General features: G+C 40.0%; 1 protein-coding gene across 3 annotated transcripts; it reads left to right on the forward strand.

The window, feature by feature from the left end:
• Positions 1-2,648: 2,648 nt before the first annotated feature.
• Positions 2,649-57,990, forward strand: EGF (epidermal growth factor). 3 transcript variants are annotated; one of them, XM_058024067.1, is made up of 25 exons: positions 2,649-3,265; positions 12,216-12,347; positions 15,766-15,965; positions 16,943-17,124; positions 18,432-18,662; positions 20,244-20,446; positions 24,595-24,720; positions 25,727-25,849; positions 28,021-28,143; positions 29,251-29,376; positions 30,485-30,621; positions 32,481-32,629; positions 34,240-34,344; positions 36,045-36,268; positions 39,342-39,509; positions 40,273-40,422; positions 40,868-41,014; positions 41,635-41,751; positions 42,763-42,888; positions 45,031-45,150; positions 47,267-47,417; positions 50,020-50,196; positions 53,032-53,134; positions 56,038-56,140; positions 57,588-57,990. In XM_058024067.1, exons 1-25 carry the CDS (start codon positions 3,139-3,141, stop codon positions 57,809-57,811), a joined length of 3,774 nt encoding a protein of 1,257 aa, XP_057880050.1. In that variant the 5' UTR covers positions 2,649-3,138; the 3' UTR covers positions 57,812-57,990. The 3 variants fall into 3 exon arrangements, with proteins under 3 accessions (XP_057880050.1, XP_057880051.1, XP_057880052.1); XM_058024068.1 differs by lacking the exon at positions 12,216-12,347; XM_058024069.1 differs by lacking the exon at positions 56,038-56,140 and having other exon boundaries at positions 57,588-57,699.
• Positions 57,991-72,089: the final 14,099 nt, after the last annotated feature.

Raw genomic sequence — 72,089 nt, forward strand, 5'->3', positions numbered from 1 at the left:
TGCCAAGAAGCCCCCCAGTACTTGAATTACTAGATGATCTTTCCCAACTTTGGTAAAAAAAGCCTTCCAAAGTCAACAAAGATAGTGAGAACTCCAAGAGAAAGGGAGAAAATTTTTGTTTGCTGTTAGTTCATAAATGTCTTCAGTCAGCAGGTCAAATTCAACTAAATTCTTCACACTAGATAAACTGGGACGATTTTAAGATCATTGGGACTGATTCTGCAGGGAGCCCTGCAAATTAGACTGTAGAGCTAATTTGGTCTAATTTATCATGTGAGTGCCAGACCAATGTAGATTGCTGTACTTAATACCTGAAGGTGAGCACAATAATTTCCTTTTTGGAAACTCATTTGGACAACTTCTGAAATGCTTAAAGACTTCAGGTGTGAAGGAATTATTGTGAGCAGTATGCTGAATCACTTGGTGAAAAGCCCTGTGTTTTAAAAGCATAGGTGTGGCACAGCCTGATGCATTTAATACTTTATTGAGCACTTTCTGGTTTGTTGTAGGGGAAGTGATTGGTTCTGTCCACTTCAAAATGGGTAGTTACCTTCTTTGGCCTTGATCACATCATATCATGCTGTGGGTTTGGTAACTAATTCTGGCCCAAGTTAAATTTGGGGTTTAAGGGTAAACAAAAATTAATTCAACTCTTATTATTTTTTTTTCTTCCTGTTTTTAAGCCATTCCTATACTTCTAGGATGGTAATATTAACAATTTTATTAACTGGTCTCTACCTGGCTAAAGTGAAGGGTTCTCTTCCTTCAAAAAAGGTTGTTGGGGTATTGGCATGCAGAGAGTTCTATATTTATATTTAATTTAGAGGGGGGAAAAAAAAGAAATTCTGGGATGTGCTGTGTTTTGTGTAAAGGCAAATGTGGAAATGGAGCAGTGTGGGAAGATTGAGGGAGATGTTCAGAAAATACAATGTATGTAAATGAGAGACGAAAAGAATGTGAGACAGAAATTGTTTCTGGGTTTTAAAAGGGAAGGGAGAGCTTATTCACTCTGTCTCCTTCAATAAGCTTGTGTGAGTCTGCCCTGGAAGAGGTCAGGATGTGCTGGGATGGCCACCCTCACGGTCTGGCAAACATTCTGCTGGTGGCTGCTCACAAAGAAGTGACACATTCCTTCTAAGCTGTCAGGGTTGCTTGCTCCCAGCTCGAACAGCGAAGAAAATTGTGCGAGGAGAAACTGATGGCTGCAGAATTAGTAAAAGAAGTTCATGTGGAACATACCACAGTTCCTGAGCAGGATCCTGTAATCCTAGATGGGATGGCTTTATACTGTGCTTTCACATTGTTTGCCCTTTTGTATTCCCAGGGACTATTTGGAGAAGCAAATGCTCTTTGGCATGAGTCTGGCCCTGCATAATTTACATTACTGTTATTGTATTTTATAGCATAGCATGTGGGATAAAGACTGGGTTCTGAGCAGAGTGTATGGAAATGTGGCTGCCATTTGTCAGTCTGGATTTAATTGCAGTGGCTGTAGCAGTGAAGACTGAGAGACCAGAATGTGCCTGCACACAGACAGAAACATCAAGAAACAGTTAATTTTAATGGAGAGTGGCCCAATTCTTCATCAGGTTTTAATCCTGGTTTCCAACAGTACAAGTCTGGACTCTCACTGATTCAGACAAATTTGGGGAGGGGAGAGGAGAAGTTGTAGGTACCTTCTGATGCTGCTGCTGTATCCAGCTGTTGTGTTAGTATTCATTCCAGCACAACACTCCAGAAATAAAATTTTATCAAATCAAAGGAAAGAAAAAAGTGACAGAACCAGATTGTCTCACAGTAGTTAGCTCAACAAAGCCTGGCACATGCTTAAATCTCACTACTTTGAAAATTCAGTAAATCTTAGAAGCACAAACTTATGCTTGTGGTTTACAGCTTTGCTGGTCTAGGCTGATGGGCTGGGAAAAAGGAGTTTTTTCAATACTGAAGAATTATGAGCATCTGGAATTTGTCTAGTTTTTATACCTCAGTGGAACAGGTGTAAAAGAGCATTGCACCCTGACAGCAGCCTTGTGCAGCAGCAGTGCACATATAAATGTCTGCAACATCTGTGGGTGATGCAGGCTCAGAACACATTACCCCTTGCTCTGACAACAGGTATTCTTCTGGAAAGGCATAAGGGCCAAATTCAGACCTGAGAGAGATAGTTTCAACTCAAAATTACAAACACATACCCTGGATCTGAACTTGTCCTTAATCTGATTTGGATTTCCAGTAAAAATATATCGGAGAAACCAGAGGGATTTTTTTTCCCCCCTGATTTTTGCATGAAATGTTTTGATGACAGAATTAATTTCTGGTGGTAAAACACATGATGATATTAAGAGGAATGCAACTAATTGAGAATGAACAGGAATTGAATAATTTGCCTGCAATCTCTGTGGAAAAAACTTAGCTGGCAAGCTGCAGGTACTTCTCGAGCAGGAGGCGTTGCTTTTCTAAAGAGACTGTATTTATTATGGGTGGCTGGATATCTGCATGCTGGCTCAGTTCCCTGTAGTAAGGAACTGACCACATTACTATGTGCAAACACAGGGTTCACTCAAGTGGTACTAAAAAGAGAAGAGGTGGGGCAAGCAGAGCTTTAAAAAGAAAAGAGGAGTCCATCCAAGTCTGGATGTAAAAAACAACTGCATGTCGGAGAAGGACGGTACCTGGAGATTTCGCTCCCTGCATTCCATTGAGAGCTGTGCTGAAGAGCTTTCTGAATTCTCTGCTTTAAAGATTTAAACAGCAGCTTTGTTGCAAGGAAATTTGAAGTGATCCTTGCGAGCATGGCTTTTGAACTGTGTTAAATTTGTGGCAAGAGTGTCAGGCATTTCATACTTGGCTTCCAAAAGAGAAAAAAAAAAGAAACGAAAGAGCGAGAGAAAAAAGCCCTGATGTGTATGGGGAAGAAATCTCCCAGGAATTTCTTCAAGGTTGTAGTCAGACACAGTAAGGTCTAAAGTGACAAGAAAAGCAAGGCAAAGATAAAACTTGAAATTGTGATAAGATGTCTGAGTCTGAAGTGACAGATTGCAGAAAACTTTTGGGATTACACATGCTCATCTTGTCCTGGATATGACTGAATACAAGCTAGTTTTTCTCTAGTGACAGCTCAAAAACCCCCTCAAGATTATGTTTCTCTTCCTTGTTGCTTTTTTGCCAGTGGTTTTTAAAATTGGTTTTGTCAACCTCTCAGCTCTGCAGCACTGGAACTGTCCTAATGGATACAGACTAAAGCCTGAAAACTCTGCTTGTGTAGGTAAGTTGCTGAACATTCCCACATTAAGAAAACTGCATTTGTATTCTCTTAATTTGGCTTTAAAATTTTTGAAGTTTTTTTTCAGATTGCTTGTGTGTTGTACTGGCAGAACTGATAAATCAGCTTCTCAATATCTGTTGCATGTCAAATGTACAGAACTCTTTTTTTTTTTTTTTTTTTTTCAGAAATCAGCACTGCCTGTTTAACTATCAGAAAGCAGAATAGGTTTTCATATGACCATTAATAGATATGAACTGTTCTCTACCATAGCTTTAGTGTCTCCATAGTTTCAGTACATGAACATGCATGTATTCATGCTTCAATTTATGAAAAGTTTGAGTATAGGTGTGCTTTTTATTTCTGTATACATATATGAAGAGTGTTTCAATTATTATGTATTAGTATGCATTTAGATGCAGGCTAGATAACTTTAAAAGCTATTTTTTCTATGCTCAGTATTACATCTAGGTGTGTGTGCTCATGCTAATAAAGCATCTCATACAATACATGAATAGCAGGTTGTTTAATACTGTAGTAGGGAGGTCTGGGAGAAATATGCAACACTAACATTCCTGTAATCATCTCCAGTGATTTGGAGCATATAAAATGCAGGTTTCAATTCTTTACAAAGTGTAAGACAAAGGATGACAGAACCCTTCTCCCTCCATTGCTACCGTGAGGTCAGATTTTTTCAAGAAATCCAGAGCTAATGAAGTTGTGAACTTTGCAGTTAGGAGATGAGGAAATGCTCTGAAAGGATTCAAGCAGCTCCTGATACTTGGAGATAATGCTTTTGCCTTAGATTCCTTGGGCTTCAGAGGCTCTGACTCAGTTCTTGTCATGAATCTAGTGATGCAGTAACAGGTGCTTCCTCTGTGCTTTCTGCCAAGAAATATCATCTCTTAAGCACAAAATAGAAGCCTGCATGTTAAATGCTGTCAAAGTGAGGGGGGAGGAGCTGGGAATTTTTTTGTGTACAAATTGTAAACCCGACTGAAGGTTTATGTGAGAGCCAAACACACCTAGAGTGCTCCTACCCTGATGCTTCAGTTCAAAGGAAAAGCACACTTCTGAAATTAATCTCCATATTGTTACCTCCTACTATGTTTGCTTCATGTTGAAAAGCACTCTCAAAGTGCACAGACTGAATTCCCTTTAGGCAAACTTACCAGAGGGTGTCCCTGTAGGAATCATCTTCCCTCTTTTTGCTGTTTGTGGCCATTTGGTCCGTGGGACCAGCCTAGGCCTGGGTCTCTGTAAGTTCAGGCTGAGGTACATGCAGTGGGTTTGCCGTATCCTTAGCAGCTGTTGCTGTTTACACAGCCTTTCCTATAGATCCATACCATTTGCTAGCATGTACTTAGCTTCCAAGAGCTCTTTAGGATGTCCATTAACTATGGCTTCTGCATTACTGGGTTTCCCAGTTAAGAGCTTGCGTATAATGGGAGAATCCTACTGAGATGAAGGAAATTGCTTGGCTACTGTTCAATGAGTTAAAAACCCCACTCTAAATATTAATATGCAAAAGGCTGCAAAGGCTTTTTTTCCCCCAGTGGACATATTTTGCACATTGATGCATATTGGTCTTCCATTAATGAAGACATAACCAGCTCTGCATAAAATCTCTTCTGTTGAAAATTAGCTGCTGTATGAATGAAGAACTCTAGACAAAGCACTGAAACAGATTGGCTGGTAGCTCAGCAAACTCTTCAAGAAATATCAGCAGAAGAGTTGATGTTACTGTGACATACTCTGAGCAATTCCATGTGCACAGAGAGCAAGTGAAAAATGAGAAGCGTTACGGCAATTTTTCAATTACAGGCCACTGGATTGCAGGGGATTAAGCAAAGGTGAAATTTTGACATGAAATGTAAGACTGCAGGATGCTTTGGTGTTAGAGATTTCCCTTTCTCTTTCCTCTGTGTCCTAGACACACGACTGGTGCTGTGAGCATAAGACCGGACGCGTGATATTCTAGTTCAGTAATGATGTGAGACAGAGGGTGCGGTGGAAGCAAGTGGCAGGAAGCTGGAGGCAGGCTTTGAAGGTAATACTGGGGATAAAAGTGGTGAGTGGGAGATGTGATTCATACCACTGCACTGTGAACAATGACATCAAGCTGAATCGTGGCTTGGCCACCATTCTTGGCGAGCTGTAATAGATACACCTATTGCAAAATGTTCTTCATCCTCTGAGGCTGTGGTGGCAACCTGCCCGCCATAAGGGTTCCCCTGAATTGAGAAGGTGTCTGCTCTTTGTTAGTGAGCTGCTACAAGTGATACTTGCAGGAATGTGTTTAGGCTGTTCTAGATCTGGTTTCCACACTGAGGCTGAAGATGAAGGTCTGGGTCATCTTCTTACATTGCTAAATAGCTCACTCCTTAATTAGTTCCTTTGATTTCTATAGATATTCAAAGATCAAAGACTTCCTCATCCTGTGGAAATATAATGAAATCTAACCCTAAATGTCTCACATAATTTTATACAGTTATTTTAAGAGGGATTATTTGAATCCTGACTTGTTATGGCAAGAGAGAAGGGACTTTTCTGAGGCACTGTTAGTCCCAAAACAGCAAAGCTTATAGGAAAGAAAGTTTGGGAGAAGAGATCACAAGGTCAGAGCTAAACTAGTCTGATGAATGAATGCATCAATATATTGACAAGTTATGGTAGAATTGGAAGCACTTCTGCAATTTTTGACATGCCATCTTGAATTAATAGCTTATTTTAAGATGCTGTGAGGATTGTGGATCAGTCACCTTTAATAACTCATGTTTTGTAGACTCCAGTGGAATCCTAGAACTTTCTACCTCTGAAAAAAAAATAGTCTGGCCTACAGAGGAGCTATTATTGCTACAAAGAAAAAACCACATGCATAGCTGGTCTCAGGAGGGCTTTGATTTGTAACATATTTGACAATGTAAGCACAACAGGGTGTACCAGAGGATGGGCCTACACCCGCTGGAATCAGTTGCCTTGTGCCTTCCTGAAACACCATGTTAACAACAGTATTTTTTATTCTCTCATGGTGCATAGATGCTTTCCCTACTCAAAACTGAAAAAGTTTTCCTTGTTTGTCTGAAGAAGGCCCTAGAGCAGCCTCTTGCATTATCAATTTTAGAGTAGATATTAATGTCTGTTAGTCTTGGGCTACCCTAGGTAAATATATTATGTTCTGGATACTGCAAGACTGGAAGTGTACTTTGGTTTCAGGGCTGACTTTAAATACTGTGTAAGTTTGAAAAATGAAGAAAGATAATAATTTTTAAGATACCAAACAGTATTGTAAAAAAAATCTTGGAAGAAGGAAAACAAGACACATATTATTGAAGTTTTGACTGATCATAGGTTCTTAAACTCAGCACATTTCTACCAAATTCTGACATTAACTGCTGAGCCCTTGTCACTTCTACAGGGCTAACATGCTGCTCATTCCTACAGAGCTACAGCCTGCAATTAGAAGGTGACAACTGCAGCTATGTAGGTCACCTCTTTTGGTCACATGCTTCCTTCTGTGTGTCAAGCTTTACTCTTTTCTTTCTTCCTGTTCACCTCTCTCCTACCACTGAGATGAGGAACATAAAGTTATTAGTTTTTGTTTTATATCTTTAAATTCCCCTTAATTATCTAAATCCTGTCTTCACTTTACTCAATACTTCTGAAGACATGCTGTTAAAACTTCTTGTGTGTATTCTGAGAAATATGAAATGCCAAAACCTTTTTAACTCTCTTTCTTTGCAAGCATCTCATAAGGAGCAGTAAGAGCCAATGAAATGGGGAACTGCTCCCTACCCCTGTCATGACAGGGATAAACCTGATAAGCTGCCTGTGCTTCCCTCTGTATTTCAGAAGAGCTGCAGTGGAGGTGTGTTTTTTCCTTGTTTTCAGTAGCTGTCTTCCAGCTAGCTTACTTCTTATTATACTGATGTGGGAAAAGGAGCTTGTAAATATTTTTAAAATAGTAGCCAGTAATTCTCAAACATGGGTCTGAGCCACAGACCAATTCATGAGGAGATTCACATTCAGTTGGATCCAGCTGAATGTGGAGAAATACTATCCTCAGCTATGAGAACTTGGTTCAAAATAGGAAGGAGGCAAATATGTTACAAGAAAAGACAAAAATGGCATCACCCATCACATGATGCCTAATACTAAAGAGGTCTAAGGGGCAGACTCCTGAGCCAGTAACTAATATTAAAAAACTCATTGTAAAATAGTAGTTACTAATTTTGTATTTTGTTATAAAGAAAACCTGACTACTTTTTAGTATCTAATTTGAAATCTGATTGTAAAGGGAGCTGGATGACAGTATTTGATGATGCTTCATGGCCTCCATCTTTGATAGGCAAGCCAGCAATGATATGTTGGAAGTTGCATGATCCAGGAAGTAGAGGTTTGTTTTGTAGCTACTAATTTACACATAGACTTTATTTCATATAAAATTGATTTCAAGGGTAGAATTTTTAGTGAGCAAACACTTGAGATTAGAGTCCAGAAAGGATAAAATAGAGATGCTATTGTTCCTGGGGATCTTTTTGTCCTTTCTCTGCAAGGTGTCTGCAACTCTTTTCTAAATTGTATTTAAATTCTAAATTTGATTTGATTTTATACTTGATAAATCATATGTTCTCACTTGGTGTCATATCTGTGACATTATCATCTCTGGCCTGGAAGACACCAGGAGTTGTAACGCCCTCATTGTGTTCATATTGTATTTCTGACCACAGTACATGAGCATTTCACAACCTCTACCCTCTCAAAATTTGTGAGTGATCAGGTTGTGTTTTAGGCCTCATTTAAAATTGGAGATAAAATATACTGAACTGTGCATCATCTGTTTCATTTTGAGCTGCTGATAGCTGGAGTGTCTTCTTCCATTTCTAGCTATCTTCTGTTCTTTGAGCTGGATGCTTTAAACACAATAGATAAAAGTGATGGGTTTCTTTCTTTGTCACCCAGATAAAATTTCATGTTCAGCCTTGTTGAAAAGCTGAACAGCTGATTGAATTAATCATGAGTCCAACTCACCAGGAGCTAGATTTGCATGAGGTCATTTGAGTGTATGTATCTGCACGTATACTTTATGTATATAATGTATGTATTTGGGGCCATAATGAAATTCAAGTTCTGGCTCACTGTGGTTTCTCTGTGTCCCTGCCAGGCATACTAATGCTTCAACCTTCTGCAAGCAGAGCCTTTCTCAGGACTCTCAATAAAGTAGTATATTTGTATGCAAAGTCTTTGAGAGCTGCCAACATCGTGATGACATGATTCATCGTTTTTGCTGATTCTCAAGGCATTTTTTGCATAAAGAAGTCTTTGAGAACTAAGCAGAACCTCATTCTTCCTTTCAGGGCTGGCTGTCAGGGCACTGCAGACAGCTTTTGTGTTCACTAAGCCGATTTCTTTCACAGGGTAAAGTTCCCACTGGGGGATGTGGTTGCCAGGACACGTAAAACAGCTTCAACAGGATGCAACTCCATGCTTTCCTTTGGCACTAAAAGTGCAGATGAAGGCACTGCTAGTTACACCTGATGGATGGTTTTCTGATTGAGTTCTCCTAAACCTTAGAAACCAGATTTTTTTGGTTTATTTTACTTTGGGGTTGGTGATTTGATTTCTTGATTGATTGGTTAGATTTGGGTTTTTTGCATGGATTTTTTTTTTGTACTTTAAGCAATGAAGAGAGGGTGTTAAGCATAGGATCCTCTTCCGTTGTTAAAGCCATAAAAGCCAAACATTGGCAGTGCTGTGGCCTGTTTCACAATGACAGTGTCTCTTGGCTCTTCCTGCTCACCACTGGAAGGGCACTGTCCAGTGGTTGAGCTGCCCGTGGCCCTGGGCCCCTGCTCTGTTATTGGGAAATTCTCCTTCCTCGAGAGCCAGTCTTCAGCTGGAGCCATGGCTTGCTTTTCAGTCTGTGTGGGATTTGCTTTTACTGTGTGAATTTTGGTGGTGATGAAAACGGGCAGGCTGATAGCCCTGAAATCTTCTCTTAAAGTGCTTTTACTGAGAAAAGAGTGTAAATTCCTGCAGCCTGACCAATCAGTGTTCTCATTCTTGGACAGTCAGTTTTGTACACTCATATAAACCTGGAGAATCCCCCCTGGAAATAAAGTGTCATTGTCCTTTTACCTTGGTCTGTTGCTCAGTAACCTGTGTTTGGTAAAGCATGTCTTCCCAGTCTGACCTTGACTTTAGAATATTCACGGCCTTCAGAGTTTTCCCTGGTAACTAGTTCCCTTAGTGATTCACCCTTCCTGTTAAAATGTGAATTTAATGTCCGAATTTAAATTCCCTGGCTTTAGTTCTCAGCTATCACTGCTTGTTAAATTGTTCCTGAAAAAGATTATAGTGTCTTTTAGAAAATCTGCTGCATTTTCTTTGTGAAGGTATTAATTTGTGGCGCTTAATCCTTCTTCCAAGCTTCTTTCTGATAATTTAAGCATTCTGAGCTCTTGAATTTCTCATAGAAAGGCATTTTCTTTACCTTCAAATCAGGCTTTCTATCCTTGTTGTATACACTTTCTAATTTTTCACGATCCTTTAACAACCTTTATCTGAGAAATACAAACAGCATGCCAATATAGTCTGACCACTGCCATATAAAAAAAGCATTTTTTGTCCTCACAGTCATTAATTTCTCCTGTGTTTATTTGTGTTGTGATTTGAATTTTTTTGTTAGCTTTCTGTCCATTATGAACACAAATCCTTCTCAGAGAAAGCAGTCTTTCAAGTCTAATCTATAGGCCAGGCCTATTTTTTTTAACTCTCAATTAATGTACTCTTTATTGTGATTGAATAATAGCTCATCTGTGCTTCACACTGCTTTATCAAAAAACCTCCCTCTTTAGCACTCCTATATCTACACGGTTGCCTTTTTCACCCATACTTGTGATTTCCACAGAGAAATAAGTTCAGGCTCATTTAGCAAGCTATTACTGTCATAAAAGTATATTGACAGACATAAACTACATTATCAACACATTCTCACACGTGCTGTGGTGCTGGTGGCTGGATCATGTCAGGTGCCCAGCTTAGTCAGCCAGTTTCTTGATTTGATAACCAGTGCATCAGGGAGGGAGTGGCAAACAGTGTTCATGCCTACCTCTGACAGCAGCTGGACAAGGAGCTGAGCTCATCACAGCCCTTCCCCTTGGGCCACCAAAGAGCCCTTTGGTGTCACTGGCATCCAGGCAGTGTTTGCCAGGAGTATCTAGTTTTAGTGGTGACCTGGAGCCCATGGTGTCTGTAGCACATTAACACACTTCTAAGCCCATCAAACCTTCCTAGAGGGGATTTGGAAGAGTTTCTCTTTTAATGCCGTGGAGAATGGAATGTACAATCCTAGTACATGTGGGAAAATATGCTCCTGAAAGCTGATTGTTTGGAGAAAATTGTGGGTTGGAATTAGAGTACTTTATGGAATTACATTGCTGAAAACACTTCTGCTTTATCTTTGTAATCTAACAAGAATCAGTTGCATGTGCTCTGATTACATTTCATACATTGTCAAATTACTTCAGCTGCTATTTGGAGCATGAACTTGTGGGAAAACTCTGTAAACAATATGGAAGCCTTCCCTAGTTGGTACAGAGACATTAGGTGGCTGAAAAGCGTTGACATTCTTTTTGAACACCTTTGGTACCTGGGCACAGATGAAACCCCTCGGAACACTTATTTCTAAGCATAGTTTCTTAAAGCAGTTTGGAAGAGTGGTTTGCAGAGCCACGGGATATGAGAGATCTGCTTGCTTGGGTCTCCCTGAGTTGCTGGGAAAGTTTCTTTCAGAGTCTTTTGTGAGTTGGTTAAATTGCCGTTCCTCGTAGTCAAGGCGTTGTTCTTTAAACCAAGGGAATTCTCACATAACACACACAGACCTAGTTTGTTGTGAATCCAAATCCTTTAGTGACTTATTTAAATGTATCTCTTTAAAACAAAATACGTTTATTCCTTCATTCCTGCATGTGCTGAGTCACACGGTCAAGAAAAAAGCTACTCCTTAGAGCAACCACTTCAACAGTAGTTGAAGAAGGAAAATATACAGGAAATATATCAGCATATTGGACAGTCAGATGTCAAGTACCTTGGGAAGTTAATATCAGATGTGTTTGTTTTCAGCAGGAACAAAAATTTATCCCAATTTCGTGGGGCAATTATCCATGATACTGCAAATTTCTTTCCCCCTTAGTATAAAATACAGTCCTCAGTGGTAGACTTTTTTTTTTAAACAGATTCCTTTGTTTAGGGCTTAATTAATGGTCACTTCCTCAAGCCCTGACAAAACACCATAAATACTTCAAATGTCTTTCAATTCCTAAACCTTCTAGCCTAACCTACCAGTTCCAGTTAAAAGCCTAGTTTCTAATGAATTTCCTCAGTGCCTTGATTTGGGCTTGTTTCTGTCAGAATACAGTGGGACTTTAAGTGCTTTGTATGTCTGTTTGAGATTTGAGTCAAACAAAAATGAGCTCAATGATGACCTCAGTGCTGTGACAATCTGTTTTCTGCTTTGCTGTTTTGCAAAGTCTGTTAATTTGTTGGCAAAATTATTACTGTTGAAAAAGGGATAAAGACAGAAGCAAGCAGCTGCAAGTTGCATTTGCATAGCAAATAATAACACAAATCAAGACAAGTCTGTTCCCTGTGTTTGAGCAATTAGAGGCCAGTGCCCAGACACTAGGGAAAAGGGTAATTTTCCTAGGCAATCAAAAAACTCAAAATAAAAACCCAGCACCCTGCAAAACCACTGTGAATGTGACAATGATAAATTACGCCCCCAAGCCCCTATAATTCTGAAACTAACGCATGAAGGAAAACATAGCCACCCTCATTTAATTTTTACATTTTGTGACAATTTATTATTGGGTAAGTTTATCAAATTTTATTCTTGTTCTTTGCTGCCTTTACTAGGTGAATTTTCCTGATCTTTTTCAAATACCTATTTCAGATATTGATGAGTGCCTTGAAGGTGGTTTGGGAACTTGTGGCCAAACCTGTATCAATATTCCAGGGTCGTACATCTGCTCCTGTTTGCCTGGCTACTCCTTGGGTATTGACAAGCAGTCCTGCTATGTGAATGGTAAGGACGTTTTCTTTTTTGATAACTGAAAAAGGGCTTTGGAGATTCAGTTAGCATTCCTTTTCAAAGTGAACCAAGCTTGCTGGTCCCTGCTTGTCAGCGGCTCGGGTTCTCTGGTTTGCTGACAAAAATCCTGCTACTGTGTGGGTAAGAGGCAAGGCCAAAAATGCCACAGAAGAATGATGGTGAAGAATGTAAACTATAGTGATAGAAAGATGAACGAACATATGAAAACAAACCACTAAACTTAACAATTACTTCCTATTTGCCCTCTCGGCCAGTTTAAAACTGTAAACTCTCTTATCCCATCCTTACTTCCAAGAAGACACGGCAGTACACAATATTCCGCTACCTCGGCTGCTTTCGGTCTGTTGGCCTTGGTGTCTTACCAGTATGTTTAGGTTCTAGGGACAGTGCTGTAATATCAGAAGCAGGATGCCCTTATTTTTGCTTTCATCCATTGGTTTTCATGCATTAAAACACAAGTGCCACTCTGAGTTATTTCTCTCCCTTCCTCTGACATGAGTGTATAAATTGATTTTTAAATGGGGGAGATGCATTTAATTTTAAAAGTTTTTAGCTCTTCTAAGAGGAAAATATCCACAGTTACAGCCTTTGATTAAGCCTCATTTTGTCCTCAACTGATGCTACCCAGGGGAAAAAAAAAGAGTTGGATTTTATTGGTTAGCTAAATCCTATATTGCATCCAGAGTGTGAGGTGGGAGTGCTCTGAAGTTCATCTCTTACCTCTCCACTTTGACTTCCTGAATGCTTGGCTTTGGTGCTTGCCTGGGATACACCATAGCTCCCTTCTGATCCAGGAACTAAACTTTTCTGTTTTTTGGCTAGTATTTATCTTGCTGATGCAGAGATGGGATTTGACAAGGCGCGTTTCTGACCTGAGAAGTGGGACCTGTACTTGAGTCCCTATGTGTGTAGATTTTGGGACCATGAACATAACCAAAATTATTCTGTAGAGCTCCCAAACTGTCATCAACACAATTATTTTAGAATAGAGGCCCTAGAATCATCAGAGTTATCTGCAACATGTAACTCACAAAACCCAAACTGGATTTTTTGTGGTTCTGCCTAAACATCAGTAGTTCTTCTGCAAACTCTGCACTCCTGAACTGAAAACCAACTTGTTTTTTCCCAGTGATATTTGTGCACAGGTATCCTTCAAAGAACAATCTTTCCTTCATATTGGAATACTTAAACTTTTTAACATGTTATTACTAACATTCATAGTAACTGCAGGAAGTGACAGATAGAGCTCCTGTGATGGATAAGGAGCCCTTAAGTCAGATATAAACCCTTCTGTGGGGGGTACACCAGGTGAAATACCCTCATGTTATAAAGGCAGGAAGATCTTTGGTGCAGATATGGTTTACTTGGTAATTAAACCCCTGATAAAACGGAGTCCTAAATCTGAGTGGTGCCTCTGTAGCAAAAGTTGGCTTTGTTCAGCTCTTGTTCCATTTAGAGCCCTCATTCACAGGTACCTGGTAGGGAATTCAGAGAGTGGAAAGGAGAAAACCAAAGTGTGTAAATATTCTTGGTCAACTAATTGGCAAGACTGCAGGCAGTAGCTGTCAAATCCCTTAGATAAATCAGCCTGGCCACTCTTCAATGTTCATTTAACACTCACATGAACCAAGCTCATTGTTCAAATATGGGGTTGCTCAGTTCAAGTAGCAGCAGGAAAAGGGAGTAATTAAAATCCTGTAAGCAGCTGTTATAATTAGGTGATAGCTTTAAAATTTGAGATACAAAATATTCTGCTAACATGGAAACTGTGTACTGACCATCTTCCCTGTGAATGAGACAAAATTACATCTTGGGTGCTTGTCAGAACTTTCTTCACTTGGAAAAATCAAAATTTGTCTCATTCCTCTGCTTTGAAAGGAGAATTAAACAACCTTGCAACTATGAAGGTGAAGCATCTGTCTCAATTTTGTAGAAGATATTTTTGTTGAGATTAAAGCTTTGGTTTTCATTCTAATAGTAAAGATATTTAGTTAAAAAAAGAAGTGAACCTTGTCAATAAAACCAATTTAATTTTCAAAGGTATATGTGTAAGGAAACTGGTGGTAGTGCATCTTTGATGGCATCTATTCCCAACTAATGGAATTGTGGAATAATTCAGCAATTGATTACACAGGTTTGAAAGCTGTCATTCTGTTGGATCTGTATCAATAACTGCATTTTAAAGTCAGCTGGGTTGAGGACTACTTGTATGCCAGGATCTGTGTTTCAGGCAACCATGTTCTAAAATTCCATCATTATCAGCACAATGGGATTTATGTTTTGTACGTTTTTTTCAGTTTAAAATTAAATTAAATAATAGACTTGATGCCCGCAATTAAATATTTATATATAAACAAACAAAAAAGCAAACAATACACCCATGTTTATTTTCAAAACGAAAGTTAAAATGTGTTGGTTACATAAGAACTGCTTTCCTATATGCACCTGATAGACAGCCTAAATGAAAACCCTTGTGGTTTGGAGAGGTAGTTAGAGCTCCTTGAACAATTTTAATTGTAGTTAAGGTTCCTTGTGCAATCTTAATCATGCTCTACAGTGATACCCTAAAAATAACCAAGAAGGCTTAATAAAACTGGATCAACCCCAATTATTTTATCATACTAATTGTACTTCCATACTTCTCACCTTGTTTTAAGGTTGCATCAAGGCTATTGGGATCATCCTAGCTGCTCATCACTTTCAACATTAATTGGTTTTCTGGAGTATGGGGCATAATTGGAGCACCTTTCATTTTAACGTATGTTATGTAAGAGTACTGTTATACTCTTACCATTTGCTCATTGAAAATAAGAGATTTTTGTCTGGAAGAAGTTGCTGCTTTTGAGCTGTCGGAGTTTTAAGTACAGGTCTTTTGCTTTCCTTCAGCCTCCTGCAGCACAAGAAACCTCCCAAGTCTCCAGTTTCTTCCTTTTTCCTGTCTTGGGATCTTCAATTTCCCTTTTTGGATAGTTAAAGGAAGGTTCCAGGCTACCTCTCTGTGATAAATTCTTGCCATAGCACAATAGTTTGAAGTGATCTTCAACTTGGAGGCACATGCATGGCAAACTTCTTTCAAACTCAGCTGGCAAGCATGCAGTTGTTGTTCTGACTTCTTATTGGGCTGTGGTTGTTTGGGATAAGTGGTAATTTCATTGTCATTTCAGTTTCCTAACTCAGATTTTTGCCATAATTTTCAGCATCAAATGTGAAAGGACCATTCCATTTATATATAACTGGTTTTCTGTGATACACCTCAAAAGTTGCTATTAAGAAATGAGACATCTAAATCTTGAACTTTCTCTTTGCCTAGTATGTAACTGATGAGAATTCAATGCAACAAAAATGCAATGATTATCAATTAATTGGTCTCATTTTGTTTTCTCCACACCAGACCCAGCACCATTCCTGCTTTTTAGTCATGGAAATGCCATCTTTAGAATTGACACTGAAGGGACAAATCATGAAAGATTGGTTTCTGATACTGGTCCATCAACACTTATGGATTTTCATTATATAGAAGAGAAAGTGTATTGGGTAGACTCTGAAAGGCGACTACTTCAAAGAATTAATCTAAATGGCACAAAACGAGAGGTAAAGTAATCAGTTCTTTGGAATTCTCACAGTTAATGTGTGAACCCCTCTGTGGAAATCACCTGCTCCTTGGGTACAGTTCTGCCTTTACTGTTCACCAATTAGCACTTTACTTTTGCTCTTGTAATGGTTCTGACTCTGAGCCAGGCTATTTTACTGGCATTCACATTCAGGACATACAGTATTTTCTGTGGATCAGGTGAATGCAGGAGAGGATTGAGTTAAAAATGCAGGAGAGGAAATTCAAACAAATTAATGCTGTCTAGACTTTATGTTTCTATCAGTTATAGATTATTCTCTGGCATTACAACATTGTCTTCAATATTATTGTAACACAAGCTGACAAAAATGCTATGAGAAGAATGTGCTTGGATTCCTACTCATTTCTTCTCAAACCTTTTATTGGTTTCTATGGTTGCATAAATGCCATTAGCACTTTATTCTTTGTTCAGAAAAAAACCTGTGTATTTCATTGCATCTGGCTAATTAGGAAGGGCAGACAGGCTGTTCTGGCAGAACTTTATTGCTGTGAGAGTGTTCTTTTCTTTGAGAGAGATTGCCAGTATCATTTACCTCTGTGGAGTTTTCGCTCATGTATTTTCACTGATTTTAAGGGATCAGGGTCCAGCAGCAGTGTGTTAGGAGACTTCCATCTGTAACAGCACAGGCCTGGGTGCTGCATGGTGTGCCAAATGCAAAACTGTAGCTAAATATTAAGCCAGTATATATCCTGTGCAGAACAGTTTCTCCTTTTGCAGGAAGTCACTCAGTTCAGAGGAGGTATGTGTAAGCACAAAAACCAAGTGAAAGTGATGAAAGAAAAAGAAAGAGAAACAGCTATAGGTCTGAAAGAAAATAAAGTAGGCAAAAGAACGAATGGGAAAGTTCCAGCTGGGTCTTCTATTCCTTGTAACAAAAGCCAAGTTTAGAGTAGTCATTAGGATTCCTCTTGTCAACTCATTTTTTCTTGTTTACAGAGACTATGTTACATAGACAAAGGCATTTCAGGATTTGCTATTGACTGGATAAATCAAGACATTCTCTGGGCCAACAGACAGAAAGGAACCATAGAAGCAACTGACATGAATGGGAAGAAACGCCGAGTTCTTCTGAGAGCTGTTGGTCGTCCCACAAGGATCACCATTGATGCTGAGCAAAGGTAATTTTATAGGGATCAGTGATTTCATTGCAATGGACCCCAAATATGTAAAGTACTATGGTTGGGGTTTCATGGAATCATAGAAATGTGTTAGAAGAGACATTAAAGGTCATCTAGTTACAACCCACTCACCAGGGACAGGGACACCTTCCACAAGACCAGGTTGCACAAAGTCCTGCCTGATCTGCCTTGAACAGATCCAGGGGTGGGGCATCTTCAACTTCTCTGGGCAACTTATTCCTGTGCCTCACCACCCTCACAGTAAAGAATTTCTTCTTTATATCCAATCTCAATCCATCCTCTTTCAGCAAAGTTTCTGGGTAGGAAAGCAGTATTGGGAAGCAAAGGGAATGATGCCTGAAAATGCTGGGAGTCACTTGTGCTCCAGACTCAGCACACTTAGAACATATAGTATGTTTTCTGAAAAAAAAAGTCAAAACTGACAGTTTGCTGCTGTTTCCCTCGTTTCTTTATCAGTGTCTCCAAATATTGGTTCTGAATTCACTGCTGCTGCTTAGCATCACTAGCACTTTGGCCTTCACAGAGATGCTCCTTTCAGCTTCAAGTAATTTACATGGAGAGCCATGCTCACATGAGAGGCCTGGGTCCTCAAGGGTTACCAGTATAAATCATCACAGTGGGGTCTCCATGCTGATTTTCCCTTACACAAAAACTTCTCGCATTAAAGTTGCAAAAAAAAAAAAAAAAAACTTGAGAAGAATTTGAAATGTTTCTATTTTGTTTAGCAAGAGCATATATTTGTTACCACTTTTGATTTGCATTAAAGCTGCTCAAGGTGTGTGTAACTATTTTAATATTAAGACTCTTGTGTCCATTCCTAACACATTTGTACATAAACCAATTTTCTGATGATAGTAGAATTGCTAATACTCTTTGGAATCTTGGCATCTCAGTGGGATTTCGGGCCTGGACATCAGACCTGCCTTTCCTCAAATTTGCAGGAGCTCCTCATCGATTTGAAAAGTAATTCCAGTTTCCTTGACTGCATGTCTGAACAAAGTAGAGAGACAGACAAAAGTGCCTTGTGATTAAGCTGGGCTGATTCCTGCTTGACCTACTTGAGGGAAATTGCTACTACCTCTAGTAATACTAGTTTTTAGTACATCTAGCAGTACTTGTAGCTCTAGTACCATACAGAGAAACTCTGTATACAGGAGCAACTAAATAACTTTATAAAGAGTGTGTAGCTGTGATGTGATTTTGAAAATGTAGGGTTGGTTTGTTGTGGAGCTTTTTGTTTTGTTTTGTTTTGTTTTGTTTTTTAAACATGCCTCTCTTGCCTGCAGGCTGTTATTTTTGTCTTCAGATGGTACAGTTTCCAGCATATACCGAGCATCTCTCAGTGGAAGTGATATGATAAATATTTTGAAAACTACAGAAAAAATAAAGGCCATCTCACTAGATTTGGTTGACACAAGGCTCTACTGGATCCAACATGACCACGGAAAAGAGATTTCCCACATTAGATCATGTGACTATGACGGTGGAGCTGTTCGTTTCCTCAGAAATTCTGTCCGGTGAGTTTTCCTCAGCTTGTCAGAAATAAAACATTCATTTCAGGGATGCAATTAAGCTCTCTCCCTCATCCTCCCTTTTATTGGGTCAGTCCACAACATGAGGAGTATAAAGTGTAATGCAAATGGCCTGTGACTGTAAATGTAACATTAATGATAGGAAAATGAAAACAATGTCGCTGTTATGAGAATAATAATTGCCACTCAGCACTCTCCAACTTCCAGGCTTTCAGCAAATGATAACTAATTAATCCTTAGAAATCCTCTCTGAGTGTTTATTAGTGGCCTTTTTCTGCAGAGAGAGGAGCTGAAAGGAGAGATTAAATGATTTATCCAAGGTCACAGTGGGTGAACTCAGGTGTCTGAGCCATGCTCAGGAGACTGAACTCCATCCTCATCTAAGCCTGTTGTCCTCCTTAGCTGCAGCCTGGGGAGGCTTGGCCCTGAGCTCAGGCTCTCCAGAAGCATCAGCAGATGTGGAGAAAGCCGTGCTGTGCAGGAGCATTGCCCTGCCCCAGTGCCAGTGCTGGGCACAGTGAGGGGGCTCTCAGGCCCGCGTCCTTCTGGTCCTCGTGCTGTGCAGGGGTGCAGGTGCCTGGTGGCCACGGGGCCAGCGAGGGGATCAGGAAAAGGCTGTCACCACTGAGTCTTTCAGTATGGTTGGCTCTCCATGTGCAGAAAGGGGATTTCCGACAGTAGAGAAAAATTCAGTTTTGCTGGTCTGCTTATTTAAATATGTGGTCCACCACTTTCATATGAGGAACACAAAGTTGGCTTCTCCCTCCCATGCCAGCAGTCAGTTTGGGTTTTTTCTTACTTTTTCCCCCTTTCTCCCTTGTGTTGATTGTTGTTCACTGGGGTATTAATTTAGCCTGGATGATCTGGATTCTGCATTCTGGATCTGGATTCTCTTTTCCACCTTGAATATGGTTTTCTGGAAAGCAGAAGACAAAAATACCTTTTTCAGTATTTTTTCTGATTTCTCTCTTATTTAAAACTTGACCCTTTTGTGATTTCTGCTAGCTGCTGTAACTGTGGTCAGTGAATGGAAACTACATTCCTGAGATAGGAGAAGCAGCAGAAGATGGGCTTTAGGAGTGCCCTACTCCTACCATGCCATCTCCACCCTGATTTCCTCAGACAGTCAGAATTGTCAGAGCAGGCCCTGGATATTGGGAAACAGTGGAATTTATCTGACCTACATCCTTGAACAGACCAAGTTTCCATTTTGGTTGCTGGATTCACCAGAAGCAGGGTCACACCCGGGATATCTCTCTCAGTTAAGTCAGTCCTGACCAATAGATCATTAAACCTGTGAGAAATGCAGGTTATCAATTTTGTGTCTATTTCCTGCAAATAAGCAGGATTGAGTGCTGAATTATTTTGGTAATGTCTCTGCACCTCTTCTGATTCTCTGATTCTCATATATAGAAGATACTATAGTGTGTGTGTGTATATATATATACAATATTTTTAAAAAGGTAATTTTCAGTGAACCTGACTAAACTAGGCACTCAGAAAATGTTTGAGTGAGTAAATATGTAGGGATCATGTAATGTGCCACTTTGCTCTCTTCTCTTGTAGACATCAATTGCTTGGTATGTCTCTCTTTGCTGACCACCTGTACTACTCAGACTTGAAGTCTGGCATGATATGGAGAGCCAACAAATATACTGGAAATGTTCTGGTCACAATTAGCCTGAAACCATCATTTTTCCCACCAGTGGAGATAAAAATAGTACATCCATTTAAGCAGCCAGGTGCAAGGATTGATTCTCAGGATTTGGGTAAGTAAATGTAATGCTGCTATGTGTGAGAATAATAATGTCATACACTCTGATTCTCTGCAGTAAGAATTGTCTTTGGCAAAATTCCAGGCCTCAGTGAAATGAAGGAAAAAGTTTTTTTCACTTCAGTGGTCCACAGTTCCAATTGGTGTGTGCAGCTTCAGCTGAGTATCAGGGTAGAAGCATGCCAAGCATGAACTGCTTGTTTCATTAATGTATATACACATGCAGATAAATGTGACTTTCTCATTCTCTTGCCTTTCTTTACACAAATACATTTTTATGCTTTCCTGCTAAATGCACAAAGCATACAGATTTTTAACCCTCTGTCTGCATTATCCTCACCAAATGTCTGCTTCATTCTGGAAGTTTTAGTCTAAAGCACATGTAAACAAGTCTGACTATCATGGCAGCGAAGGATTTTAAGCACACAGTATGTTCTACAAATGGATGTCTCAGCTTTGCTCACTCATCACAGTGAAATGATGCAATTAAAAGTCATCAGATCTTAGACAGTCCTGAAGCTGCTATAACAACTATAGGATAAGAGACTCCTACCTCTTTAATTGATACCAATTGCAATCCACATTGTGAGTTGGTCATCTTGCTGCCTTTCACTGTGAATCCAAAAATGAAGGTAATTGGCTGTCAATAGTTCACCTTCCTTGGGGATTCCTGCTGAGGCAGTAGGAAGTGGGGGATGTCCAGGGAAATAATGTCTTGTTCCCTAGTCTCTGGGGAGCAGAGCATTCTTGCTTTAATGGAATAGCTTTTGTCACCAGTTTTGCTTGGGTAAGAGCAATGGGGCAAAGAGCATGGAGGCATTTGTGTGCCAAGCAATGGTTGCACAGCTCCCAAGGGAAGGCAGCCATGGATTCCCAGAGGTATAAAGACATGGGGAAAATATAGTGTTTGTTTTAGTTCATATGAGCAAAAATCAAACTGTAAATGTATCTTTTTGAACTATTCCTAAATAGCTACTATAAAGTAGGCTTTGTCTTTCTTCATGCCAGCCAACAGCTGTGCCCTCTGAAGATTGGTCTGAGTGGCAAAATCAAAACCTTCAAAGGCTCTTTCCCCATCACACGCTTTGTTTGCAGTGCCAAGACGTGTTGAGATGCAGAAGATTGTGTTCCTGGAAATCAAGCTTACCCTTGTAAGCACAGGGAGTCTCTATTCAGAGACAATACTTGATCTGTCCTTACTTTGGGGAAAATGGTTGTCCTGGCAAATGGAAACACTTTTTTCTGCTGACACATTTGGTGCTCTCACATAGAGGAACTAGGGCAAGAATGTGCAGCTTAATTTCAGTGACTGTGGGCGCTTAGCCTTTATTCCTCTCTCAGAAGATTTACTCCACTTCTTCCACCAGAGCATTCTGCTTTCTGGCATTTCTCTTTCCATGGAAAAGGCCTTTCTCTGCTTTTATTAATATATGACCTACCAATGTTTTCAAATGGATGTATATTTCCAACATGTTTAGTGAATTTTTGTACGATAGGCTGTTTACATGTTTAGTAAATTTTTGTATGATACTGTTGTCAGCAGTAGGCTTTTTAAAAAAAATTCCAAATAACTTCTTGTAAAATGTCTGGGAAGTGGTGGAGAAGAAAGAAAGAAGCTTAAGAAGCTGAATCCAGATGAACCTTTTGGACTTTGTATGTGCATTGCTTGGCTTATCCAATGCAAGAACGGGGATGAAAGGAGGACTAATGAGCCTGGAGTTCAAATGAGATTTATAGCTGATCTTACAACAGAGAAACCTGGAGATAAAAGCATACCTAGACTAATTGGATGCTCTGTACAAGCTAAGAAATTGTACATTGCAATGTAATGTCAGCTGTGAATTATCAAGCCTTCTTTAAAGCAGATAACTAGTGAGTTCCTTCAGATGAAAAGGGAACTTAAGAGAAGTGTGCAACTGATATGATTTGATTTTTTTACTGTCATTTGAATTATTTACTTTGCTACTTAAATTCATTAGGTTCCCTCTTCCCTTTCTCTTTCAAACTACTTCCTTGGATTGGTCAGGGCCAATTAGTAGAGGGAAGAGCATTAATTCATCTATGGGTTTGCTGTAACCTCACAGAACAACTTTGGTGTGTCACTTTTAATAACAGCTCATAAAATATCTGAAATACCTTAAAATCTCAAATACTGCTGCTGGAATTCTTTGAAAGAATTTTTCCCAACAGAGTAATGATATTCAGTATTCTTGTAATTTTTTTTTTTTTTGAGAAATGGTGCTGTATTTCTTTACAGTGTAAGATACAAGCATCAGGCTAATATCTGAGTATATGTATTTCCATGTAAGACAGGTGATGGGAGGGGAAAAAACTCTGCAAAACACAAATAAGTTAGTAAGAGTGGTTTGTAATGGTGTTCTTCCAGAAAATATTACATTATAGACTTTGTCATTCATAATTTAGTCCCCATTCTCTTTAAGCTTTGAAATGTGATTGGGTTTTTCTGTATCGATATGGCTACATAGAGTTCTAATATTAGTTAAGAATTATTATCTTCCAGAGATTGTCCAAATGGCAAAACTATAGCTTCTATTATTTATTCTGTAACTCCAAGGTCTTTTTAGGCCACTTAGATCAATAATGGTACAACCATGGGGAGAAAAATCAGAAACAATGATAAGCATATGATGCAGTTGTGGATTCTGTTTCTTTGTGGTTGCATGCACTTAGACTTTTGTTTTTTCTAATGAGTTCTTTATTTGAAGATTAGACTCTCTATTACTTTATGTTCCCAATTCCGTTGCAGTAGAAAAAGATTGTGTACAATTTAAAATTAATTCTACAAAACAAGAGGCTCACCTAAAACTACACAAAATTCTAGCCTCTTGAAAAATAACATGCTAAATAACGTAGATAATATCTACCTAGTCGTCCATTCATAATTTTGGATTTAATGGTATGACCTTTGCTAGAGAAGACTTAACCAGTTAACCAAATATGTGCAAGGTATCTGTGCCAAGCTGTCTGGGAAGTTATATATAATTTTATAGATGTGATCTGTCTTTCCACCAAGGGGCCAATGTTTTCTCTGTTGTGGCTGGCAGAAGAATAAACTTGGAGCTTAAATATTATGCAGGTTTCCATCTTTTGGAGTTTAGACTGTGAATGGGAAAAAGCAGAAGAGAGTAACATACTCATTTCTTTGCCTGTACAATGTCTTTGCCCACGATGTCTTACACACACAGCCCAGGGCAAAGACAGCATTTTGTCTTTGCTGCACATTCAGCAGCATCAGTTCAAACAAAAATAACCATCTTGGAGATAAAAATAAAATAATGAGTGCTGCATATCTGTGAAAGCACCAACCCTGAAAGATAGCTGAACAGAGACATGAGGCTATGCAAATCCTCATGAGAAAGGAAACTGGAGTAGCTTTTCCTGAGAAGCAGGAGAAACAGGAAGGCTCCTGGACTTGTTGGGCATATTTTTTCTTCTTCCTTTGAAGAAAGGTTCTGAGTTTGAAATTTGAACTCAACATTTATAATGCTTGCATTTCTCATAGACCCACACCAATACAAAGATTCTCTAAAATGGGCCAAATGGACCTTTTGCCCAAATGAAACACATGGTCATTAAAATCTCCCGTTATCTTTTTTTGTTAAATAATATGAGTAGTAATGTGGTAATGATACTCCAATAACAACAACAACAACAACAGTCTTTGTATGCTGTGTCTTAAAAATCTATTTTCTCTCCTTTTTGCATGCATGCTTGCTCTCTGTTGTTCTTATTTCTGAATGTTTTACAAAGCAATATATAATACTGTGCAGGACTGGGGGCATAGGAAACTTGAATTTTCCCTTTCGTAGTCACTCTAGGTATGGACCCAAACCAAATCATCCCTTAGTTCATGCTCTCTCTAAATCTGCTTGTGCTGACATACAGCGCAAAATGATAATTTGGACACACCTACTCCTAGTACTCCAAGTACTTTCATTTTTACAGTGACTGTTTTTTGCCTGATTTTACCAATGGAAAAAAATGAAGTTATTTTGCATTAATGAGAAGTTCCTCAGCTTGGTTGAGCAAGCAGATGTTGACAAGAAAATACATCTCTTATCTCTACTGGAGGGTTAATATGATAAGAACTTCAGTCTACTTACACTGTGATTGTTCTTTCAGAAAAAGGAATCTGTGATTGGAACAGAGAAAAGTGCAGAAGAAGAATCTGCAGGCCAGACTGGAGGACTCATAGGTGTAAATGTTCTAGTGGCTTTATTTTAAGTCGAAATAAACAGTTTTGTGAAGGTAATACATGAATTTTTTATCCACTTTATTCTATCACATGAAAAAATTCTTCTGTTCTTTTACTTAGTATCTTGAGTTTGAAAAATTACTAAGAGCTTTTAAAAATTTCAGTGTGCCACTTCAGTTTTGTGTCCTTCCAAGTCTGAAACAGTTTAAAACAAGGCCTGTGAAAGTGTCACAGATGATATTCTTGTGAGAAATTTTGGTCTTAATCTGAGTAGGTAAAGGAGCTGCAGACAAGTAGAAATGCTTATGTGTGCTAATTTAATTTTAAAAGAAGGATGAAACTGGATACACCAGCAAAGGTGAAACATGGAATAATCCAGCAACAAGAAGTCTGTCTGAAGTATAATTTCAAAAAAGACATAAATACTTAACATGCTTCTAAATATTTTAATCTGGATTGTTTTATTAAAAATCTGAAATTTCTATTAATAATAGATAACAAAATGCTTTTTAAAGCATCTCTTTCATGACATGACTAGATTTTATAAGACATAATGGCATCGGAATTCCTAGCTTACAGGATTTACAAACTTGCCTGAGCATCAGCCTCCCAGTTCTCAGGAAATTCTCAGGTTTGATTTCTGAATTTCAACTTTTAATACACTTGTGTTTTCTGAGGCTTTTACTTAAGTCATGTTGAACTCAAATTTTTAAAAAGAACTTTTTCTTTAAGATGGTGTCTAATGTACATATTTTGGATGTGCACAGGATTTAAATGGCACTGGAATCTGTATGAAAAGGCATCTTTTGGTAGCCCTCTAGGCACCTATTCTGGACACATCGAGCACGAGTATATTTTGCTAGAAAGTTTTTAACACTGATTTGAATGAGGTCTGCAAACTTGTTTTCTTATGGTTCATTAGAAAAAAACATATTTTTGTGAAATGAATGAAAACAAAAGTATGTACTTTTTCAGACTGTTACTTTGTTTCATTAATCTATTCCCTAACATTGGCTGATGAGGTGATTCTGACACAACAAGTTCTCTTTTTTTTTGCAGACATTAATGAATGTGGCTTCTGGAATCACGGCTGCACTTTAGGCTGTGTGAACATCCCTGGCTCCTATTACTGCACCTGCCCGAGAGGCTTTGTTCTGCTGCCTGACAGGAAAACATGCCATGGTAAGGAGCTGAAATACACAAACACTTGGAGCATCCTGTTGGAGAGAGTCCTCATTTCACACTGGAACTGCTGAAAGTTTTGTGTATTGCATTGCTGCTTCCAATCCCATGTTATGTAAGCAGGATCGGCTTAAAGTGAGTGAACTGATTTCAGGTGTCGTGTTCAAGGAAGCAGAAGTTACACGTGAGAAACTGTGTGCACTTCTTCAGAGGAGGAAAAAGGAAACAAGTCATGTCTCCAGAGAGACCTCTTCTCAGATTAGGCCTGGTGACACAGCAGTTATGTATTTTAAATGTGGTCTCTGAATTTGGCTCACTCTCTAAGGATTTGCCCAGTCTCTGAAAGAGCAGCTCACAGCATCATGTATTTTTGTTTCAGATCAGGGCTGGCAGCATTGCCAATATGTATGACATTAGTGGAATTAAATGTATATGCTCAGCCTACAAATGAATTAAGCCTTTCTGAAGTAATTCTAGAACATAAAATGTGAAAAGTTTCCAAGTCTTGAGGTCTTGGAATATTGTCAGTCACTTTTGAAGTGAAGCTTATGCATAGAAAAAGGTCCTTCTAATTTGTTTATTTGAAATAAAACATTGGTATAGGGCCTAAGCAGGAGTGACAGTGCATACCTACGAGTTCTGTGTGGATCATGGCAGGATAAGGATCTAGGGTATATTAAATATCACTACTGGAGAGTAAATATAGCCACAGAATCTAACAGGCTCTAGCAGTCAGTCTATTTTAGATTCCAAGAGTCCTGGGCAGGGCCAGGAGTTGGACTTGATCTCCATGGATCCCTTCCAGCTCAGGACTTTTGTTGATTCTGTAAGAGCCACTTCTTCCTTTTTACTAAGAGGAAGCCAGGAGCAGGATTCAGTGACCCAGAGTGGGGGTCCAGGGTGCGTGTCACAGCTGCAGAGGGCAGCCAGCTGCAGCCAGAGGTTACTGGGAGAAGGGATATCACTTTGCATCCAAAACAACTTTGAGACACTCTGAAACTCAGTCCTCCTTTGGATGACCAGCTTGAACTGTATGCCAGCATTTTGGGTGGCTCAAATTGGATAGAAAATAATGTTTTTCTAGCACAGGCTGGGGATGCAGGATGGACAGTGTGACCTGCAGCGCAAGGCAGATGTTCACCAACTATGCAGCTTGAGAGACACACACAACATGAGAAGTACAAATGCTGGCCAGAGATTTTGATACTTTGTTCTCCAAGTCCTTTGTGAAGCTCTTCATCTAAAGCCACAAGCTCTGGTCAGAAGGAATTTTCTGGACCCCATTCTCTGTGCTGGAGTGGTTGGCACACTCCAGTCCAGCATGCAGGTGTCCTGCAGAAGCAATATTTGCAAGGGCTATGCACCATTTAGGCCAAAGTGTGCTGCTGATTCATAGAAGCAGCTGTGGAAATCTTGCATTGGTTCCAGTCATATGGCACTAGAATTGGGACAAAGAGATGGCTACTGCAGTGTAGAAGGTGGAAGGAGCACATCTTGTGAAACTGCATTAAAGAAATAAAAAAAAAAAATGTTGGCACTGCAATATTTCTAATAGCAAGTAAAGGAAAGCTCTTGCCAAGTCCTCAGGTGATTTTGCCCTTATAACTTCTAAAATTGACACTAAGGAACACAGTTTTGTTTCTGGAAGGTCCATCTCCTGTTTTGATTGATCTTAGCTCTTTTATACTTGGAGTAGTAGTAAAGTGGTTCTTCCTCATTCTCTTGGTCTTTTATATTTATTCTTTCAGTATAAATTCCTTGTAGTTTTTAGAAACTGATCTATTTTTGATGAAGTACAAGAAAGAAATGTTTCAAAATTAACTTCTATTTTGCTAACAAATCTTCAGAGTATTTTCGAAAAATTAAAGCCTTATAAGTGTAATGGCTTCAGGACTCAGCAATTTTGGCTTTCTCCTGGGCTGTAATTAGGAGGAGGTGTGGAAAAACTTGGAAAAGAAAAATAGAAACACAGCATAACAAACCACATAAAGATTTCAGAAGTGTTGTACTCTAAACATCACAATTATATTTATTTATATATTTAATTTCCCTACTTTTTTTTTTCTTCTTCTTCTTCTTTTGATATTTAAGATGTTAACATCTCTTACTGGGGGCTTAGTAAAAATTTTTATCATCATTTAGGGTTTTTTTTTCTCCTTAAATTCCTGTAGAGCTAATTACCTGTACAAGTAATGACACTGGCTGTAGTCACGGCTGCCTTCAAACATCCAAAGGCCCTGTTTGCTATTGCCCAGAAGGATCTGTGCTCAAAGTGGATGGCAAAACATGCACAGGTAAGGAACATTTTTCTTAGCTGAAGTCACTGCCAGGCTCTGTTCATTCTTGGCACCAAGAGCCAGAATTGAATGAAGGCGTTTTGCACTCATTTTGAACAGCTGTAAATGATTGTACAAGATAATAGAATGTTGATTTGAGTGCTGACATGAACAGTATTCATCTTCATTTTTAAATAGATTTTTAGTAGCAGCAACATCCAATATTTGCTGGCCAAGTTCTTTTGTTGTCAGCACAGATCAAGACATGTCTCAGATTTTTGCTCTGGGAGACATCTAAAATTTATACTTCAGAGTACATATACAAACAAAATTAAGGCTCAGGTGATAATTTTATTGATGTCATGCACCCCATGTCCAGAGTCACTCTAATTTACCCACAAATGGAATTTTTGCAGCCAGAATACTTGAAGCTGCTACACTCAATCTGTCATTCCCCACTTCAGCAATTTTCCAAATTCAGGGGAATATAGCTTCTCAACTGCATCTTTTCAGTCGTAGGGGTCAAGATAGCTCCATTACTGACAGCCTTATGCTGTGAAAAATCCTCTTTCCCTTTTAATCCCTTTCATATTGTGGACTGTACTTTATACATAGATTCAGTCATTATTTCTGTTTTGCTAGTTCATATTGGTATTGAGACTATAATAGAAAATAAACCCCAAAAGAATGGTTTCTTGGTTTGTTTTCTTAGAAAGTACCAATTTGTCATCCTAGCCTAATTAACTTCTGGGGGAACGATTGCGTTATTTGCTGTTTCTTTGCATGGAGTGCAAAGTCTGATAAAATTTATTACTTTGTTGTAGATGGGATGAGATTTGCATGGGAGAAGAGTTCTCTGAAATACATGAAAGACCCTCTCTCTTTACATATCCCACCCTCCCACTTTGTGTTACTACACAACATTGAGTTACTGCTAATTTGTTTTCACTTCTCTAGGCTTCTGCTTTCAGCAGGAGGCATTTTGGTAAATCTACCAGTCACTGAGATGATTTGCACTGTAGAAATCCTGAGCAGAGTGAACCATTCTCTTATACCTCTGATTTTGTTGTATTTTATTTTTCTTTTAGAACGGCACAGTAAAATTTTACAAATGCTCTGTTTAAGGTTGTACATCTCCAGATAATGGTGGCTGCAGTCAGATATGCTCTTCCTTAAGCCCATCCTCCTGGGAGTGTGCTTGTTTTCCTGGATATAAGCTTCAGCGAGACAGAAAGCACTGCACTGCTATAGGTTGGTGTCATGGTATGCCTGCATATTTCTGCCAATAAAAGTAAATCCTTTTTTGAGTTCTTTAGGGTGGATCAACTGGGATCCCTATTTGCGCTGTTTTCAGGTTACTTTGTGAAATTTGGGAAGTATTAGTTGTTAGGAAAGGCAACCTATTTTGGAAATAAACCAGAACAAGCAGCAGTACATGGTTCTGTCTCTGTCACAGAAAGTTCAATCTGTGATCCATCCTCACCATTTCACTCTGGGCTCCCTTACTGTGGAGGCCTGTCCTGCAGTACACAGGGGTTTGTGCCTTCACATAAATATGGGCATAGCTCCTGCCCAGTGTTACAGAGCTGGGGCTGAAGTCTCTCTGTTTGGTGAATAGGATAGGGAATAGTCTGCAAAGGACTTTCCATATTAGGATATTTCTCCCCCTCTGGCCCCAGGAAGCTGAGGTGTTTATGTGCACTTTTGGATTCCAGACCCTTCCGCTCTTTCTGAGAAAAGGGCAGACTCTGGTGATCAGCAAGGGTATAAGCAATTGCCAAAGAGAGAGGAGGAAAAAGAAGCTTTTGATTTGTGCCCGAAATAAGGGGATAGCTAGGTTTGATGGTTTTTTGGTTTTTGGTTTTCTCTTTTTTTCTTTTTTTTTTTTTTTTTTTTTTTTTTTTTGAGGACAGTATCTTTCTTGCTTTTGCTACAAAAGACTTCTCCATATGCAAATTCAAGTTATTCTGGCATTTATGCTGATGCTGTGAAATGTAGAAAGATGATTGCCTTGAGGCTAAGGCACTCAGTGTGAAATGCAGCAGGACTAGTGGCTCCTTTTGTCAGAAATGTTGAGGCTGATGCTGACAGTAAATTATGTAATGCTTGTGGATGATTTTAAAAATGAGATTTGCTCTTTTGGCAGTCAAAATATGCTTTAGTCTGTAAAAGTATATTCACATTTATTTTTAATTTCTTAGGCAAGTCGAGTGTAGGAAAATTGCTGTAATTTCTTTTTGCTTCTGCTCCGCATTTTGTCTTTTACTGTGACTTATATACACACTACTTAGGAGTAATGCAAGTTAGAGATCACTTTGAACTTAGTGCAATTAACATACTGGCAAATTTTAATCGGCAGGTCCTAAGCCATTTTTGTTATTTGCAAATGGCCAAGATATCCGCCAGATCAGTTTTGATGGAACAGATTACACAAGTTTACTTGACTGGCAGATGGGAGTAGTCTTAGCACTGGACTTTGACCCGGTGGAAAATAAGGTAAGGCATTAAAAATGAGAGGATTCTGGAGTGTTGCAAGGACAAAAGGATTGAGCTTTCATGTGCCTTAACCTTTCCTCTGTCAGTGATCTGGATTACGCATTATGCTGCTCCTTGTTCTGTCGCCTGCCCAGGAGCACAACTGGTACAGGCTGCCAAACATTAGTTGAAGAGTTTCATCCTTTATATATTTCCTTTTTGTACATTGAAAACGATATTTCACAGAGAATTTCAATGTCTAAATTCACTTCAGGCGTGATTTCAATTTTAAAGAACTTTTGTGTGAGTTTTCTCCATTAAGACTGCAGCGCTGTTTTCTGGAAATATACTGTCGACTTTCTTCACTGTGTAGTGGTACAAGCAAAAATATCTTTTATTCTATCCAGCTAAATCTGTATGATTCCTAGTAAATGTTGGAGTAATCTTAATAAGAATTATTTCCCACGTCCTGATATTATTGAGCAAAAATACTGAATGCTCACAGAGTCTATTGCTCTTCCAAAACACACTCCTCACATACTAGACAGTGCTGTTGGAAAGAGGAATCTTCTCTGTATAAAGACCTGTTTGTCTGTGTGGCCACATCCTAATGTCCTACTCCTCGCCTGCAGAGTTGGGAAGAATAGAATTTCAGCTGTGCTTTGCTAAACCTTCTGTGGCAGACAGTTATATTTTCCCACGGAGAGCCTTATTTCCACTGTACAAGTGTTGCAAAGAAATACTGGATGGTACAGTGAAAGCTGATGAGGAGCTCAGTTAAGTTGTTGGAAGCACCTCAAGGCCCAGATGGACTCAGCTAAACAAATGTGAATGTTACCAGATCTGCGTTTACAGGAGGAGCACTCCAGGCACTCCTGGAACATCTCCACTTGCTCCCGAAATAGGGCCCTGCTGCAGAGGCAGCAGTTGCCCTGTGCCGTGCCAAGCGTGGGTCAGCTGTGCCAGGGACTCTGGTGTGCACCAGGGATCCCCTCCTGCGGTGTTGGGTGGCAGAGCAGAGGTGGGGGGACATGCAGGGGGCAGCCAGGCTGTGTCAGCTGAGGGGCAAGGCAGCACCCCTTTGTGCTCCCAGGGTGTGGAATCAGCTGGGCTATGGCTAGAGGCTCCCTCCTGTTTTGTTTGACCTCATGGCCAGCATCAAAGCAAAGTTATTTGTTTTGCTGTTACCATTTCCAAAGAAAGCCTCAGCACTACTTTTGATGTGGTTGTGCCATGCAATGTTTGCCTCTACTGGTATTTGGATACAAGATAAAATTTACACATCCTTGGAAAATGCAAATCTGGTTATCCCTACAAGCAAAGAACTTTACTTTTGACCTCAAACTAAGAAACCTCTTCTGGAAATGTTGGAGCCTTACAGAATAGACACCTAGTAAAAAATTAAGACAGCTGCAGGAAAAAAGAGTGGAAAAAAATACAAGTAAATTTTATACCTCCTTTTCCCCTTCCCAGCGCCTTGATATACATAGGTTGCTGCTATCTTCTCCACACTTGTCACTTTTCAACAAGAGCAGCCAGTGAAATGACAACATGCTTCTTTCTGCCAGTCCCTCAGCTGTGCTTCATGTGAAGTAGCTGCTGGCTGACACAAAACTACAGGATATTCAGAGGGCTGTATATAGGGCAACCAGGATTTACAGCTAAGCACAAGCTGCCTGTAGAAGTCATCCTGGTTGAAGGATAAGTGTCTTTTTATTTGATCAGGGATCACAGGTTACCTGTGCAGCCTTTTGTGAATAAGCAGTTTAGGGAATTTTCCAGAAGAAAAAAGTGTTTTAGAAATGGAGTTACGAGACAGAGAAGGTAGAGTGGAAAATGAGATGAGAACTAATGACACCTTGTCTCTTATTTATTCACAGATTTACTTTGCCCACACTGCCTTGAAATGGATAGAACGAGCTAATTTGGATGGCTCAGATCGGGAAAAGGTTATTCACGGAGCTATGGATACCCCCGAAGGCCTTGCTGTGGACTGGATTAACCGTAAATTGTACTGGACAGACAGAGGGTACATGCTCCACAGGGCATTTATGCCGAAGCATGCCATTAAATATTTGGAATAAATGACTGGTGATGCAGAAATAGCTGAGATATCCCTCTAGTTCAGTAGTGCTTCACATTCTGAGTGGGTAGTTTTAGTCCCAAGTATATACAGTTGGAAGGTTCTGTAAAACTAAAATGCTGGAAGTTCACTTGCAGTCTGTATTGTGTTTTTATCTTTGTCTTTCCAAGAAGCAAGGATTTGGACTCAGTTGCAAGGAATCTGAAGCGTGCATACATATGTGCACATGAACATATTTCCTTACACTGTTTTTTATATACAGATGCTGCGTGTGAGTGGGTGTGTGTAGGTATATCTTTGTATATACATACATATTATAAAAAAGAATAAAAGATAAAAAATATTATTATGGTATTGAGTACATCTTGGGCAGAAGTCAGTGTTGTTGGCAGCTAAAATCATGTTATTAGAGAGTCTTTGTCAATTATCTCTGATAAAAGAGCAATGACTGCTGCCAGACAATGTGACCACCTTTCAGCTGATAACTAACCTTAAATGCAGAGGGAAACAAAACTGACCTTTGATGAAAAGGCAGTTTCAGATCACAACCGATAATGAAGACATCTTGAAGAGTGGTCATGAGCTTTCAACATGATCAATAATTCTTTAGTCAATAAAAAGTAATTTTGAGTGTTTAGATCACCCTCATTCTCAATTTTAAATATTCTGCTAGTCCACTTCCTTGCTTTTAGGTACAATATTGTCATATGATTGAGCTACTGTAGAAATATGCCAGTGTTTCTTGTGAAATGGGAGATTATGGTGTTTCTCTCCATAAGACAGAACATATTCAGGGGGAATATGAGAATTTGAACCCAGAACTTCCTTCTCACCCTCTGCATTTACCCATTTGTACTCCACATTTGCAGGAATGTATTTCTCCTTCCATCTCTGTGGGGCCTTTCTTTAAAGGTTCAAAAAGGCATGGAAGGCTGTAGGTTTGCTTGCAGGTAGAGGCTGATATTTGTTTGGCAAGATGAATATTGCAGCAATAAAATCAGTTTTCTGGAAAAAAGGTGAATTGAAAAATTGGCAGTGTAGATTCTATACTTGACTTGGTCACAGATTTTATGAGTAATCTTAAGAACTTTGGCCTCATCATTTCCTACAAAATAGATGTAATATGTAAAATGACCACTGATCTCTGGATGAAAAATGCTATGTAAAACTACTATTTTAAAAAATTCTTTATACATTTGGTAATTGTATTCAGTTAGGAGCTGGTTTTCCTCCTGACTCCTTTTAAAGCTAGCATTTATCTATTAGTGATCATACTTGCAATTCATTATTCACCCAAAGAAGGAGAACTTCATGTCTTCTGTAGACCAGACCAGCAGGTATTTTATCATTATGCCCCGGACCAGATAATGAAGCTGTAACATGAATTACTTGTTGATAAAACAACTAGACATCCCACATCAGCAGGATTACTTCCTGTCACTGTGAAATTATTTATTACAGCTTAACTAAAGCAATGTGAAATCTTAGTGCATTCAGCCCAAGAAGGCAATTAAAAAGATGGCAAGGAGGACCTAACAGTGCTGTCTGTGTTGCAGGAAGGTGTGCATTGAGAGGAGCAATCTGAATGGAATGCAAAGAAAAATGATCATCTGGGAGGATCTTTCCCAGCCCCGAGGGATTGCCATTCACCCATTTGCTAAGTAAGGAGTGATAAACACAGTAAATCATGTAATGCCTGTGGATGATTTTTAAAAATGAGTGTGCAAGCTTTGCCCTTTTGGCAGTCAAAATATGCATTAGTCTCGTGCTGGATTAGTCATTGCCTCACAGAGCTGTGTGAACTGTAATGTTTTATTGCAAGGTTTCTTTCATGAGCTGGGACATGTTCATTTCTCACATAGATCTTAGAAGAAAGTTGGAGCATTAATGATACTACATGCAGTTTAAGCTAAAGATAAGCATGAGCATCTGAGGTCACTGACAGCTGTAGGTGCCTCACTACAAACTTTGATGGCTCCATATCTAGTAGTGTGAAGAAGGTAAAAACTTTTAACCAGCAGTGCTTACAAAAATGCCTTTTTTTTGGGTCCATGTTTCAGTTTCAGAGGAAACTAAACCTAATTTACTGTTCTGGAGATTTGTTGTTTTAAATGCACCTACTATCTTCTTAACTAGTGTTGAAATGATCCCATGTGTTTACACTCTTGATGAAATTCTGGCTGTTTCAATCAATGGCAAAGTCCCACGGATTTTTAGTCAGTATGCTTGTAGTAGGAATATTTTAAATCTGGTCCTTTAAATCTTGTTTTGATGCTCACATCCTGCTATAACTAAGTACTGAAGAATCAGAAAGAAGCAGGTTTGGGGAGGGTGTTTTGCTAGCTTGCCTCTGCCCATAAAAGACCTGAAAGAACCTTTCAGTAGAGGTCGAATGCTACAGAAACATTTTGCAGGAAAACTTTGAAGAAAGGTAGGTTCTGCCAGATTGTCTACTAGAATTATGGTAGAGGCAAACATGCAATAGGAAAGGGAGGAGGAAACATCATTAAAACCTAACTTTTTAGAAAGTTCATGGTGAAAGGATGAACAGACATTATGGCAATGTTCGTAGTATTAAAGAGGGATATGAAACACAATTAGAATTCTTGAAAATACTGATCCCTGCATTAGTTAGAGCAAAACTGCTTGTGTAACTAAAGCTAAGTGAATCTCTGGGTTATTTCAGTAAACCTGACAGAGGCAACTGGCACCTGGGAAGATGAGCCCAAACTTCAGATATTATTTGCAATTATAGCTATCTCCATTTTGAGTTGCCTTCTAGCATTGTCTGTTCATTGAAAACTGCTAAACACCCAGTGAGTAACACACAGGACTCTAGAGGGAGATCCTGAGAATCATGATTTTATTAAAGGAAGAAGACTCTGGACCTGATATTGGTGTATCTTTTTTAAACAACCTGCCTACTTTTGCTTGTTTTTCATGGCTAATGGGTAATTTTAATTTCATTTGTTTATTGTTGTATCCCTCTTTAGACTAGGGTCTGGCTAATGCATAATTTTCTGTTGTCTGGATTTGCTAAAACACCATCAGCTGTCACATGGAAAATCAAAAAGCAGATATGAAGAGCTGTGGCAGTTAACATAGTGAGGAGTTGTTTTCCAAGGGTTTCATGCCAGTGAACAGAGTGAGGATTCTGCATAAGTGTCAGTGCAATCACCTGGAGTCTCATGGCAAGTGTGGAAAGATCAGCAGCCAATATGTTTGCTTGACGCATGCACTTTTTCTCCTGTGAGTCAGGGCTGCGTTGCTCTGATCTGACCTTTCTGCCTTGAAAGAACTCTATGGAGAGGAGGACAAACATTTACTTACTGACTCCCTGTATTCATTTTTTTTTCTGAAGGAGATTATTCTGGACTGACATGGGAGTCAGCCCGCGGATTGGCAGCTCTTCCTTAGAAGGCTTCGATCGCCGGGTCGTAGCCAACACCGGCCTGCTGTGGCCCAGTGGAATTGCTCTGGACTACTTGGCTGACAAGGTGTACTGGTGTGATGCTAAACAGGCCGTGGTTGAGAGCGCAAACCTGGATGGTTCTGGTCGTCGAATTCTTGCACAGAATGATGTAGGTGAGGCTTTGGGGTTGATAATTACCTACTGCTGCTTGTCCGTGTGTGTGTGTCTGCATATGTGCATGAAAACTACTGGCCAGCTGCTGTGCTATATATCCCATGCTATGTTGAGGGTAATGACAGCACTTGAGCTCTTCATTCTGTTACCCAGCTGACTTTTATTCATTTTAGCAAAAGAATTTCTTTCTAACTCTCTCTGCTTTTACTAATGAGTCACTTTGCATTGCACAGAGAAGTTTGTGCGATGCCCTCTTCCTGCCTTCACAGAAAAATGAAAAGAATAAAAAAATTTAAAATGTGCTTTGCTGTTCCCATGCATGGCTGCTTAGTTTAATTCAGGTTTTGCTGTGTTTATTGCACCAATGAGTTATACTGACACAAGAAGAAAGGGAATTAATCTGGGTTGTTAAGGTCCTTGAGCAGCAAACCTGTATCTGCAGCATTGAGCACTGGAAGGATTCTAAACACACAATAGATACCAAATGAAAAATGATTTTACAATGTGCTGGTAGTTTTTATGGCTAAGATTTCTATTGCTTGACACATAACTATGCTGTTCTGAAGCAAAAGAAGAGAGGTGTTAGCAACACAGACCTGATGTTGTACCACGTCTAAGGTAAACCATGTGTTTAAGAATCTTGTCCATGGCAAATTAGTTTCTGGAGAGGACTATTTCTTTTGATCATGGTATCTCTCTGGGGACCACTTTGTAGGTGTGCATACAACACATGGGCAGAGTGAGGACTCATAGCTCAATGCCATGGCTGCTGTGGGTAACCCTATGGTTACTCTGTCGAGCAGCCTCTGTTCTAGTCCGTGCTCTGGGAAGGCTTGTGTTCATCACTGAAGCCAGATACCCTCCCAGTCTTTTGGAGGTGACCAAAGTGTGGTCCTGGAGGAATAAGTGTTCTCCAGTTTATAAGACATCATAAGGCTCAGGAAGTAATTTCCTAGTAGTTTCCAGCCTTCTTCTCTCTTCCCTTTCCCCATGGTGACTGCCTCCTCCAGGAACGGGGCAGATCTGCAAAGGAGGACCTTGAAATCTCAGCCAAGTTTCATTTTGTTTCTCCACAAAGAGTAAGACAGTGTCTTTCAGGGAGCAAAAAGAGAAGGAGAGCTGGGAGCACTATAGAAATACGGATTATGTGAAAGGAGCAGGGATACAGCTGTTTGGAGGTGAGAGAAAAGGGCATGAACATCTGTATGTAAGGTAGTGAAAAGAGATGAAGGCCTGTAGGGGGATGAATTTAGAGAAGCATGTCCTGATCATTTGCTAATGCTGCTAGTGAAGACTGGAATTCAGATTTTGTTGTTGAACAGCTGTACACTGGAGGACAAGGCGGCGGCTCCACTTCATAGGTGTTCTGCTGTAACATGAATTTTTATTGCAGCAGCTCCCTCTAGTGCCCCTGTGCTGAGAGCTCGTTCAGTAGAGCTGCATGCAAAACAGTAAATCATTTCTGCTCTTCCACCTGACCCCATTTTCAGCTGGAAGTACAACAGCCCATAATAACCTGCCCGAGGCAATGAAGAACACAAGCATCCCTTTTGTTTATGCACTGGGTCACATTTGTGGTGTTCCTGCTGTCTCCACTGACTGACACTAGGCTTCTGATTTTAATCCTTATCGTATTCACAAAATAAGAGGTTAATAAAGTGCTGGACAAAGCAGGGTGCTGTTTGTGAATAGTGCAAACTACAGATCCTAAAACTGTGAGGAAATGTTTGGGTGTTTGGGGACAGTATCTAGGTCTTGGTCTAGTTGCTCAAATTTAATGGGAAGAAAAGGTAAGAACCAAGATCTGTGATTAAGCATGGGTCAGTGGAGGTAGTTAGGGGCCCATAATACACTCTTCAAATAACACTAAAGACCATTGACACAGTGTCTTAGAAATTTTTTTGTAAAGGACTGTTTTTTCAGTTTATTTGTGAGTTGAATTTAAGATTTACCGACACATATTCCTTTCCCAAGGTTCTAATGGTTATCTCTATTGGTTATCTGTTGTGTTGTTTTCTTGTTTGCTTGCCTTTGATTTTTTTTTCAAGCTAGTACGTGTTGGGATCCCATTTTCATTACTGAAATGAAACACCACATAGTTGAGGTCTACATCAAGAATGTAAAAGCACAGACCATAAAAATCATGTCCTTAAAAAACATACCTTTCAGAGGGGCTCAGACTGCAACGGTAGAGTGCAGTGCCACTGAGGCTCTAAGGACCACAACAAAGCAAACCTGCTTCAGCCAGGAAGTATCCACTCTGAAGCCAGGTGTACATCCATGGAAGAATAGCGTGTGTTGTTCTTACCTTCCATTGCAAAAAGCTTGCCCAAAGGCCATCTTGAAAGCAGGAGATTTCTGAGTGTATAGAAAAAAATGCATAGTGCCATGTGAACTAATGACAATTTTCTATCATGAGAGATTAAAAAGAGTCAGAATCATTTTGTAAAGATCTTTATGTCTGCCATTATTTATATGAAACTACTCTTTGGATTCTGAATTGCTGATCTTATCTCTGGAAGTCACACTAGGGATCTGAGTTTTCCTAGTGCAGATAATATTGTGCTACCAGGGAAAAGTTCCTGTGCTCTGAACTTGGGGTGGAGTTTCTTGCAGCTACAGTTAGTCCTATAATTGTTAGGTGCCTGGCTGAAGCTGATATCTAGGATCCTGTTGCCATCAGTGAAAAGAGAGGAAGTTACCTGGATGACCTATTGCCTCCTGTGGCTTATGTTAGCTGGCTGTATGCCCCTGTGCATTGCACTTGTGTGTTCTTTTGGCCCTTGTAGAGGCCACACACTGGCTTTGAAGTCAGTGGCTGCAGTGGCTGCAGCTCCCAGGCTGCCCTAGGACAGGATGCTTGTGCAGGATCCTGGCAAAGGGATTTTTCAGAAAACATGACAGTGACAGCTCATGAACACTTATCCCTCCCCATGGGATATCAAAGGGAGCACAGGCTATGGCTAAGTCCCTGTGTTAGAAGTTGATCTATATGCAGATAATTCTTTCCTTTGCAGGGTTTCTTGTGTATGTTCTACAGATGTGGAAATGACAAACCTAATGTCTTTGCAGGGCACCCTTTTGCGGTAGCGGTGTTTGAGGACCACCTGTGGTTTTCTGACTGGGCTAGGCCATCCCTGGTGAGGGTGGACAAGAAGAGCGGCCAAAACAGGGTACGTCTGCGAGGCAGCATGCTGAGACCCTCATCAGTGGTTGTAGCTCATCCTCTGGCTAAACCAGGTACACTGCAAAAATCGAGCAGTCATTCCCTTCCAGCCTCCTCTTGTTCACTGATACCAGCAGAATAGATGTCCCTGGGTAGAGGATTGTCTTCTCAGAAACAGGCTCTTTAAAAAGCCTGGCATAGTCAGGCTGGCATTTATTGAAAGCATCATCTGGGCATGTGTCCCAGGAATGCTGACAGATTTATGGTCATGCCCAAGAATAGATGCTGATCAATTGCCATGAGGCTACCACAGTCTTCAAATTCCTATTTATCCTAGTCTATTAGCACCCCCCCCCCCCCCAATAATAACAAATGACACAGGGAAAGATTTTGTGAGATTTATTAGTTTTTGATCAAATTATTTAATTTTCTGTTGGGAACAATCTCCCTGTAAGCCGAAACGAGTAATTCAATAGGTCAGGATTGAGAGAAGGTAATCACAGGTTCCTTATGCCATTGAAATATTAGGACTCTAAATACCAAAGGAGAAACAATAAAGGAAATAAAATTTAAAAATGTGGTACATGCATTAGATACAGAGTACACGAATCTCTTTTCCTGACAGTGGCTAGGTGATAATATCTATGCTTTACTATATGCATTTGTTGTTGTAAAAAAAAAAATTAAATTAAATTAAATCCTAGTTTTTGTCTGTCCTTATTCTTTTTCCAACTGCTTCAACACTTATTCTTTTTCCAACTGCTTCAACTCTGCATAGCTAAACACAGATGTTTAGTGAAGAAGCAGCTTGTTAATTTTCCTGTTTTTCTTCATTAGGGGCAAATCCTTGCCTTTATGAGAATGGAGGCTGTGATCAGATCTGTGAAAACAGTTTTGGAATTGTCCACTGCAAGTGCTATCCAGGATTTGTGAAAACTCAAGGTGGAAAATCCTGTCGTGCTCTGGATTCTTCCAACTCAACAGCAGGTACAGTCCTCCAGTTCCCAAAAAGCCCCCCCTCAAATCCTTGAGGATCCTGATAGGTAGCACTGGAAAAATTCACCTTGCTCTAAAATAAGGAATGATGGTTTTTCTGAAGAATGAAAATGCTGGAATGTTTGGGACAACAAGGCAACAGATGTTGTCTGGCCACTGTAATTCTTCCCTTAGCATTTTAGCAGTGAAAAAAGTGTGTGCAATGCTGACAATTATTGTGAGCAATGAGTCACATTTCTTCTCTTTTGTAATTGAGAAAACTCACCAATGAAAGCTTTTAGGAATAATTTGACGTCAGAAACAGGTCAGTCTGAGAGGATACTGATGCTTATTTTAAAAGGAAACCACCATGATTATTAGAAAATACATAAGTATTTGAAAATCAGATGGCTATTTCAGTAGATTTAAATAGTCCATGTCACTTTTGTCTTTTCAGAAAGTGTCTCAGTGCACAAAGAGATAATGCCAATGCCACCACCAGAGACTGTGCTCCAGAGCACACGGAGCACTGGGATTTTTGAGGATGCAGACAATGGGAAAAAGCAGAAAATAATTTTTTTTACTGCTGAAATCATGGTATCAGGTATAGTCTGATGGTTATCTTCCTTATGCTTACTCTGAGGCTCTGAACAGGTTTATTGAGCAGAAAGAAGTAATAGATCTTAAAGAAGGAAAGGTTCATTGTTGATAGTATTCATGCTCTTAAGCTTCTAACAAGACCTTGGGTCTGTGCAATTAATCCAGGTAGGACTGCTTTTTTTGTTTGTGTCTCTATTCCTTGGCTATGTCAACAAAAATTGATAATATTATCCTGGTCTAGAGAACAAACATTTCTAGTTTGGAACACTTGAGAAAGTCTCTCCCTTAGGTTTTTAAGTATATTGCATTCCTTTAAAAAAAGTTAAAATAAGCCCATTGAATTCTACATATCTTTGACGACACTAGATCATTAACTTTTGCAATAGGTTTTGAATAAAATATTCAGAAATCCTGATACTGACATGTCAACTCCATCTAGACAAAGAGAACAGCTGCAGAAATTGTATTGGCTTACCATTATTAATCCTGGAGAGCTAAGTTTCAAACTTAGCTTAGTATGTTGTGGTTTTCTCAGTTTGTTTTCTGTAATATAGATATACACTACCTCCTTTGATATTTCCAAGGACATCTAGTGGTTTTTCTTTTGTTTTGCTTATGCTATAGATGAAGATGACTGCACTGCCCTAGAATGTTATGCCAATGCGGAGTGTGTTTTGTTGGAAGATGGTGCTATGTGCCAGTGTTTGAAAGGATTTACCAGGAAGGGGAAATCATGCTATGGTAATAAAAAAATTATTTTAACTTTTGAAAAATTGTAGACTGAGGGGGGAGGAAGAAAATCTATCTCCTTTCACACTGGCAAGTCTGCTGTGTGAGGCATCAGAGAAAGGTCAATAGTATGAAAGGGATGATGAGCAGAAAGCATGTGAGATGAAATGGCTAATTATCTCATGCCTTTTTTCCCCTCGAGCAATGAGAGTTAATCCTATTAATATTAACAAGCAATAACACAGAGAATAGAAAGTATAATGTATTTATTTGTAAAAATTCACTAATTGTAATAGCTCAGTCCATAGACATGATAGTTAATGTATAATTTAGACATAGGGAATCTCTTCAAAATTAGTATTCCTGATGTAATATTTGTAAAAAAAAGTAGTTTCTTTCTAGCACTAGAAAAAGACTCTAATAGCCACGCAAAACATTGCTCAGGGTGGTCTTTAAGTTTCTGGACTTATTTGCAACATAAATGAAATAACTGTTCTGCTCTCACAGAGGTCAGGAGAGGAAGGTGTTAGAAACAGAAAAAAAATACCATTTGGTGGTTAAGTGTGAAGACTCAGAAGAATCTGTGTTTCCATGTAAAGGGAAAAAATTGTAAGCTGAAATGAGCATACATTTTTTCCACTGTAGTACCTTTTTTTTTTTAAGCCTATGCATTCTTTTATAAAACAAAGTTGCTAAATGCTCTTAGAGGTCTTTTCCAACTTAATAGATTATATGATTGTATAACATAAAGCTATTTTTGAATCGGATAATTTCCTCTGAACAGGTTTTCTTTAGGCAAATGATATTTGTGATATCATTTTGTTGACTCCCTTGGATTTTGAGCACCCCCATCAAACTTCATACCAAAAAAGACCACAAAGTCCTTCTCTTCCCATTTGCTTCACATGCACAAATGCCAAGTGAGAGCAGACTGTGGGGGAGCTCGGTGGTGCAGATGTCTCGGCGTGCTGACTGATGTGCTGGTGCCTGACCCAGTGTCCTGTCCCTTGCTGTGTCCCACAGACGTGGACGAGTGCGCGGCACGCACGGACCGCTGCAACCGGAGCGTGTCCCGCTGCATCAACACGGACGGGGGCTACGTCTGCCAGTGCCTGGCAGGCTACACTGGAGATGGAGTCCATTGCCATGGTAGGGGCACGTCTGAGGGCTCTGCTCTGGCTGCAGGGCTCAGGCATTTCTGCCTCTGTGGTGCCTTCCTCCCTGTTTGAAGCGCGGTTACATCAGCACCTGATGAATATGCAAAGCTTGTAGTTGTCAGTGAATATCTCCTCTCAGTGTTTGCACTCTTTTTGGTGGCTATGGAAGGAGAGAGAGGAGGAGGGAAGTGGAGGTGAAGCAGTAGAGCTTTATTGGAAATCGTTGCCGTGAATATAAACGAAAGCAGGTATTGAGTGTGTCATAATACTCATCAAATAATTCCAGGTCTGTTTAATAGGCATGAGGTTCAAGGTGTGACACTGACAACTTGAGTACATTTAGAGTCTTGTTAATAATCAGACCCACTGATTTTCCCATCCAGCTCTAATGCCAGGTCTTTAGTTCATTCTCTACGTCTCTTAAATTCTTAATCCATTTTAGTGGTAAATATGAACAGGAAGCTTTTTCTCTCCAGTATTTGGCTAGCACACAGTTTGTTCAGAGCTTTATGAGAGTCTTGCCTTCTCTTTTGTCCTTTTCTTTTACTTTTTTCCTTTATAGCTTAATTCAAAGCCCAAGGAGTTTTAACCAATTCTAACATAATCTTTACTGGCCTTGGTTCTTCAACACTGATTAGGATGACTGAAAAATTAAAACCAATATCATTATTATGGGTAGAATGTGGAAAGTATCAGAGAAGAATCAAGAAGGCCTTTTGCCTGCAGGGGTCAGAGGCAGAGCTCACGTCTTTGAGGGTGTTTGGAAGTGCAGATGGAAGTGCACACAGAAGTTACAAGGCCCTCTTGCAGACCTAGCACAACCTAGAAGGCAAATTCTCAAGCAGCCCTGAGCTTTACTGTCTTACTTACCACTGCACTGTGGAATAGTTGTTCAGGATGTAGTACCTTCCACTGTCATTGAAAAAAAGTCTATTATTTTCCTGAAGTCTTTAAGTCCAGAAAATAGATTCTCAGCTGATAAAAGATGTAGTATTACTAAGATGTAAACATAACTGAAACTAATTTTGTGTTTGATGACTTGAAATGTACTGAAAGCCAGAAACTGGTAAGTGATTTTGTGCTTCAGTTGTAAGTGCCTGCAAGCATGCACAGTGTCCAGGAATGTGATGGAATGTTCAGTGATAACACACCACACATGAGTTTGTGTGGTGTTGGTGAAATCACATTTCATGAAACTGTGCAGCAGTTGTGTTCCCCTCCTCCCCCCCCTTTTTTTTAAGTGCTCTGAATTTTCTGTACTGTTTTGAGCTAGATCATGTTAATTTTACTGTAGAAAAATTCCAAGCAGTTTAAGCAATCATTTCACAAAAATTGGGGTAGCAGATCTGTGATTCCCCAAATCAGACCTGGCACATTTATTCTGCTGACGGATCATAAAATGAATCAGAAGCTCTCAAACTTGGTTGAGTGAACCAAAGGTTTCACCTTTGAGGGGGATGCTTCATCACTTAGCAAGGTGCAGGTGGCCAGTCTGGCAGGAACTGCTGCCATGGGCTTTGCAGAGAAGTGTGGGGGCAGGAGGAAGGGGTGCGGCAGAATGGGGGTCAGAGATGTGTATGAACCTAACATGGTCTCTGAGCCTGGAAACTCTTGTAGTCAGGGAGCCTCTTCACAGTCACTCAGAACCTCACTTATTGAAGTGTTTACACAAACTGAATAAACCTGTAGGTTTCTAGACACTTTTCTTCTGCCTAAACTCTTGTTAGGCTGAACTAGGTGGGTGGTACAGGGGTGGGCAGCTCCCCACTCCCAAACCCTTCTGCAAGAGTGCCAACATATAGATCCAGGCTGCAAGCTAGGACTAGCAATGCCAGGAGAACGCATCTGGTAACAATAAGTCTCCTCTTCAACTCTGCTGTATTTGTTACATTTCATGGCGAAGCCTTTCCCTCCTTCTCCCTGTGGAGAGTTTCTGCAGCAGCACAGCATGCTCTTGCTATAGAAAATAAGCTGGTTGCTTTTCCATTAGGCTTTCCATGAAGGTATGTTTGCACAGGGAGAGGTCTCTGGTGTTTTCCCCACTGCCTGGGGAGAGCAGTGCTGCTACTGCTGCCCTTTTAGCCGATGCTCTGAGGCATTTCATTCTTCTAACTGCAGACTGTTTGGGTGACAGATATTGATGAGTGCAAGACGGGGTCCCACACCTGTGGAGAGAACATGACCTGCACAAATACGGAAGGAAACTTCACTTGCTCGTGTGCTGATCATGCTTCTGGGACTGGCGACGGTTGCAGTGAGTAAACACAGTGAGCAAATACAACAAAGTGGCCCTTAATTAGGCTGTGTCCTTGGATAAATTGTTATACCTGGAAACTAAGGCACCCCTGTATAGGAACATCCTGACCAGTTTGTGGATCCATTTAGCACTGCCTTTGGGAGGCTGTGGTGAAGGAGAGCAGATCCAAGTTTAGTAAGGAAATATCTACATCAAGGTTCAATGTAAATTTTTTACTGTCTAAACGTACCAACAAATCTATCAAGTGTCATTTACAATCTACAGCAGAAGTAAATGCTCCTTGGAACATTTTTTGAGGGTAATTTCAGTCTGTGCCATTTTTCAAACTCCCTGTGCCTTCTGTTACTTTGCAGAAGGCTAGCAGAGGAAATGCACATGATTTAAGTGCCCTTTGATTCTTCAGTATAAGCTTGTCTTTCAGTTCCAGTCACTAATTGCTCAAAAGGGCTCTGAAATTCCTTAGAAAATCTGATTATCAATTTACTGAAGGGAATTGCTAAAAGTTCAGCACTAGTGACTATCTGACCTTCATTTTGGTGCCTCAATGAGGTAGCAGCATTCTCTGAAATTGAGAGTGACTCATTCTTCTACTCTGTGTCAGCCAGCTTGGTCAGGGTGAATTTTACTCCAGATTGAGTGACATTCTGATGATGGAGGGACATTGTCACAGAGCTGTTTCTTCAGAAAAACAATGAAATTATAGCTTTCTTAAATAGAGCACCTATCAGGATTTCCACTCCCATTTCAGTCACTTAATCTTTCAGTAGTTTCAGGTGTCACTCAGGAAATGATGATTTTAAATGATGCGTGACTTGGAAGTAATGTTTCCTAGGTCTCTCATGTGTCAGTCTGATCCCATGTCTTTATAGATGTTAACACATTGTTTTAGCTCTTTGCCTAATAAGCTCTTTTAGCATGATGAAATTTTCTTTGCTGAATGCATACACACCTGGGGTTCACTATAATCACTCATCTCTTTCCATTCAGGCTCTTTGCCATGGCAGTTCTCCTGCAAATGAAATTTTAAAGCCCAAATGTCATTGAAGGTCATGTTGCAATAAAGCTGGTGTGAGTCATAGAACTGACCCCATAATTACATGAGAATGATCAGGTGTGTCTCTGCCAATCCTTGCTGCCAGAAATTCTTTGCCATGTAGCTGTTTTGTTCTGACCTACAGGTTTGTTGTAGCACCAAAGCAAGCATGAAAGCACTCCTTTTCTGTAAGGGCATGTCTGCACTGTGGTCATGCTGTGCAGAAATATTTGTGCTACCTTTAAAACCAGCTGGTTTGGATAGGTGTGTAGGTGGCAGAATGTGTGATTCAGAGCAGGCTGCAGAACGCTTTGGCAGAGCCACAGGGCTCCCTGCTCCCCCAGTGATGCTCTTATCTGCACCTGAGCTACCTGAAACAGTAAAAAGTGTGATCTGCCATTACACATACGTGCAATTAACTGAATGGCAGCAGAGTAGAAATAATCTGCATAAGAATCTCAAGTTTCTTGTGAAAGCTTCTGAATCTGAGATCCAAGTGCATGAAATACAGTCACCCTTCACCTCTGCCTCTCACTCTGGTGATTTATACATAGTAGAGATTTACCATATGTCAAAACTTCATAAGTTGCAAAAATCATTTCAGAGTAAGCACCTAGATAGTTGGTGCAGTTTTTCTTCAGGGCCGGGCTCATACAAGTAAACACACGAACTCAGTCAATCTCTGTAGGTCTTTCACTGTAAATCTAAAATATTTATAGATTTATATACTATATTAATATATTAAGATATTATTGTATCATACTAATAACATGGTATATTAATATCTATATATTTATAAATAATAAGTTATATATAATGTATAAACAATAATACTTAATAATATATAATATATATTTATAAATAATATTTCCATATCAATATATCATATTTAGTAATTTTATCTATATTTATGCTTGCCTAAGTTTGATAACAGCATAAGAAGATAGGAAAAAACAAGTAATAAATAGAAACTGGATATTTTTGCCTAGTTTAGTACCTTGAAGTTCTGGAACTCTTTCATAAGATTATGTTACCAATGAGGCCAAAAGTTTGAGATGTCCCTTTGAAACTCTGTTTCAGAATCTACTGTTCCCCCAGCTGCTGCCAGCAGTGAGTACACTACAAAGGCTGTGCAAGGTGATGTTGTAGGATGTCCTCCTTCCTACGAGTCATACTGCCTCCATGGTGGAGTGTGCAATTATGTTTCTGACCTACAAGACTATGCCTGCAAGTAAGTACAGAAATTTGTATTTTCTCTGCTGAACAATGGTACCCTTGGAATGCTACCCTCTGTTTACTGCAGGCATTGAAAAGAGTTTGTGCATGAATGATCTTCTCATCCCTCATGTCACTCATTAGCATTTGAATCTCCTCTTTCCTGTAAGTGATCAGTGTAATTTTCAGTGCATGGCCACTCCATTGCAATTCACGGTAGGATTGGATTTGTTCCCTGAGCACTTGATTCTTTACTTTGGAAATGGGTGGTAACTTGTTAGATGACTTGCAAGAGGTGCCTTCTCTCTCTCCTGTACATGTCCTGCTGACTGCACCTCCCTGTTGGCCTTGCTGTTCCTGTGTAGCATTCACTGGGATGGAAGAGGACAACTCTGTCTTGCCTTCTCTGACTGGGGCCAGGGAGCAATCTTCTGCTGTCACCTCTTCCTTTACAGAAATGAGTAGGATATAATTGCCCTCTAAAAACAGGAAGAGTTACAATGAGACCTCAAATTTGAAACCTACTTCCCCTGTCAATATTTTTGACCCTGTCAATATTTTTGTGAAGCCTAATTCTGGGTTCCCCAAATGAAGGTACTTATAAAATCCAGGAGAATCTCATCTCCTCAGAAGTCAGCCTTGGCTAAGTCAATGTGACAACCTAGTTCCATGGGGTAATCATTTCTTCAAAACATTTAGTGCTGGCATTTAAGTGTGTAACCTGATTATATTTGAAGCTGTACTCAGAATCTTTCTTCAAAATCAAGCATAAAATCTTTGCAATGGGACAAATCCAATGCCTGCCTCCTCCCCTGGGGTCACAGGGGGTAAGTGAGGACCTGTACAGGGGGCAGATACTGTTCCAGGGTAGGAAAATCTCCCTCTGTGCCTCAGGCTTTCCTAGTTTGAAGTATGAGTGGTCTCCCTTGCCTACAGACCTCTGTACCTGTAAGAATATGAAAGGAATGTGTCTCATGTGCATTTATGGGAATGAAGTCAATGCTTTGTGCTGTAGATCTCTTGAGCTCAGCAAAGCCCTTGGGCAAAGACATTATGGGAAACAGACTCATGGTCATCTCTGGCACTTTTTGAAGTACCAATCTCTGGGTTTGAATTTTTAGTGTAACTTTTAGAGGTATAGTGAACTATCTATTTTCACCTCAGAAGTTTCTTCTTTAGAAGAGTCTAAACCTGCAGAACTTTCAAATTAGATCACATTTGTTTTTCTTTTATTTGTTGCGTGTTAGTGCATAATGAGAATTGAAATGTACATGTTTTTCAGTTTTGGAAGTGGAAGCAGTAAAAAACTTAAGAGCAACCTTGCTTGGCCATGATGTTGGGATTTGTGTGTGGGTGTTGCTGGATCCTGTCCCCGCTGAATCCTCACTAGATGGCAGCATTCATTCATGTAGGCTCTGATTTATTAACTGCAGAAGGGAAGGAATGGAAAAATGTTACCCAGCAAAAACCACATACCAAATGTGATTTGTATTTTAATTAATAAATGATCATTTGATCATACACTAGAAATGTAGTGTATGATCTGCCAGCATGTTTGCAATTAACTGTAATTTAACATTAAAAAATTAGCATTTTTTCTGCCTTCCAATGCACACACATTCTAAATTTTAACAGAATGAGAGTGCTTGTGCCTGACTTAATAATGAATGCTGATATAACGTTTTCATGACATTAGGTAAAAGCTGCTGCAGGTCAAATCCCGCTTCTTTTTCTCATCTGACTAGGTCTTGGACTTGAGTAAAATTAGACCAATTAGAATTGTGATGAGTTGAGTCTACATTGCTGAGAGATTGTTATGAGCTGAATAGACTTTTCATTTTTTCCATTTATTATTTATGTCTTGCCTTGTGTAGTAAAACTAGGCTGAGATTATTTTTTGATGTATTTCTCACTTTCTAGTAGTTTTGATTTGAGGGTTTCATGCATAGATAGGATATTTCTGTGTTGGGTTTTACAATGGTAAAACCAGTCAAATAAACAAAAACTGTCTACGGAAGAAGCTTATATTCAAAGTAAGTTTTGAAGATATTTCTAAATGAAGATATTTCTTATGCATGGGTTTTTTAAATACTTTCATTCATCTTTAATTTTACAGTAAAGATTGAGATTAAAATTTGATTCTCTTAATCAAGTCACTCTGAAAATACAAGTTGGTCCTGTCCTGCCTACTTTAAAGAGAAGCTTGCTGCTGAAAGAAGTTTAATGGAAAATCCTAGGGAAACACTAATCACACAGCAGGATTTACAGAATTTAAGAAACTTTTTTCCCTACTCTTTAACCCATAGGAATCTGGTAATAACAACCTCTCTGTACAATTCTATAGGCAATTCAATACCAGTAAAAAATAACAGTACAAAAAAAAAAAAAAAAAAAAAAAAAAAAAAAAGAGGAAAAAGAGAAATATAAAAATACTTTCAATACTGGATTCTACAGGTTTCAACCGCATACCTTTAAAATGGTTTTGTCTTCCCCATGCTGAAGTGAGCCAGATGTTTCTGTAGTGGTGACCAGCGGTGCATCGATGCGAGGTGGCGGTCCGGGCCGAGCCCTGCCGCCGCTCAGCGCGTCCCCCGTGTCCCTCTTTCTTTCCTTGGCAGCTGTGTGACGGGCTACGTGGGCGAGCGCTGCCAGTTCAGCGACCTGGAGTGGTGGGAGCAGCATCGCGCCGGGCGGGCCAAGGTGCGGAGCATCGCCATCACCGCGGGCGCGGCCGCCGGGCTGGCGCTGCTGCTGCTGCTGCTGCTGCTGGCTGCCCTGGCCGCCCTCCGCCGCAGGTACTGCTGCCAACGCCGGCCTGCCCCTCCTGAGGCTGCCCGCAGAGAGCTGGGGCTCACAACCGGACCTGCTCCTCAGCTGCTGGGAGCTCCCGCTCTTTTCTTTTCCTGGCTCTGGGAATAATGCAGAGGGTTCTGGGGTGTCCCTTGCCCGCAGAACTCGTGTTGGTGTTAGTGAGCACAGGTGTCTGGAGGGAAGGGGAACAGACCTTGCTAGAGCTCAGGAACATGCCATTTACTTCTTCCTGCCTTTCCCTTCACAGCTCTAGATGGCTGGAACTCTCATGGTATGGGCTGGCTCTTCTCTGCCAGCTATTCAATGAGCTGGCTTTTGTTTCCCATTGAGCGTAGAATTCCACCCGAAAATTTCTTTGCCTACTAACCTTCCTAAGGCTAGTAGGAAACAGCGAACTGTTTCCATGTTCACTGCTGGAGGCATCAAACTTACGGAGTGATGCTTCCAGCAGTGAACATGGAAGCAGTTTTCCTGGCAGCAGAGAGAGTAAAATCAGGGGAGTGAGTCTAAGCACATTTGCTGTAAAAGTACTCCCTGGCATTTTCCATGGCTGTAATGAATTGCACAGATTTGGGATTCTTCCTGTGGCAAAAAGAATTCCAACGGTCACTATTTAAGAACCCAGTCTGATGTGAAATTAAATGTCATCGGTGTCCCTTAGACTGGAAAGTATTAAGCATTTAAGCTAGAGTCTTTTGGCCATGACCTTGGCAGACAGCTGTTCTCAGAGGCTGATTTAAATGCAGGATTTTTGTTTGTGGTTTAGGTCAATTTTAAAATTAGATCCTCCTAGACATAAAAAGTTAAGCTACAAAAGAAGTTAACTATGCAAGCTAGTGTTTTTCATTCTTATGTAAAGGTTCTTAGCATATTTAGTCCACAAGAGCAGGAAAGCAGCAAAATTTGGCATTTTCTCTTAATTCCTGTAAGGGGTCCAGAATTAAAGCTAAGTGCAGCCTGGTTTTTTCTCATAACCTGGGGTTCAGATTTCAATCAGTGGATAAAAAAGAACAGAAAAATTATGACATTCTTATATTTCTTATATATTTCATATATTATCTTATGAAAAATAGACGGAATATGATTTGTTAAAATGTATGAAAGTATTAAATTTCTTCCCTACTTCACTCTTCTGTAATTTCTCCCAGATTTATGTTTCTTTCTTGCCAAATGCTTTTGATCAATATAACTATTTACCACAACAACAGGTTTTCAATTACACACTTGACTGAGTTTGAACTGCAGCAATTACTAGTATAACCAGATCAAAATTAAACTGCTGATCTAAAATCCCTATTTAAGTGGAGTCTGGGAATCAGTATTTGGGTTGAAATTGCTATACCACTTTTTCAGATAATCTACTGTATTTCAAAATGTACCGATTAAGTCTTTGATAGTCCTGTTCCTTCCCCTGCAAAAAGGAGATGCAATCTCCTTTTAATTGAAGGAAATGAAGCTGGAGGTCTACACCTGCCGGTTTGAAAATGTGGGAACTGAAGGCCGAATGTGCTGCAGGGTTGTGTTGGTTTATTCAATCACTGTTGTCTGCTGAAGAGCAATGGGTGATTCTTAATGTTAGGTTTATGCAGTCTGACTGTATAGTGTGCCAAGTTTCTTATCTTTCTTGGAAAGAAAAGAAACAACTCTTTTCCACAAAAAAACAAAAAAAACCCCAAAAAAACGCCAAAAAAACCCAAAACCCAAAAACCCCCAAACCACCAAACCTGGATCATAGATTCAACACCTACAATTCCTCCACCTCAGTTGGCCAAGGCTGCGCAAAGCAAAATTTATTAACATCGTATTTTCGTGAAGGGAGCAATATATGATAATTATGCCATGTGAACTTTCTCAGTTAGTATATAAAAGCTATGTAGAAATAAAAGGAAATTTCCTAAGTAAAAGGAAAATTGCTATTTTTGTTGGCAAATATCTAATAAATTTTAGTTAAAATAGATCAAGTGAAAAGATGTTATAAACTCAGACTTCCAGAATCTGAAGACTATAAGATTATTTTTTTTTAGCTGATGCTTAGAAGGGTAAAAATGTGTTTGTAAAGTGAGTAAAGATATACTGATTTGGATCTCAAGAGAAGTAAAATAATTTTTTCCTTTGGGCCTATATGGGCTTTTAATACTGCCTTATAAGTGATTACTGTTTAACTGCAAAAACAGTCTTTGAATTTATGTAAGTAGCCTCTTAGGGCTGATTATTCATACCTTTTCTAGCTCCAGATTGTACTCATAGCTTTTTCCCCTAAAGCCAATTCGGTGGGTCATGAATTTTTCCTGGAAGAGCTTATTTCCAAGCTTTTTGAGACTTTCAGTTTGTTTATTTCATAGTAACTTCTGAAACTGGTGCTTTGCATAAATGATGGGGATGAATAAAAAAAGTGACTTTCATAATTGTAGCTACCAACAGTGTACAAAAATACAGTCAGCTTTTTATTTCTGAGCTTCGCCCACAAACACTCTTCATTGCATTGGCTGAAACAAATCTTTGTAAGATAAATGTATTATAAATAGAATAATGTAAGAAAATGGAAGGTTCTAGCTAAAATTATGAGGCCCATTGTTCATTCCAATGAATGACCCTTTACAGATTGCACTTGGGAACAAGCATTTGTGCACTTCTTACTGACTTCTTTTTCTGACAAGCTGTTTGTTTTAACCACTGTGCGGTAAGGGATAGCAATACACAAAACAGTGAGAGAAAACAAAATCTATGTACTTCTGTGAATACTGATAGAATAATGTGTGAAAAAAGCATCTGTTCCTCTCTGAGCAAAATAATTGGCTTCAGCTTTTGTTCTGTTGCAGAAGTCAGAATTTGTATAAGAAGAACCTCTGTGCAGAAGCGATAAGAGCTGCCAGCAGCCGCGCTGACAATGAGAGCGTAACACCTACTGGCAACAACTCTCTGGTAACCATATTAATGTGGAGTGGAGAGGGAATCAGGAAGGATCAAAGAGTGTTAGGGATCCACTTGAGATTATCCATCAAATAATTCACATCTTAAATACATTAAATAACTGCCAGAGTCATCAAGCGCTTTGCTGTGAACCCCAGTTCATCTTACCTCATTGTTATCCCTCAAAGTTCACAGCTGCCTGGATGTATTGCAACCATTAGCCAGTGTTATTGTTAGCTTTGAACACAACAGTTGGGGAACTGTGTTCTAAATTAAGGAAATGGCAATGTGATGACATGGCATATCACACAGTTATTTTCACAGGAAAGTATGCCCTCTGTAAAAAAGCCTTCTTGGAAGCCAAGTATTGTGTGTGCTACATGAGATGCTGAACTCTATTTTGAGGCTTGATGAAATTAAATGTCTTGTATTAGAAGCTGCTGCCTTGTAAAGAAAAACAACCAGGATTTTATCAGGCAGCTTGGTAGGATATATAAAGTTCCAATTTTGCTCTGGTGTAGGTAAGAATGCCGACATGGTCTGGTTGTACAGGCCTGTGGTTGCTGTCATTTTTGAAGCTGTTTTTATCCCTATAAAATCTGGTTTAAGGATCTGGTTCTGACTGGCATTAGAATAACATTACACTGCTGGGTGATCGCAGTTGGAACTTGAAGTTGTCAAGTGACATAATTGGCATCTGTGGCTGCTTCTGTGCTGTCTGAGATTCTTAGAATGGCCTTGCAAGTGATTTAGTGAGAGTGTCTGGCAGGACTTGTGAGTGGGTAGCCACTGAAGCACTCTGTCAAACATATGTTGGTAGTACTGGGTCGACTTGTCCCTGGTTGTGGCATATTGTTCCTTAGCTGGTCATCTGCATGCTCTTATGCACATTTTATTATCAGCACATTTCCTTCAGGTATTGGACAGCAAATGAGCTGAGTCATGGCAATGCCATAATTTGTTCACAGTAGAAGTAAAATCCACAGTTTGTAAAATACCCGAAGTTGAGAAAAGCAGAAACATTTGTTGGGACTGAGAACAGTTCACTGCCAGGGAGCAGTGCTCCATGAGGCCTGCAGCCCATCAGCTCTGTCCCCACCTTCTGCTGACCCTGCAGTTAATGCTGGTCACCAGTGACATTTTTGCTTGAATATAAAGCAACTAAACAGCTAAGCAATGGACTGAATCAACAAAAACAAATCAAGCTCTTACATCTGTTATACATGTGTGTTACATTTCACTATGCACCAGGAGACATGGAATACATTAATAATTTATTGCAATGGCTTGTTGCACACTGGAAGAGGAAATCAGTGACCCTTTGCTAATTGCTTACTCAGTAACGATTGCTGTGGTTTCATGCATGTGATTTTCTCTGTGCTGATGTAGCCATTGATTGTTAAGTTCAGCAGGGCTTCATGCATGCATGCACTCAGGTTAGGACATCAGAACTGCCAAAAAGCTGCAGGAAGTTGTCCATTTGTGCTATTCACTTCAAGGAGGTTATTGCAGAGCTTTATGTAAATGAAAAATGTTATACTACATCAGGGACAGAAAGCTATAGTTGCTCAACTTTTAGGTTTTTGGGTACTATTGAGCTACACAATGTCAATGATCTTAACAAAGGACTTCATATTGGGACTGTGTCTTGTGTATGCAGTAACTGTAAGGAGCTCATGAATTTCACTCCTCTGGTGGTCCTCAGTGCCACTGTTCATTTGTGAGGCTGCTGAGAGAGAGTGCAAAGAGTTGCCTCCTTTTGCCTGTCTGGCTTGATGCAGAGGATAACAAGATTTTGTGCTATCACACACATCAAAAGTTAGGTATCGTGATACTGAAACTATACCTACAAATTGATCAAGCATCATTCACTTTTCCCTTTACATCTTTTCTGCCAGGTGAGGGTGCAATTAACTGAGGGTATGCCTGCATATTTTTTTTACATTCATATTAGATTTCCATAAGCCAGGCTGGGTTATTCCTGCTGATATGTAAGCCTTGGTAAACTTCTACATGTGCCTGGATTTTGATGCTGTTCTGAGACTTTTCATCCACCAACTGTTTTGCTTTGCACAGTCAAAAATATTTTGCAGAACTGTGTGTATCTCTGCCAGGGGTTGGTCACATGTGGGTTAGCAGATGTAAAAGTACAGATTTTACAGAAATTAACTGATGCCTAAATAGGTGCACCTGCTACATGTGTATTCTATCCACATAAATCCACCAGTTATCCACCTGGACCTCTGAATCTGCCAGTCCTTTGGTTGGAACATCTTATTTACAGATGTTTTCTTCCCTGTCTCTGCTCTTTAAACTTCCTCCCTTTAAGGGTTTTTCATCTTTTCCTCTGTACAATTTCATCATAGTCCTTCACATGGCTTTCCTCTATCCCATTTTTTTCTGTTTTATCCCTGGTCCTTTCAGCATGTTCCCCCAGAGGGTCTCATCTTCTGACTTCCACTGTCACTGTGGCGTGATGGAACCACATCCTGCAGGAGATGCTGAGAGCCAGGAAGGGAGGCTTGCTTCCTTCCCTGGGTTTGACAGAGTTTCCTGAGGTCTAGATTCCTGCAGATATTTTTAATACTTTAAAAATGGCCCTCAGTACTATGGAGGGGGTTGATTTTCATGAACTTTTGTCCTTGCCATTGGAAATGTTGATTTGCAAGCAAGACAGCAGTTCTTAGCTAGACTGAGACTGTGCACTTTCCAAAGAAAGACTGGGGCTGTCATAAACTCAAATGTTTAATTACCTGCAGGGGGAGGGGTCATCCCAGAAGCCAGGACGGCCTTTTTCCCTGTTCTGTGGTTGGTGTGTGTGGCCCTTTTAGTTTGCCTCTTGGGTTTCAGAAAACCAATTTGTTTTTTATTAATTTGGGCTCTGCATATTTTGTGCATATTGTATGTATTTGCAGTTTGCGGTTTTTAAGGAGGGTAACAGTTCTCTGGAGACTAAAGCAGTTGATCTAATTGAGTGTGAGACAGCAGATCCTCATCCTGCCTGTCCTTCAGAGTCTGGTGAGTAGGATGTCCTTCCTTATTAGCTCTCTCCTCACTTGTACCAGCAGTAGCAGTGACTGGTAGAGGAGACAGAGAAATCCAGATTTTATTTTTGGCAGAGCCTATGTTTGTATTGATCTGAACAGATCATTCAGTCCTACATTTTGCAGATTAACCATGAGAAACTACACTACAAAGTGCTTTCACACAGAGCAAGCCAGAGGGTTCTTGCGATAGAGGGATATCAGATGTTTGCATTAATATAGACCTTCAGAGCCTTGCAGGTGAAGTTATGCCCATCACACTGTAGGGGAATGGATGTCCATGGAGCAGCACACTTTGACAGTCCTTATTAGTTCAGGCAGGAAAACTGGGAAGGTGTGAGGAATCCAAGTTTCACCCTGTAGCAGCAACTGCAGCTCTGTTTTTTGTGTTAAACAAGGTGTTTGACTGCTTGGGCAGTGTTTGGTGCTTAAACAAAGATGAGATGAATGGAGGAAATGCACCTCTCATCACTGGTCCAAAGGCAGCAGGTGGCACAGAAGCACAGAATGGGCTTCCATGACCCTCAAATTACCAGCTGAACCACTCTGAATTTTAGGAACTACTGGCTTCTAGGTGGCAACTGGATCTATAATTGCTCAGATGGTGAAAGCTGTTGGAGGAAGACTAATACCCTAAGACATTTGTTTTATTTACCATATATACTTCCTAATTGCAGAAGTTACTAGAGATGCCAGTTTGCCTCAGCCGCTTAGAAATATGCAAATACAAATGTTTGAGGATACAAACATCCAGGCATCTTGCAAGATTTTCAGAATTGCCAGTCCTGTCCTTAGACATACACCGAGTAGTCACTTTATTCATCAGTAGAAAATGTGCCTCACATTTACTTAGATGCTCTAATATTGGGAACATGTGTAGAACCTTACTGTCCAGCAAAGGAGCACTGATGTTTCTCATTAGGAGATTCTGTTTTCATTTACAGCTTTATCAGATGCAGGTATGGAACAGAAATTTCCTATGACAGGTGTCTGATTTTTTCATAAAAATTTTAGTAGAAGTGATTCCATTTTCTTAGACAACAAGATCAGTAAATAATCTGGTAATTTTTTTAACATGTTTAAGGAAGTTCTTATTCCGTGCCAGTAAATAATTCTAAGATCTTTTGACTTTAAAGCAGAGATTTTAATTTTGCCAGGCAGGTAGTCTTGGCATGCCTTTCTTTGCTATGAATTAAAAGAGAAAACCATCAATCTAGCCTAAGACAAGTAATTTCTTAAAATGTGATGCAAGTTCTTGACTTTGCCTTTTTTTTTTTTTTGTTCTTCTGTGAGGTATTGAACCTGATTCTGTGCATTCTTTCACAGCTTTCTTCTCTCAAAGCTGCCACTACATTTCTTTCAGCTTAGCAGCTGTCAATCTTTTCCCATGGCTTTCAGTAACACATATCTGTTTTCTCCAGAGGAAGAGCAGCCTGTAACAAATGACAAAGCAGCAGAGACTTTGGCAGAAGAGGAGAGAGAACAAGACCACCGAGAAGAGGGTCCCGTTGGTGAGAAATCGTGCCACTCCATGGCAGCAGTGAAGAGCTCTCACCAGGCTCCCTGGAGCATCCATCCCAATCCCCTGCCAGAAAGGGAGCCTTGCAACCTTGCCCCAGCCAGCCTGCTGATGCAGCCAGACTAGAAGCAGTCTGTGTTTGAATGGGAAAAGAAGGAAGTCAGCAAAGGATGGGAACTCACAAACACTGAAGCAACACTCTTTTTTTCCTTAAAACCTTCTTTATAAAAAACCCACCATTATTCAGAACAAAACAGAGTTTTTGCCACTCCTTCCCTGTCATCTCTGCTTGGAGGAATTACTGTGAGGAATACTGTGAGGAACGTGTTGGCAGTGAGTACTCTATAACTCTCACTGCTGCTAACTTCATTACCTGCCTGCTGAAAGGTCACTGGGAGGAAGAGAGTCAAGTGGGTGATTTATCAGTGATAAGTATTCTCTAAGGGAGCTTGTTGCAAGTAGTGATCTTTACACACACAGAGTTTAGAAACTGCTGAGAAAATGGAACCCAAGGAAAGCTGCAGAGAAACAGGAATGGAGGAGAAAGCAGAAAAATTAGTTCAAAATGATCTTACCATTAAAAGATTTTTATGGACTCTATATGCCTCTCTCCAGTGCTGCTGAAAGACCAGTGCAACTTCTTGGATTCCACCTGAGATGCTCTTGTGTCTTAGCAAGCACCAAATAGGATCTTGAATTTCTCAGGTTTTGTGTACTCGAGGATGGTTTGCAGTCACATGTTATTAAGTGTGGGTAGTATTTGAGGGGGAAAGGTGATTCCTCCATTTTTTTCCCCAGCCTACACTGGTCCTTCAGGGCATAAGAGGATTATTTCTGGGCTGAGGAAGTGTGTTTGTGTCTGCCTTCAGCCCTGCAGAGAGGCATGTGCTGGAGCTGTTCTTGTCTTACAAGGTGTGCCTGGCACCAAAACCTGGTCCGTTATATGGGACTCAGTGTGAGGACAGAAGTCCAGCCAATTGCTGTTCCAAAAGACCAGGAGGGGTGGGACAAAAACACAAAAAAGCCACCTCAGTTTGGACTGACTTCCACTCAACTGATTTGTGCTGCCTGTGGAATCTGAGGGAACAATTGGAAAACTGAACCATTTTTTCTTGTAACTGGATTTCTAACACGTATCAGGTTATTTACTCTCTTGCAAAGCTCTGTAGTACACAGGGATGAGGTCAGTAGGTGAGGGCCTGGTGCTGGTAGCCCCAAGGTTGGGGTTCAACCCCTGTACAGGCCTTTCACTTCAGCGTTGGACTCAATGATCCCTGTGGGTCCCTTCCAACTCAGAGCATTCTGTGATATCAAGTGACTTTCACCAACTTGTCTTGACTTCCTAAGGCTGTTTTCAGAATGTTTTGGAAGATGCCTGAACATCAGCTGAATTACTAATAATGATTTTATTATTTGTGAGGGATCTCTCTGTCCTCCATTTTTGAAGCCTGCTGTTGTAACCTTCAAACTCTGCTATGGCGCCCACCACTAATGCTCCTTGTAATTCATTAGATGGATAATAGTGGCAAATATTACTAATTTCTGTGTTTACTATTCTGCTTTTCTGGGTTCTTTTTGAATCCTGCCTGAAAGGCAAGGAATGTTGTAATTTTTTTTTTTTTTTTTTACCAGTTCTGTAGGCCAATAAGGAAAGAGTAATGAAAGGCTCTTACCTCTTATTCAAAATAGTTACACACTGGAGTAACTTTGTCAAGTCAGTTTTGTTTTATGTTGTTGAAACAGTAATGACACTGAGTCCTGGTTTTGTAGAGGGCTGTCACTTATTTGACTTCTAAAGTGGTTTTGAATTGTTGAGGCTGTTTTCTAACCACATCAACTCTGGATTCAGAACAAGCTTGTAAAATACTCATTTCCAAGGATTAGTTGAAACTACTAGCAGTGAAGACCCATTCTCTTGTGTGAATGGTATCAAGGGTACTTCCACAGCAAGAGAAACAGTTGAGAGGTGTTGGCATACTAAACCGTGTTCAGGAGCAGGCAACAACTGTGTAGAATCATTAGGATTTGATAGATTTGATTTTAAGTTTGGTATTGTTTAATTTCACTAACATTGTTCAAACATCTAGTTTGGATTCCCTGGTCTTTCAGTTAATGATCTTTTGTATTTTAATGTCAAGAGAGTCCAGGTCCAAAGGCCCCAGTCCAAAAAAGCATTTGTTCCCATGAGAGCTTCCCATCAAAAAGACTTTGGTCCCTGCAGTTTGAGTTTTTCTGGTGAAGTATGTTTGTGTGCTTAAAATGCAAATGTTGTGTCGAGTGACAGTCAACATTTCATTGGAAGTTTCCCCAGTCAAAAGAAATCAAGATTTGTAACTTTGAATCTTGCCTGAATAAAGATGTTTCAGACTTCTTAAAAATTAGTTTGCTATTCTATCTTGGGGTTTTTTTGTTTACTTTGCTTTCCTCCCAATGATCTAACTTTAAATTTGATAGTATTCTTTACAGAATAAGATAGGGAAACCAAACTGATATGTTTTTGTAATCAGAGTGTTTGGAGTTTTAAACATTTCCTAAACTCAGCTCTAAACTCAAAATAATCTTTAGGGTAAAAACTTGAAAGGATATTTCAATACAAATATAATATATTTGGTTTATTTGTATGTTTATAAAGTTATTGATTTATAAAATAAAATTTTAAAAAATACCAGACAAAAATCCTTGGTGTCCCTCTTGTTTTAAGAGATGAGAGTACAAAATTCTGGTTTCAGCTGACTCCCATCAGGTAAGCTGAAACGTCCTCTGGTTTCATACAGCCACAGTCTATAATGTGCTGGTGCAGCACGTGCAGGTATTGTGGGTTTCTTGTTCTCCAACCAGAGAATCTATGCTAATGAGGATTATCTGCTGCAGATCACACCTTGATCCCACCTTGAATATGGTAAGTTTTCATTTATATTTTATTTATATCTTCCCATAAACCAATAAAATCCATGTAATCCTTTTTGTTCACGTCTAAATGACTCTTAGGAATGCTGCTACTTATTCATCTGGAAATATTATCCATGGCTTCAGAATATGTTTTCGAATTGCTTGCCAAGATGTTCTGTTCAGGCTTTACATGCTTGTTGGTTGAAGTAAAATAGTTGAATCCTGGAGGTTGCTCAGTTTTTTTGGTTAAACTTCCTTCATCAAAAATGCTTTTAAAAATTATTAGAATTTCTCTGTAAGTAACAAATTTAGCATTGATCTTAAATCCTACTGGTGTACTCTGACTTTTTAAAATGAAATTACCCTGTGTTATATTAAGCTGTAAAAGAGGAATTCATAAACACATTGGGTGAAAAGCTTGACAAATCCAAAGTGAGAAAACCATGGGTCACTTTAAAGAGTAAAGTGACTCTGTTTAGTTCAGTAAATTTTGACTTTGTTGAAATTAGCATTTCAATCCTCTAAAGCTATATTTTCACTGTAAGCAAGTGAGGAATGATTCATGCTCATTCTTAAGGGACACAGAGGATGCAATGGTTTCTAGTCATAGAACTGCATGACACATCTACTTTTACATCCCTTTTTCAGCTCCTTGCAGCTTTGCACAGGTTTATCTGTTTAGGCAAAATTTTTTCATCTTACTGATCTCTTCCAGAATGAAAACCTACCCCCACCACCTCCCCCCACCCCCCAAGAAAAAAAACCTATGGAAAAAGTGAAAAGTTATTCAGAATGGGATTAATTAGGGGAAGTCTATTCCTTCTCAATACATATCGTGTTTTTGTCATATTGAGAGTAATTTTATCTCATGTTACTTCAGGGTGATGCCTACAGTGTTCCATTAGTCTTCAGGACACACTTGGTGTTATTGCTTCACTCTCTGATAACTGGCCATCTTTATCTCTGTGCATGTGAAAAGGAAAGAAGTTAGTGGCATTAGAAGCCTCCCCCACAGGCCAGGAATGCACCCCAAACACAATCTGCAAGGATGATAGCCTAATTTGGCTTACGTTTCTCTGATCTTTTATTGAGACTGCTGTTTAATGCCAGTTTTGATGTGGACCAGAACCAGTTAACTTTGTGAAGACCATTCATCATGGGATTAACTTTCAGACACTCCTCAGTACCGAGGTGGACTGGGTTCAGACCCATGGAAAGCCTTAGTCACTTCTAACCAGACCTACGCATCCTTTATACCCTGCAACTCCAGGACTTTGGAACTTGGCTTTTGAGGCAACTGCTGCAATAATCATGTATAAAGATGCAGAAGTAGTGGATCCTTTTGTAGTGGGTCTGTGGGCACTGTCACCTCTTCCTCCTCAAGGTTAACGCTTGTAGGTGCTACAACCAAAATATCTTCTCCTTGCCCACTTTCTCTTTGGAGAGGATGGTTGTGGCTCTTTCATTGTTTTAGGTGCAAGCTGAAGCCCAAAGCCCGGAAGGAATCTCTGGACTTCATAGATCAAGACCCTGTAGTCTGGCAGCTGTCTGTTTTCCAGGTAAGAAGTTGGGATATCATCTCCAAGAGTAGTTTTAAGAATATCTGAGTCCTAGAACTGGTTTTGCTCGCACTCACTGCTGCATACACTGTTACCTTTCCAAGTGCCCAGTTTTGTACCACACACATTGCTGGAGCTTCAGTTCACAGATAGTCTTGTCCTTGTTGTCCCTAATCTGTCCCCACCAGTCTGACCCCCATTGTGTGCTCACTGTGGGATTTGGGATCCTGTCTGACAGCCAGTTTTCAATCCACATTGCAATATTGACCTCACCCATGTGGTCTTTATCCAAACCAATTTGGATTGGTTATAAAAGAAAGTCAAAAGACACCATGTAAGGGAATTACTCACTTTTATGTGAGCAGATACTGGAAATAGAACAGCTGGAGTCCTGGTCCAGTAGTAAGTTCCCTAGGTATTAGTAGGATGCATAAAATGAAAAGAATACTTAATAATTTATAAAATAATTAGCTGCTCTGGGATCTCTATTGACTAAAGACAACAAAATGTATGTGTTACATTCAGTCTACAAAACAGTGTGCACACTTAAATGGACATGATCTTTGTTAATATTGATTGCACAAAATAATACATTTGATTGTGATGTAATAAATTTAAAGAATGCACAGTTGATATTTCATGAGTCTATTAACAGCAGCTAACCACAATGTAGTAAAAGCAGTGGAAGTGTGCTATGTCTAAATTTATAATTTCTTCACTAAAGAAAGAAATAGAAATATTTACACTAAGTTTATAAAGACCATTTTGATGTTTATTTCTTCTTTACAAAGGAAAGTTGGACCCAGTTCTGTGCAGCCTTTGTTCACTGTGTGTGCCTGTAAGTATGTTAAGAAGAAGAAACATGTATTTTAAATGGCTCTTGAAAGACAACCATTTAAAAAGAAAAATCAATCAACTAATACAGCCAGATGCTGAACATCTCACTGGAGACCAAAATAACTAATAACTGTGGGAGATTCAGGGATCCCCACAGCATTTGTATGAAATAATAATAAAGTTCAAACATTTCCGCTGACCTTAGTGTTGCTCATTAAAGCTTTTAGCTGAGACCTGGATACAGTTGCATTTAAGTGAGGTGTTTGGAATTAAAATACAGATAAAAGGAAAAAGGTTAATCCAGGTCAAGGGAACAGACCAAAACTGGGATTGCATAAGATTATAGTATCTTTCCTCATTTCTCCAATGGTCAACAGCAGTTAGTTTTAAGTAACACTCTTCTCTGCAAAATCTCTTAAATGAGAGCCTAAACACAGTATTAACTGTCCATTTTTTTGGGAGTTGTCAATGTCTTTAATCACTATACAATGGTTTTTTACCTCTAAGAGAGTTTTGTTGGCCCAAACGCAGAAATGTGCTAAACACCACCTTCAGCAGACAGAGATATATAACAAAACACCCCCTACTGCTTATTGTATGTTGTAATCATAATAGTTCTTTTCTCTTTTCTCATACCTAATAATCTGTAGGATTTGTAGAAAGTACATCAAAACACACTCTGAGCCCACTTTCATAATGGAGAGGCAGCCTTGACCCCAGAGCTGAACACTACCAAATGCTGAGGCAGCTGGATCTGGATCTTGCATTGTGGCTGAATGTAAAAACAAATCAAACCTAAAGTCTTCGTTCAGCCAGTGGTTCACTACTCTTCTTCTGCATCCCATATAATGTTCCCTCAAAATGCAAACCCAGGGCTGTGTGGCTGAGGATGCTGCTACCTTAGAGTGGCTGTGGGCACTCAGGAGCTCTTGGGTCTGCTCCTTGCTCCTTGCTCAAGGGATGACAGCAGGCAAACAACTCAGCAGGTCCTTGCAAGCTTCCTCTCCACTAGAAGGAAAAAAATCATGAGAGGAGAGGGAGAGAAAGAGAGGAAGAAAGAGAGGGGAGGGATGGGGGGAGGGAGGGAGGGAGAGAAAGCAGGACTCAAGAATTGTTGCCAATATTGTAATAGCTCTTGGTATGATAGTTGTTTTGGGTTTTTTATCCTTTAAAGAAATTCCAACAGAAGGGCTACTCTTATAAACAAAGCTAACATTCAAATCAGTGCGCTTGGAGTCAAGCTGATTGAGATTTATATTTCTTTCTTCTCCAGGGACACACTAAAACCTGTTTGAAGTGGATGCAGCTTTGGAAATGTTGTGTTGGCACAATTTTACATGCGATTTGAATCTTACCCCCTTCTCACATTATTATGTGCAAAGAGAGAGTACTGTACACCCTAACTACTCAAAATTTTGTTTTTAAATTTTGTTAATTAATCTCTCTTTGTAAAAACTCAGCCCTTTGTTTAGAGCCTTAGAGTCCAACTCAAATCCTAAAACTGTGCTAAACCGTAGTGCAGAGGTGAATTCACCCTCTGTTTACATTTGTAATGCTAAGCAGACCCAAATCTAAGATTTTCTAAATGCTTTACAGAGCAGAACTCCTGGAGACCTGCACGAGCAGCTTCAATAAGTAGAGCACAGGTATGCTTGCCTCAGTGTGTCCTGTGGGACAAAGGGAGCATTAGAGGCATTTGGATGCGATGGGGAGAGGTTTTCTGATCTCCAGTGACACAGGGCACACTCTGTGGAGTCTGGTCCAGGAGCCCTTTCAGGCGAGGTCCCAGGCAAACCCAGGCTTGCCAGCCTTGGGAAAGGGGGATGTGCATGCCTGGAACCACCCAGCCTGCTCCAGGCACAGGAGGGAAGGGAGGCTGGGTCCTTCAAACAGCTGGGCCTAACAAATGGCTCCTGTTTGAAGTCTTAGGAAAGAATGTGGGCTAGAGTGCACTAATACTGGCAAACAACAGCAGAGAAAGGGATATGGCCAAAAGTTGGCAGATCTTCTCTTGGAATGTAAAGGAGGCGGCGGGGGGAAGCCAAGAATAAAAAAGACTAGGTGTTATTCATTCCACATGTGTTTATAGAAAAGGGATAGATTTCACATTTCACCTTTTTCCAGTTTAATGTGTATTTTTTCTTCTGGTTTGGTTTTTGTTACTTTTTTTTCACCACCTATTGTTCTGTTACAGGTCATTCAGCCTTACATTTAGATGGCTTAATAACTTGGATAGTATTCCTCTGCTTCCCATCTGCAAAATCAAAGGGTCATATTTGGTACACCACTAAGTATTTGCATTTATCCTGCAAGCTGTGCACAGATAACAGGAGTCCACAGTCTGCTTCTCCGAAAACATAAAAGCCAAACAAATGCACACAAGGACTGGAAACAAATAACAATGATGAGCAGGTTTTGAATCTCCTCATCATAAAAATTAATAGGATTTTTTTTTTTATTCTGTAAATGCTCTCAAAGAGACAGAGGGGATGAAGAAACAGTAGTTAAAGGCAGTGGTTAATCAGAACAGCCTTTCCTGAGGCAAACCTAGATCATATCTCATGTGGCACAAATTAATGTAAACTTTTCTTTACAGGTCTTTCCTGTTATCTCCCTGTGTGGAACTACCATTTCTAGTACAATGTTTTGAGGCTCTTCTGTTTGTTTGTGTGTTCCCATCTTTACCTTACCACACTGTGAATTAGTTTGAATGTGTAACTTACTATTTTCTGTCCTATCAGGTGAAAGGGACACAGCAGTGAATTGCTTCAGTTTCAGATGTTAGATGAAAGCAGCATCCAACTACCAGTGCTCTGAGCAACATGATACATATTTCTTTAAAACTCCAAGAAGTAAATATAATTGTGAGTGTACGATTTGCGTTCTTGGCTGCTGGACTGAGAAGTGATAGCAAGTTTGAGGTAGTATCTCTCTCTTGATAAATATCTATAATCAAGAAAAATTGAGAGGCTGGCTAATTCTCTGCAAAATTCCCAGTCACAGCTCCAGTCCTGCAGCATTCAGGGAGGTCTTGCAGGGGTTTTTTGGCCCCTTCAGGCTTTTCTGAAAAGTTTTTTCTCGCAGAACTTTGCAGATGACAAGAGTTTGGTTAAGCTTCAGAGAAGAGGTATGTGAATGTGTAGCATCACAGCTGAAAGGAACCTTTGAAAGTTCATCTATACTTAGATGCTCCATTTATTTTCTTGGGAAGGGTTTTGGGGCCCAAATTTTTGACCAAACTTGTAGCTGACATCATGACTTAACTGTAGAAGAAGAGAAAACCTCAAGAACAAGGACTGAAATGAATGAGAGAATACCAGATATATTGCACAACACTTAAACAAATAAATGAAAATTCATTTATTCACTAGAAAAGCTGATCGGTTGAAAACTATTAAATGGTGCAGTCAAAACTCTTTGTCCAACATTATTTCCACCACTTCATTTATGGGCATTGGACTAATTTATTTCCTTTCCATCTATGAATTTTTGATTCACTCATGAACGAAATGATTTAGAATACATTTGCACAAAGAAAATATTATTTTGATTCTCAATCCTGATTGTATTTTATTGGCAAACTCCCTAATGAGATTTCAGAGAAAGGAAGCATTAAATTAATTTAAGCAGAATCTTTAAAAGTAATAAACCATTTTCAGACAGAGTTTCGATTTGAAAGTTGACTTCAATGTTCCTGCTTCACAACATTAACACGTTGTGTAGACTGTTAGCAATGATGTTCTGTGTGGTATTTTTGTTCTGCTTTACTAGCACTGTTCAAGCTGCTCCTTCAGAAAGACCCAGAAAGCAGAAATGTCCCTGATAATGTCATTTAATTCCAAACCCTTATGCCTGCAGTGCTTATCTTTCAGTAGGGGCAATGAGACTTTTAAAGAACCTGTTCACATCTGAATTGCAGAAGTTGAACACAATGAGTTTAAGAAAGGATGGAGCTCCAGCTAGAACAGTGAATTTCCTGACTTCTGATTCAAACCAGATGCTCAATACTGTTATAACATAGAGTTTTATGGGTGAGTACAGAAATATTTTGTTTCATAAATGTGTGCTTTACACTAAGTCTAATGGGAATTGTAAAGTAGTGCCGCACAATATCAATGTTTAAATGTCCCAGCATAGCATATTGAAACAATTGCAGTTCTTTGCTCACGACACAGCTGAGGTGCAAATCCCTAGGCTGATACCCTCTGTAAAATGTGTCAGATGGAGGACAGAAATACACTCTCCCAGGACAGTATTTCAGGGCCAAATGCAGTCTCTCATGGGATATCCTTAGAGATCGATTTCTTTGGCCTATGAAAAATAAATGTAAACATTCTTGCAAATGTCTGTCAGCATTTAGGGATTTGCATTATGTATAACTTCTGTCCATTCATGTCAGAAAGAAACACCACAGTGTGTCATACAGCCTTTCCTATATTGCATGCTCAGTGTTGTATTGGTGTTTTAATGAGGTTTCAAATTAAGTCTTGTCCAGCTCAGTGTTTGCCTTCTTGTAAAGAACTAGTTGCACATCCACATCTTTCTCCAATGAAAAAATCCCATGTAAAGCAGTTTTTCCTCCCCTTTATTTTTCTCCCACTATTTTTTTTGTTCTGGCGATCTGTGCAGCCATGTCGCAATAAAAGCAGAGGTATTGAGGGATGCTCTCCCAGCCAGTGAGTGTGGAGCCAGCTGGGCAGCTGTCAATCCAGCTGCTGCTTTCCCTGCCTGGCCTGTCCATGCCAGTGCCAGGCCGAAGAGCTCACGCTGGAAACAAGGAGGCTTTGGTTGCATCCAGGCTGCCTGAGCTTGTCGCTTTAAGTTTTAACCCTGTGTTATATTTTATAGCACAGGAAATTTTGGCCTCTGGGGCAAGGCAAGGGCTGGACCTACTGTATAAACAGTGGTCAGAGTGCCAAGAGATGTGATTTGTGACTGTAACAGCTCTACAAGCAAAAATTCCAGGAGTGAAGACTAAGCTTCCCTTTAAGTGGGGATGGAGGTGTGGTGTGGTGCAAGCATGGCTTTCTATGCCCACCTTTTCTTTTTGCTTTTTTCCTGGAGTCTGTCCCTCTGCTTTCAAGGATATTTCCCCAATTCCAGTGGAAACATGAGCACATGAAGGCAGATTTCAAACCCACAAGGTTTCATGTGAGCAGGAGATGTTAGAGCTATAGTGTTTAGTGTATAGTGCTTACTCCAAAATGCTGGAGGAAGAGAGCTGACACAAAACATTAGGCACCATTTTTCTTTAGGCATGAGAGTCAGGACAAAGCAACAACAATTTAGTGTCGACCTCATTTCAGAGTTCCAGTGGTCAAAATGTTGCAGTGGTTCACCTGTAGGGACCTATTCCTAAATTGGGCATAATGCTTTTGTTCCAGGAATTGCTGATATGGCTGAGGTCAGTAGTGCTGGGATGGGTTGGTGCCTTCAATCTTTCTCCTAATTTCTGTGCCAGGGACTCTGTATTTCTATAGGGAGTGAAAATGAAGGCATTATTTGGAGGAAAGTCTGTATCATCCTGGGCGAGGTCCATCACTTTAACCTTTTGATCTGTGGAGGGAAAAACCTGTCCTTTTACTCTAGATCTATTTGGTGTTTGTGAAGACATATGGAGTGAGAATACTGGAAACCACATGCCCACGTTTATCTGAAGGTTGGGGATTACCTTCCTGACAGGTGAGAAAGAAGTTGTCTCAAATCTCATTCAAATGTTTCCTTTGTTTCAGTAAGTCTTGGAAGAACGACAAAGTACAGCAAACATGTAATTTTGACATGAAAAACAGTCCAAAAGGGCCTGAAATGAAACCACAAATTCCTTTCAGCTAGGCACAAAGATTAAGTGTGACTCTTTTGCAAATGATCTTTTCTCATATGTTGAAATTCCAGAGGTTGGCCTCTCTCCTTTTTTTATCTTTTTAATTGAAAAAAAAGTATCATTGCTTCCCCATGCCACAAACTCTGCTAGTCTCTAGGATATTAAGTCTCTCTTCCTAGTAATTTAAAGCAACCCTTTTACATTAACTTAAACATATCCCACTGTCAACCCTTTGAGGGTTCTGCATCCAGGTATCAAGCTGGGGTGGTGTTAAGAGCAGGATCTCAAGGAGAGGACTTCACATTCTGTCAAACTCTTTCTGACTTTGACCTTAACAGTGCAAAAATGACCTGAGGGACTGCCTGAATCAATGTGAACTAGCAACTCTCTGTTCTGGTTCCAGGTTCACCACTTACCTGCTCTTTGATGCTGGTCAATGAGGTGTTTTATCTCTGAGTCTCTTGTTTGTACCTCTCAAGATAATCAGCTCTGGTGCACAGCCTGCCCATGCCATGCCCATGCCCTGCAGTCCTGTGCCCAGGGACTTGTCCGTGTCAGCCAAAGCCAGGGCCAGAGGGAGATCACCCAGCTGCTGTGGCAGGCAGGGCATGAGGCTGGGCCATGCCTTTTCTGGGCTGAAAGCAGAACAGAAGGATCTGAATGCAACAGGGAATGGCCTAGTAATTCCCTTGCTGATCCACAAATGGTAAGAATAAAAATGATGGGGTTGCTGCAGGATGCAGCACGAATGTCTGTGTAGAAAAAAGATCATGTGGGGTTTGTTATTTCTCACTGAAACTGACAGATATGTTCTTGCTAGGAAAGAAGTGTACCAATGAAATACCTACAAAATGATCATTTGTACCAGCTCACCAGTCATTTTGCAAGTTCCAATATTAAAATTAATGTATTTTGGGGAGTGTCAGCTGCCAGCATATTTTTCATTAGTTTGTAGACTGTCACTTATTGCACTCAACACTAGAAAGTGATGGCATTCTGAGACCCATGGAAAGTTGCTGTTTGTCAGCCTGTCCTTCCCCACAGAAGGTCCTTTTCTATTACATTGTACCATTTGAACTTGGGAGCTGTGTTTTACCTTCCTATGGATTTACTTAAGGCAGACATTGGTGTGATGGGCATCAGTGACAGACTCTGCTCCAACTGTGATGGAGCAGCTTTGTCACTTCACTTCTCTTTTCAACTTCTCTGGCATCACTCTTTAGGATATACTGGGGAAAAATAAACCAAATCTAACCACAGAGTTCTTGTGCAAGCAAAATAAGATACTGGGTTAAACTGCCTGCTAGATCTGGCTGAAAACTTTGCAATAAGGGGCAAGCTGCTTGTTAGAGGAAGTTGGAATTTGCAGAAGGAGACTGTACATCTGTGAGCTCTGTGCAGGCTTCTGGAGGGAGGAGGGAGGTCTCCTCTTTTATTATCTGATGAACATCAGTCCCTTTGGTCAGACTGCTAGGCGCCTCCTGGAGCTTAACCTCAGATTAGCATCTGCTTCATTTCAGTGTCTGTCTGATAGGGATATCAATAAACATCATCATCTTACAGTAAAAACTGATAATTAAATCTGGGCCTGCTGACTCACTATCTATTGTACCCTGGGGAATAATTCCAGATAGGGAAGATTTAATAGATAAAGAAATGTATTTTGTATATCACTGAGTAATGAATATGAGGCTCTTGTAAGCACGATTAACTGCATATAATGTGTATCTATAAATCATATGAAATACAGCCAGAAGCAGGCTGAATATCCTTGTGCTGGTGTAGACCTGCTGTAAGTGGGTAATTCCTGTTAACCAGAGTTGGACCTGTTACACCAGGATGGTACCCTCAGGCCTGATCCATCTCCTTTCTGCTTTGCAAAGATCCGTGGCAACTAAAAGGAGTACAGGAGGAAAGCCACAGATGAACCCCCTGTCACACTGCATGTACATTTGCATGTCCTTGTCCTCTCTTACCATCAGACTTTAGTTGGACAGACCTGCACTTGAGCTACAAAAATCAATTTTCATGATTTTCCTCTAGAGTGCCCCATGGTGTCTGGTGAACAGCCTCTTGAGGTGATGCAGCTGCACCTCCCACAGTGACAAGGAGTAAGAAACATCCTGAAGGAAGGTGTGAGGCACGAAATGCCGTGAGCAAGGACAGGGCTGACAAGCACTTTCTAGGGTTACACGTGAGGCCCTGTTACAAACCAAGCCTGGTTCAGCTGGCAGCAACAGCTCTCCAAGGGGCAGGGCACAGCAGTGCTGAGCATCCTGCTGAAAGAGGGCTCAGCCCCAGGAGAGTGACGGGGCTGTGCTGCTCTCAGCCCCCATCCATCGCTCCAGGGCCGGGCTGGGCTGAGGAGCACCAGGAGCTGCAGAGGGCTCAGCCTTGCAGAGGTGGGTGCTCAGCTCTGGGGGCTGCCAGCAGCTTCCTCACTGGTGCTGCAGGCAGGTTCAGAGCCTTAAACTGAGGGGTTTGGGCTGGCCTGTTGAGAAGAAAGAATGGGAAAAAGAGGGAGAAAGGCAACTGATTCCAACTGAGTGTATTCTATGATTCTATAATTTTGTTTTGTCATCAAACCTGCATTAGGATTTGGCTCACCTCTGAAATAGTGTCTGCATGGTGTTTGGGGTGCTGATATCCACTGGGGCACACAGAACCTGTGCCTCTGAGTTTGGGATCTGCTCTGCAGGACAGGTCACAGAAGCAGAACTGAAACTCTCCCTGGAATATTCCAGGACTTAATCTGAGGGTCTGAATTTAGTGCAGCTTGAGTTGTTTATGAACAAGGATATTTAAATAACTTTTTAGACATTCCTAGATTGCAATACATTAAAAGCTTATTTATATTTAATTTAAAAGCCCAAACACTGACAACTCCTTCACCCCAAAATCTCACAGTACTACACTACACTGACTGTCAGAAGATTAAAGCAGAGGGAGGTGAAATAGCACAGTGCTCTTTATGTGAGAACACATAAAATAGGGATCTGGGAACCCATATTTAAGGAATCTTTAGAGAGCAGAGATAAGCTGTTACTACTTTAGCTGATCTCTTTCATTAAAAGATGCACCTTTATCACAGATTAACACATATCATCATATCATGAAGCCACGATCCTGTCAATATCAAAAGTAATTTAGGCCTTAATGGGCTATCAATTCAGTTATTGAAATAATTTGTATTATAAAAAGTTCTGTAGCTCTTTGTGTGTATTTAATGCAGAGATACAACCAGAGATCAGTGACTTGACCAGTATTTTATGCAGTGCTTCAAACTGATGTTTATTTG

Source organism: Melospiza georgiana, chromosome 5 (assembly GCF_028018845.1).
Source record: "Melospiza georgiana isolate bMelGeo1 chromosome 5, bMelGeo1.pri, whole genome shotgun sequence".
Taxonomy (NCBI): domain Eukaryota; kingdom Metazoa; phylum Chordata; class Aves; order Passeriformes; family Passerellidae; genus Melospiza; species Melospiza georgiana.

What these genes read in the sequence shown, in the direction of transcription:
- EGF (XM_058024067.1), top strand. Translation starts at nt 3,139, where the DNA reads ATGTTTCTCTTCCTTGTTGCTTTTTTGCCAGTGGTTTTTAAAATTGGT. An exon ending in ACCATTGATGCTGAGCAAAG is followed by an intron (nt 17,125 to 18,431) that starts GTAATTTTATAG and finishes TCTTGCCTGCAG; the next exon opens with GCTGTTATTTTTGTCTTCAG. An exon ending in AAAGCACTGCACTGCTATAG is followed by an intron (nt 29,377 to 30,484) that starts GTTGGTGTCATG and finishes TTTAATCGGCAG; the next exon opens with GTCCTAAGCCATTTTTGTTA.